The sequence below is a fragment of the Anabrus simplex genome, chromosome 9 (genome assembly GCF_040414725.1).
Source record: "Anabrus simplex isolate iqAnaSimp1 chromosome 9, ASM4041472v1, whole genome shotgun sequence".
NCBI classification, from domain to species: Eukaryota; Metazoa; Arthropoda; class Insecta; order Orthoptera; family Tettigoniidae; genus Anabrus; species Anabrus simplex.
In genome coordinates, this window is record NC_090273.1 from 26,795,310 (window position 1) to 26,867,398 (window position 72,089).

A 72,089-nucleotide genomic window follows, 5' to 3' on the forward strand; every position below is an offset into this window, starting at 1 on the left:
TTTGGCAGCACCTCTCCATCCTTCACGTTTCTCTGCTTTCCTTTTCAATTCTTATTAGGAGCCATATCTTATGTCATTGAATATTTGTGTCATTTACTCTAATGTTTGTCATCCTCTATAAGTTTTTCCTCTATGGAACCCTCTGTTAGTTTCTTCAATAACCCATCATGTCTAAGAATATGGCCTTTTAGATGATCCCGCCGTCTTTTTATTTGTGTCATCAAACATCTTCTCTCTTCCGCTCTTCTAAACACCTCTTCATTAGTGACCAATTCTCTACAAGCAATTTTCAGTAATCTCCTTTACGTATATTCACAATTCGCACGATCAGTGATTAAGAAATAAATTGATGATAGACAAGAAAGTTCAAGATTACGGAGATATGTACGCATGAGGAGGTTGAATAATGAAAGAACATCATTCTTTTCGCGTATGGGGTTTAGTGCCGGGAATATCCCAGAATATGTTCCTCTCACCATTTGTGTAGCTGCTTTTCTCGGTACACCGCTATTGGGCTAAGGTACATATACCTGTGGCTGAGAGTATTGTCTGTGGGTGTATGTATAATTAATGGTGTTGGAGTAGGAATGAAGGGGATGTGGCCTTCATAACGGTACCATACCGTCATGGGAAACCACGGAAAAACATTTCAGCGATGGCCCACGGAGTAGTCGAATCCACCTGTCTCTCGAATACAGAGCTAGCAGCGCACCGAGCTAACCTGTTCGGTTGAACATCAATAATGGTATTCGTTTAGTAAAGTGAAGGTGACAGACTTGAGGAAGATCGAGACATACAGTACTGAATGGACTAAAAGTGTATGTGACCGGGCGAGTTGGCCGTGTGGTTGGGGTCGCGCAGCTGTGAGCTTGCATCGGGGAGATAGTGGGTTCGAACCCCACTGTCAGCAGCCCTGAAGCTGGTTTTCCGTGGTTTCTCATTTTCACACCAGGAAATTGATGAGGATGTACCTTAATTAAGGCCACAGCCGCTTCCTTCCCACTCCTAGGCATTTCCTGTCCCATCGTCGCCATAAGATCTATCTGTGTCGGTGCGACGCAAAGCAAACAGAAAAAATAAATGTGTATGTAGAAGAGAAAAGATAAAAGTGGACAACAGGAGAAGGGGAGAAAAGACAGAAGATATTAGGTGAAGGCTGGAAACTATTCGTGACAATGAAAGTGATGTGATGACATATTTTCATACGACAAGAAGCATGTCCTTCATATTTTCTGTAGTCATGTTACGTGGAGTGATTCTATTTGTTTCTTTCTCCTCTGATTCAATTTTTTAACGGTGACCGTGGCTTGCCGGACACAATGAGCTACTTCATGTAGCAGATGTGATGCTTGCCTGCCATGTCAACCTAATCAAAACAAACGACCCCTCTCTCTCACTGGAGTGCATTTTACGCTTGCTACTCAGTTAGGTTGTTGTAAGCCCTCAAGCTGGGGGTGAAAATACTCCAGTTACTTCTTTCTCCCGGCTATACTAGGTCAACTTTCTACTCTCCTGGCACTCATAATATTATGTTTCAGAAGTCTAGGATGCCCTCCATTTTCTAAATTTTGCGATTCTTCATTTTCCTTTATCCAATACAAGGTGATCCAAAAGTTGCACAGAAACTAACGTAAGCCATAGACGGGACGGAATACAATAACTTTCAAACCTGGAAATATATACAAGGGCGAATTTCTGCATTACAACCTGCGTGGGAATGCGACGATCGAAGACAGTTCGAAGATACTTCTTAAAGAACATTAAGTGTTTATTGTCTAGCAACGCTGATTTTCAGCTTTTAATTGTTTAGGTATGTAGAGCATTTGGGCAAAATAAATAAAAAATCCACAGTTGTACCCCTTCAGGCAAGCAACTCAATGTTGAAAACATCCTAGGGATATGAGGTAAGAATTTTAGGTAAATAAAATGTAATATAAGAATATATTCTTTATTTTTTCCTTAAAATGACGATCAGTTTCTTAATCATGGTTATCCGGTCGATTAGATTAGCAGTTTGTCTTTTTATACCACTACGAGCGCTAATACCAGTCAATGTATTGTTTCACTTAAGCACCACTACGAGCGCTGATGTGAGTCAATGCATTGTTTCACTTAGGCACCACTACGAGCGCTGATGTGAGTCAATGCATTGTTTCACTTAGGCACCACTACGAGCGCTGATGTGAGTCAATGCTGAGTTTGACTTAAGCCGTTGCCTACGTGATTAGTAATAAGGCCTCCGCGTGGCAGCTTATGCAGCGTGCAATACGTTCTAGTTCCAGACTCGCCGCTAGACTGCGTGTTACTCCTCCACTGTTTAAAATAGACTTATACGGAAATAGTGAACAAAAAGTTAAGTTAGTGAGTTTTTAGGTGATATAGGCCTTAAAATTAATTATATAAAGCGTTGATTTGTGTATTCAGCTTGTGGTGAGTACATAGTTTCTATTTAAACATAAAATTAAGATATTTTTTTATGAATATTCATGAATATACAAGGTTCTGTATTTGGCGCCGAGAGAGTTATTTACTGTAAACATTCTATTCACAGGATGTTTATTGCACGTGATAAACAATGGTTTATTGCTGTGTTCCATTCTGCAGAAAGGTAGTGGGATTTCCTTCCACGAGTTCCCAGTAAATGCAGAATTACGAGAAAAATGGGTCAAAGTTATATCTCGTCGGGGTGACGAGAAAAATAGCATGTGGCAACCTTCCTCAAAATCTGTAGTATGTAGCGAACATTTTGAAAGTACGTGCTTCAGCATTTCTACTAAAATCAGACGCCTTCTTCCGAATTCAATTCCAACGCTTTTTTCAGGGTACCCATCGTATTTTCATGACAAGAGCAGGCTTAATAAAACGCGTAAGCTACCCAAGAAACGAAGCTATGAAGATGCATTCACGCAGCCAAGTACAAATGTTTCACATGACGTACAAGAAGAGCAAAGAGAAGACGAAAAAGCCATCTCACGTTCAGTCCAAGTTGACATGACCCCCCAGTATAAAGTACAGTCACCTTCCACAACTAAGGTAAATGCGAGACAACTGGCATCGCGTACTCTCAAAAGGAAAAACCTTATCATAAAACAATTGAGGTGCAAGAATAGGAAGTTGCTTGCTGAAGTGAAGAAACGAAAGAGAAAATCGTATGCAGATAAACTCTTTGCTACACTTCAGGTTTCTAGTGAAGCGAAGGACTTGAAAGCTACGTTTTTACTTGAACAACTGAAGGCATTTGGCAAGAAAAAGATACAGTATACAGAAGATATTATAAAAATTTGTGTTCTGTGGCAGAGGAAATCGCCAAAAGGCTACGAATTTGCTAGGCAGATGGAAATATTGCATTTGCCACACAAAAGTTCGCTAATGAAATATATTGGCAGATCATCTGGAGAAACAGGAGTTACACAGGAGATAAAAGATAGGTTGGAAGCAGAATTACAGACACTTTCTACGGAACAGGAAAAGGTTGGCTCTCTTATTATCGACGAAATGGCAATACAGCCTAAACTTATATATGATCGACAATTAGACCAGTTTCATGGGGGTAATGAACTTGCTACGGAAGGAGAATTAGCTAACAGATTGCTTTGCTTTATGTTCAGAGGTCTGGCAACAAGATTTCGAATTCCCGTGGCGTTTTTCTTTTGCTGTAATTTGGACGGAACTGAGCTCCAAAGAAGAACACTGCAAGAAATAGCAGCCGTAGAAGAAATAGGATTTACGGTGTTGAGAATCGTGACCGATAATGCCAAAGTGAACGTGTCTATGTATGAAAAGTTATGTGGTGGGCATGTTAAACCAGAAACGGCCCATCCTTTAGATGAAACTCGCAAACTATTTCTGAGCTATGATCAAAGTCACATAATCAAGAATGTTCGGTCACAGTTTCTAGAAAAGTCATTTCAAGATGACGGAAAAGAAATCTCAGGAAAGCACGTAAAAACCCTGTACAGACTACACAGGAACTTAATTTTTTCTCCAGTTCGCTACTTGACCAGAAAGATGGTATACCCCTCCAATTTTGAGAAAATGAACGTTAAGCGTGCGAAACTTTTATTTTCAGTCTCAATTACAGCTGCTCTGGAAACCTGTAGTTCTGTTGCAAGTGAACATTTTCCCGATAAGGAGAGTCTTAATGCTACGGTACACTTCATGAATGTAATGAGAAAGTGGTTCGATATCCACGATGTTTGCAATCGAGCTCGTGCTCTATTCTCACGAAATTCTGATAAGTTGCATTTCTTTTCCGTTAGTGATGAAAGACTTGAATGGCTAACTGATACCTTTTTGCCTTATATTGAGAAACTTCAGGGTGCAGGAAGTAACAAAAATGAGACGTTAAGTACGGAGACTTACCGTGCTCTTGTCATTACTACACAGTCGACGGTTGCGTGTATCAAGTACTTGTTAACTATGGGCTTCCACTATGTGTTAACGCGAAATTTCTCCAGTGACGATGTTGAACTGTTTTTTAGTCACCTCAGGCAATTGGGAGGATTTAATGATATGATGGATGCTCGTGCTTGTACGCATGGAATTGAGACCACGCTGAAAAGTGGAATCATACGTGCATCTATGCATGCAAATGTCGAGATGAATCCTGATAATTTTTCACAAAATTGGCTCGGAACTCAGCATAAAGAGACTCAGATGGAGATGGCAGAAATTCAGCTACCGAATGCTGTGATGGAAATATTAATGCGCCCTTTAAGTAGTAAGTACGAATAATCACATTATATTAATTCCAATGTTAACATGCTTTTTGAAACAAAAATTTTCTTTCCTATTTTTTTTTTCCAGCTTGTCCAACAACGTTGAAAGCAGCATCCGCGACGTTTGTATGTGGTTATCTCGTAAGAGTGGCTGAAGAGAACACAACTTGCGATCACTGCCTGGACATGCTCACAACAATCACCACAAACGCACCACTGAATATGCTGATTCAGAGACAAGATAGGGGCGGACTTAGATACCCTAAGCCATCGTTTATCTCTCTGGTGCTACTTCTTGTGGATTTTTGCTCTAATGCTATTCCACTTTTGCCGAGAAGAAATGTTAGAGCAAAACTGTTTAAGTACTGTAAAACCAGGTTTTTTAATGAACTGAAATGCAGTGAATGTGACAATGATAAACTTTGCTCTCTTTTGCTCATCAAGTTGTTGAATCCTCTATTGGACAATGTTGGCAGAAAAGTGACGGACAAACACGGTCGTGCGAAGCAGTACAGTTTTAAGCCACTCAACAGGAAAGTTATGAAGTTGTAGATGTAGCCTACACGACGTGACGCAATTACCACAAGAAACATATCGGTAAGTGAAGTTTTCATAACATTAAATCCTGCTATGTGAATACTGAAGTGGTTTTAAATATACAGTGGAGTATTTTCATTTCTACTTGGAAGTGATCTTTCCGGTCACTATTATACGACGTGACTGTATGAGCTCTTCTTGAATTACTGTGTGATACATTTATTTTTATTTATTAAATATCATAGAAATATCGCTTTTCTACTCAAAACTCAATGTTTTACCTCCTTAATGTGCTTTTATGTGCAAATTATTCTCGTAATGCCAGTTGGGATTGTGCTAAAGAATGGAGGGCTTGCCTGACATCTAGCGGCGGTATTTGAACTGCTACTGCTCTGCCAATTTAGTGCTTGAAAACACCGCGCGTGCAGAGGCCTGTACTTATCTCGTAGGCAACGCTTAAGCACTACTACGAGCGCTGATGTGAGTCAATGCTGAGTTTCACTTAGGCACCACTACGAGCGCTGATGTGAGTCAATGCTGAGTTTCACTTAGGCACCACTACGAGCGCTGATGTGAGTCAATGCTGAGTTTCACTTAAGCACCACTACGAGCGCTTATGTGAGTCAATGCAGTGTTTCGCTTAAGCACCACTACGAGCGCTGATGTGAGTCAATGCTGAGTTTCACTTAAGCACCACTATGAGCGCTGATGTGAGTCAATGCATTGTTTCACTTAGGCACCACTACGAGCGCTGATGTGAGTCAATGCAGTGTTTCACTTAAGCACCACTACGAGCGCTGATGTGAGTCAATGCATTGTTTCACTTAGGCACCACTACGAGCGCTGATGTGAGTCAATGCTGAGTTTCACTTAAGCACCACTACGAGCGCTGATGTGAGTCAATGCAGTGTTTCACTTAAGGTTTTGTAACTATATTCGGTGTGGACATTTTTCAAGAAATGAAAATAAGCCTTAGGGTTTAAACACAAGGAACTCATTAAGTAATAATTATGTAAATAGGTTGATTTGGTTAGGAATTTTAGTGGAAAAAAGAAACAAGTAAGGAAACAAGCGATTTTAGGTTGTTTTTCCGGAACTGCATTTAGACCAGATGCGAGTTTTGAAATTTGATTTTTAGTTCGACATAGGTATCCAACACTCATAACTTGAAACTTTTCCAGGCCGTTTAGCCCTTCAACTTTAGGCACAATTCAGGAAATCGCATAATTTTACGTTTTTCGTAGGATGGGTCCCCTATTTCGTCTGCAAATAAATGCTTTTAACGCCAATGAAACTTCCATGATGCAGGGTTCAACCGCAATTATGATACGTACTGACTTTATTAAATGCTATAGAAGGACATATGTATCAATTTGAGGTATGTAACACCAATCCGACCATGTAATGGTTCTCGTTAACATTTATGAATGTCGTATGCCAGACGTTTCTCCCATGTGTAGTACAACCTTCTTCAAGCTACTATCTATAAACCATGCGTACATAATTCCTTCATCCAACGCCCCCGTAGCGCAACGGTTTGCACTATTAGCTGCCGTCCTCGAATGTTTGGGTTCGATTCCCGGTAGTGCCAGTAATTTAAGAATGTCAGGTGGGCTGGTATGTGGTTGAAGTGGTGCATGCAGTTCACCTCCATTGGCAGAAAGGAGCTGCAGCACCTCTTAATAAGGACACGAGATAACTTACTTCAACCAACGGAGTACGCATTTTCCCAGAAGGACGAATTACAGTCGTACTCTGAATAATGCGACCCTTTCCAAAATCCCTTACATGGCTGTCAATTGACATGTTAATCTTAATGGTTTCCTAAAGAGCAATGATAAATAATGATTGACAGTTTGACCAATTATCCGCAACGTACTGACTATCTTATCAGCTACGGGAAGAAATGTGCCTTTAGGTCGTCTGAAACATAGAGAGCAACTATGCCTGCACCAACTACAATGTAATGCTAAACTCTACCTGAATACTGCATAGTAAACTTGGCCTCTGAAATTCACAATCTAATTACGGTTCCTTGAAGTGTTTCAAATATTTATAAACAATATTGCTTATGATATAACAACGAGGGAATTAATATGGTTGATCAATTCAGTGAGAAAATTTCCGTACTTACATCTTGAAAACATTGATATCAAAGTAAATCAGGGCCAAAATATACTGTATAACAATACATTTAATTTATCAAATCTTCCTTTATTAAAAGAATGACAAGGCATAAATAACTGAAACTCGGCTACAAACTTACGAAGAAAAATATGATGTTTTAAAATTACTTCACATGTTGAAAAACGTTTAAATCCACAAATTAACTCAGAACCAAATAAAACTCTCAAAGGAGTGGCAAACAAAGCGGTTCATGAGAACAACTACGAACTTCTGAAACACACAGTGATTCGTTAAATGGGTGTGCTATTAGAGTTCGCGTGAAATATGGTTTAAAAACGTATGCCTTTGGAAGTGCTAACATAAATATTTGAGCTATATTCCACATTCACGTAATTTTTTCTTATATTTCATTGTCGTCATCTTCTTCTCTTATTTAAACTTATTCCTAGAAGGGCTATAAAATGCCTTCACCTTCCGTAGATTTGTAATATAAATAATGTTCTTCATACTTTAACAGAAAAAATCACCATCATCATCACTATACATTTTGAACACATTGCTCATATAGTTAGGTGAAGTCAATTTCCCGGAGTGAGAAGGTGAATTTTTACAAGTAGTAAGTGAAGTCCATGAACCGTCTGCATGTTCAACAAGCACTCGAACGTTTAAAAACAGAATATTAATATTCTTGTTTGCTAGAAATTTACATTTATATTGACGAGGAAGTTCTGTGTGCATTAAAACGGATAGGAGTTGCAATGATATTCATATCCATACCATGTCGAGGTCGAGGGTAACTCCACTCTACGTTACTGTTAAAAGTGAACCTGTCAGTTTTAAATTCACTCAAGTTAATCATTTGGAGCGCCATGCCCTAATGTGTTGAGCTCCCCCACCCATATCATATTATCTAAGCAAAACACGTTTGTGTTGCTGGATACAAAATAACACTTCCGTCTTGATATCGGGTGTAAATAATATAGTAAAAACTGTACTATGGTTTCTTATTGCTCCTGAAATTGTATGCTGAAACATATTTTGGATATGCAGTAAATATAATACTATAGAAAATGTGCAAGTTCGATGAACTGAAAAAAACAGAGAGAGGCAGCTCAATTTGCTCTGGGTGATTTCCGCCCAAAGTTTAGCGTTATGAAAAAGTCGCAAATCTTAGGCTGGGAAGACTTGGCAGAAAGGAGACGAGCTGCTCGACTAAGTGATATGTTGCGAACTGGTAATAGAGAGATGGCATAAGATGACATTACTAGACGAATAAGTTTGAGTGCTCCTTGTAAAAGTAGGAAAGCTCACTATATGAAAACAGAGTTTGAATTCAAGGGGACAAATTGGGGAAAATATTTGTTTATAGGAAGAGGAGCTGTTCTTTACTTTAATTGATAGGGCAAGATTCAGAACTCTCTTTGGTCAATCTCTGATTACTCATTCTGAGAATATGTCCGTCAAATGTCAAACATCTTTTCCTAACTGTCTCTGGCGTTGCTATAGGTCATGAGATTTCCTTATCATCCAGATTCCTCCTGTACAGATTGGTCCAAAAATTATCCTTATGACTTCCTGATTTTCTACATATTTAATCAATGGTCCGCACTCAATCATCAGTGTTTCAGATGCATATGGTGCTTCAGGTTTGATTATTATTATTATTATTATTATTATTATTATTATTATTATTATTATTATTATTATTATTGAATAGATCTTGGCAAGGAGAATAAAATGAAGTAAAGAGAAAATGTCATGCAATTATTGTTATCAATTCTGAACAAATGATTCTCAAACTGAGTGTCATTGACAATGAATAATGAGTCCATCTACTCACACATGTACAGAACTTTTTATGTGTCGCCACTAGCTTTCTCATATTCTCCTTCCAGCATCAAAATGTACGTCCGGACGGATGGGCTTGCTGTGTCTAATGGCCCGAAACTCGTGTATGAAACTCGCTCCAATTTAATTGCAACATTTCCTGGTTTGACGGAGTTATATTTCCGTTTTGCTGTGGATTCAATAACTCTCTCTCCACTTTTTTCAAGCGAGATGTATGACAAATATATATGACGACTATTTTGTATTCATGGATACTTTTTGCCAATATTCAGAGTTTGATAACTCCTGTCACATGAATGTAATAGAGCTTATCCTTCATTACTCAATGCACTCCCTTTCTGACTGAATGGATTAGATTCGGTAAAATATTCAGTCATTAAGGCTATATCTAAGCGATGCAAACCTCAGGACCGTCTTACCATTGAACATGCCCGTATTTGCTTCAGATGGTCCCTGTCGATACTTTGTTCTTCTTAAGGTTACATGGATTGTGAAAATTCCTCAAAGATTTAAATTTGAGTTTCTTATTTGTTTCATTTGAGTAGAATCTCCTGAATGCATGTATACATTCCTACAACAGAAGTGCACTTAAAATTACAATTTAAAATTATGGCACCACTATCATTCCCCCTCAGCCGCCAGCCTCCATTCAGTGACATTTTCGACGTGAGAGATCTATCAAATTGCTGTCACTGTTATCCGGAGAAGAATAGATGTAATACTTTTCATGAATTATAAAAAGTGATTATAACTCAAAATGAATTAAAGTTTCTGGGACGGTTCACATATTCTTTTCAAAGTTAACTAGTCGCGCACGGTATTTCCGCCATGTGTTTTATATGCGGAAAATATGTTAATGAACCGAACATTGCACGTAATTTTGGGAAATTCCGTTAGCTGTCAGAAGAAATTTGGTAATGGTTTACCTCAAGGCACTGTCTTAGCCCCATTTCTGTTCAACACCTACATCTCCGACATGCCTACAACCCTCTCAAGGAGGTTTGGGTATGTGGATGACTGGGCAATTGCTACTCAACACAGAAAGATGCAAAATAAAGGTCAGACCTTAATTAATGGCCAAGACACTCTTGATGAGTAATTCTGCAGTTGGAGGCTGAAGCGAAACCCAAACAGAACCAGAGTGAAATATTTCCACCTATGAAATGAGCTAGCTAATTATGAATTAGAAGTTTACTTGGGCAACAACCGTTTGAACTACAACAAGGAATCTAACTATTTGGGGATCATTTTAGACAGAACTCTGTCTTTCTAGTAACAACTGAAGAAAAGTACAGAAAAACTGAAATCTGGAAATAACGTACTTGAGAATCTGTGTGGCACTACATGGGGCTCCTCGGCTGACACTCGACAAACAACCGTCCTTAGCATGGTCTTCTTAGCAGTTGAGTATTGCTCTCCACTGTGGTTCAACAGCAGTTCTACCGGGCGAGTTGGCCATACGGTTAGGGGGCGCGCAGCTGTGACCTTGCATCCGGAAGTTAGTGGGTTCGAACCCCATTGTCGGCAGCTCTGAAGAATGTTTTCCGTGGTTTCCCATTTTTACACCAGGCAAATGCTGGGGCTGTACCTTAATGAACGCCACGGCCGCTTCCTTCCCATTCCTACGCTTTTCCTATCCCATCGTCGCCGTAAGACCTATCTATGTCGGCGCGACGTAAAACAAATAGCAAAAAATAAAGAGAAAATTTACGAAATTTGTTGATACTCATTTGAATCAGGCGATGAGAATTGTGACTGGCACAGTCAAATCAATACCTACACCGGCACTGAATCACATTACACCAGCAGAACTCAGACGTAAACATGCCTTAGTTCGAGAGTACAAGGAGATAAATGCCAGCGATCAGCTGCCAGTACCCCAGGTCATCATTGTTGATGGAGCCAGAAGATTACAATCACGGGACCCACCCACCAGGACAGCGAAACATCTGGTGTGTAATAATCTTAACTTCCTGCAAACCTGGAAGTAAGACTTGGTGGAAAATGTTCCAGGATATTACCAAGGCATTATTAACCCCACAAAAAAATCAAGAGTTTTCCATCTGGCCCGGAGAACTTGGTCAACCCTAAACAGGATTAGGACAAAGCACGGCAGATGTGCTGATCTTCTCCACAAATGGGGACAAGTTCGCTCACCAGAATGAAGTAGCGGTGCTCCTAGGCAGACTATCCGGCATATCATGCATGAGTGTTCGTCACATTATTATAAAGGAAATGTCAGTGACTCTTTCTGCAAGGATCCAGGCAGAAAGGTTCAAGAGTGGGGAGAGTAGGGGAAAATTATTTGTACATTTCACTAGGAAATAAAATGACCTGGGGTGGATTCCACCCCATACGCGTGTGTTTGAGGGTTAACTATCACGCCACTCAACATTGTTCAATAAATTGTTGATAAGTACTGCGACTTTAACAAATGGAAATTACTAAATAATTACAATACACGAGATGTATTTCACTTACATTTCCTTAGCTTGTAGCAAATCAATGAAACTCTCTTTCATGTAAACAGGCAAACAATCACAAACATAATGCTCGGTGTGTACACAGTGAATACTTTAAAATGTATGTTTCAATAAATAACTAACGGGGTCTAGTAAAAAACGGTAACAGTATTATTTCCACCGCACTGTTATTTACAAATTTCCTTCTTTTTCTCCCTCATTTTCCAAGCAAGGTACGACGTTTTAAACACATTAACTTCTTACGGTTTACAACAGTGAATTGTTGTTGCTTTCTCTAAGTAAAATGGGTCTCTGTACAACTGCTCGTACTATGGGGGTGTGAAGTTTATCTGTTAACTAGTGTGTCTGTACCGACACAGATATTTATTTATTTATTTATTTATTTATTTATTTATTTATTTATTTATTTATTTATTTATTTATTTATTTATTTATTTATTTATTTATTTATTTATTTATTGAATCCGTTTATCCTCCAGGGTTGGTTTTCCCCCCGAAATCAGCGAGGCACCCCAACTCTACCGCCTCAAGGGCAGTGTCCTGGATTGTGAGACATTTGGTCAGGGTTACAACAGGGAAGGCGGACCCAGGCGACATCACCTCCTATGCTGAACAGGGGCCTTGTGAGGGATGGGAAGATTGGAATGGATACTCAAGAAAGGGGGAAGGAAGCGGGCCGTGGCCGTAAGTTAGGTACCATCCCGGCATTTGACTGGAGGATAGGTGGGAAACAACAGAAAACCGCTTTGATGACGGCTGAGGTGGGAATCGAATACCCCTCTACTCAGCTGATCTCCTGAGGCTGAGTTGATCCCGTTCCAACCCCAGTACCACAATCGAAATTTCGCTGGAGAGCCGGGAATCGAACCCGGTCCTTCCGGGGTTGGGAGCTATTCACACTAAAAACTACTCGGAATAAAATTTCAAAATTAAGGAGCAGAGTTTGTGCGTGAGATTTCTGCAACGGCACTCACGCAAAGAAAAATTACAAAAAAAAAAGAAAAAGCGGAAGTTTACTTATATCTGTTGTTTAAGGTTGTCATTTAAGGCGATGAAGAGAGAAGGATGGTACAAGTAGGCCATTAATTGGACAGTTAAACAGCTGCTCAGAAGTTTTTGTCTCCTTGAAATTACGGCAGTTAGTAATTGATGAGAAATTGTATATCGTCATTATCGTCATAATGCACAGTCAGTAAACTATACGCCTACTAACGGAAAACGAGATATTTTTTAAATTCTTCTTATTATGATGATCTCTTCTAGTTTAAGCTGTAATAGTGGACCTGAGTGTACCCCGTTCAAAACACTGGTACCTTTGTTAAGTATACAACTATTCAGCCTCATGACTAAATGATTAGTACGAGGGCCTTTGGTCGCCCACAGGCCGTCTACTAGAAAAATACCTGCACCAGGTCTCTCTGGAGGCCATGCGCCATTATTATTAGTATACGTGTATTGAAGGAGGTTTTCAGGAAAAAAAGACTAAAGAAGAAATGTACTCATTGATCAGACGAGGCCCAGAGAATATACGAATTAGTGGGCAAAGATCAAACGTCGTCCCAAATGGCACATTTCCAATTTTCATACCTTAGGGAGTATTACCACAGTCACATCCTTCCCAATCTTAGACCTTCCCCATCCCACCGTCAGTGTAATATATCTGTGTGACGAAAAAATAGCAAACATACATATTGCTTGAGGGACAGTTGTCTGTAAACTGAAAATCACACATATTTCCTTCACATTCTTATACGTTCACTATAGAGTGACTTGACTGGCCAAATGACGCGCCTTCCCATCCACGAAACATTTCAAGATCAATGATTATTGAAATAATCGAGATCCACCACTTGTCACCTCTACATTACATAGCCGCAGTGTAATCAATGAAAGTAGTCTGACCGATTCGTCCAATAAGACTCTTAGACACATCAAGTATTTCACTAAAATAAAAATTAAAAAACAAGCAAACATTTTGTTGTATGTGACTATTGATAACACAAATTTAATCTCAGTATCCGCCTAATTGTACAATAAATCAAAGTATCTATTTGTTTACAGTTCGAATGTGTTCCTTATCCATCAACAGCTGCATTAATTGTGATTTTAAAGGGAAAACAAGGGAATGATCAGAATCTCATGACAGAAATCACAGGAGAAAGAATACACAATCCGAATATTTTTAAAACTCAAGGAGAACTACCAGGAACATTTACTAAATTAAAGAAGTCCACAGAGTTCTAAAATGGTTACCATTGGACTCGAAGGTGAGGAACATTTAACCAAGGAGTATCAAATAGGAAAAATATAAGAGAAGAGTCTAACAGGAGCAAGTAGAAGCAGGTAGAAGATATTTCCCACGCAGATGAATCCCATTGTAAGCCCATAGAGAATTTTACTTAAATAATTAACGTCTAGCTTCAATTAATATCTGACTATGTTTAATACATAGGCTGTTGATGAAACATTAATGATTCTGACTGGATTTTACACAAGAATGCTCGACTATTTCATGCGACAGTTATTAACAAATGTAGCAGTGAAAACCAGAGTTCAGGCTGAACGCACGTTAAATGACGGTGGGTGGAAACGTTGCGCGTTGAATGCGAATGCAAATTTGTTACAAAATTCTCACTCTCAAAACAACCATGAAGAGGCATTAAATTATTAATCATGACCAATTAGGCCGGTGGTATATTGGTGTAAGCTGGACCTCAAAACAGGGTCAATGGGAACACACGAGAGATAAATTTATCTTATAAATTTCCTGGCTATAGTGGACCGAAACAAATCAATGAAAACAAAATAGTAAGTGAATATAAGTGCCGAGCGTATTTTCTAGTAAATCAGTTCAGAATCCAGACATCGTTGTAATAGACAACCTTACGTACGTCGGCTTTTGTGGTTAAGGTTTCAATTATAGTGCACTGTGGTATTTAGAGAGATGATACGTGATGCTGTAATATCTCTCTAGTCCCTCAGAAGTTCCATTTTACGAGCCAGTAAATATACCGACACGAGGCTGACGTATTTGATCATCTCTAAATACCGTCGGCTTGAGTCTGGGTCGAACCTGACAAACTGGGGTCAGAAGGCCAGAGCCTCAACCATCTGAGACACTCAACCTAGCTAAACCAGACAGTTCTTGGACATATTTTTCGGTAGAAATAATAACAGAACATCAAATGCCGGGGAAGGCTTGCTGGTATGGTAACCGCAACAAGGTTGCCCACGTTCGTGACGCGATATTTCTAGCGGTATATATTTCACTGATACTATTAAATAAAAATGCCAGGACAATTAGTCTAAGTGTAGTTGAAACCAAAGTTGAAGTCGTAACAATGTCGAAAACCTGTACGACCTTCCCATGTGGCAGCCGAGATCAAACCCACAGATTTGGTACTCAGAAGACCAGCACTCCTCCGTGTGAGCCACTTACCAATGCTGCACGACTGAGCTTGCATTTTTATTAATTCACAATACTTCATAATACTACTACAGTCAGTAAGTTCGTGGACTGGCGCCTGCAGGTCCGTAGGCAACACGGCGTACACTCATGTACTACAGTCAATAACTTCTTGGACTGGCGCCTACAGTGCAGGCAACAAAATTTACACATATGCACGTACTACAGTCAATATGTTTGTGAACTGGCGCTAACAGTTCAAGGATCGCAGTTTTTTAAACTGCCTTTTCGCGTCTTTCCCTGTCGTGGTGATCTGGGCGATTTCGGCTTGATAATCTCAATTGTTAAGCCAGCGGATTTACATAATTTTTGGTAGAACTTGAAATTTGCCCTTCCTCAAACTACGACATTCTCAAGTTCGGCGGCTGACATTCAACTACCCTTCACAGCACAGACCGTCGTTCTGCTTATACTGTATGCTCGGAACTACCTCTTGCTGGGACTGTAACATTCTATGGAGCAAACTCTCTACTATAGAACAACACAGCGACACTAGACGACCAGTCCACGAATTTAATGACTCTGCGACTTATTACACTTCTTATCAGTGAGGACGAATTGAAGAAAGTGGAGCAATTCAAGTAACTCTGCCCATCATATGCAGTACCGGTGACAGCCTTCCAGACACCTGTACCCAAGTCAACGCCACTGAGATGAAATGTCAACAGGTGACTGGACTCCTGTGTGATCATCGAATACAGAATGATAGTGCGCCCAGTTGCCCTCGATGGATCGGAGTGCTGGCCAGTGACAGGGAAGCATGTGCAGATTCTGAATACTCCGATTCTCTCTTGGATTCACGCGATTTGACCACGCTCAGAACGATAATGTCGGACGACGACTGGGAGTCGCACCAATTGTAGATAAAACAAACTATGTGAAGGTAGACTTAGATGGTACGGACAGGTCATCCACAGTAATGAAAGGTCTGCAACGACGAGAGATATGTGTTTGGAGCCTGAAAGCTAGTGACCGCGTGGTCGGCCTAAAAAACTGTGAATGGATTGTATCAAGGACGACATTGTATATGTGAACACATCCAAGAATATTCCTTGGAGACAGATGCGCAGACAAGCGGACCCTGCTACTGAGCGGGAAAAACGCTAGGATGAAGATGATGGTGATGATAATTGAGTTCATCTACGGTTGAGGGCAATGGCGAGAAATCAGCATAAACCCCAAAAATCCGTGGGTTTCAGCCGAAAACCCGTAGCTCATATGCTATACAGAGATCATGTCAACTGGAAGGTCCGTGTTTAAATCCATTCTTGGGAAAGGTTTTTTTGTACTTTTCCCTCATGCCAGTCATAAGCCACATGCAGAATCAGTAACACCGCCTCGCAAAGCCCATTACAATTCGCCCATGAAGCGATCTAATCGACTGACAAAATGACAACAGTGCGAGTTATCGAATTATTTCCTTCAAAATATTTATCAACATGACCAGTCCTTAAACGCTCATATTCCCAGTTCACGTGTTTTTCCGACCAGCTTGTATATATATTTATATATATGAACTATTACAAACGCCGGGATGAGTGTCTCAGAGGGTTGAGGCGTTGGCCTTATGACTCCAACTTGGCAGGTTCGATCCTGGCTCAGTCCGGTGGTATTTGAAGCTGCTGAAATACGTCAGCCTCGTGTCGGTAGATTTACTGTCACGTAAAAGAACTCCTACGTGACTAAATTCCGTCACCTGGGCATCTCCAAAGACCGTAAAAGTAGTTAGTGGGACGTAAAGCGAATAGTACTATTATTATAACTATTACAAACCACTGCTAGTCATCACTGATGAGGTGGAGTCATGCAATGAATGTTCCATCTCCGAGAACTTCCAGATGACGTGGAAGGTGGCTAATATAACTACTTTCTCTGGTTTTATGTAGGCTAAAAGGGTGCATCTTGACAATTTAAGACTGCTATGCAATGTATTTGAAATAAGTCCATCGCACGCTACAGTTATTGCTACTGTGGACATTTTCTTGCCTCCATATTGCTTTCATTTCCACAGAAAAATCACCGCATTTGGATACTTTTAACATGCATACGTTTTTGGGCTGGAGATCTATCTGGTATATTATCAACAATTTACCGACACCATTGTAACCATGGCAACCAGGATTTTAGGTCAGTAGCGACATCTCCTCACTGTGCGCTTTCTTCCTGTAACTAAGAGCTTGAGAAAATCTCGCATCAAGTGAAGTCCGTTCTACTCCTTAGTCTAAGATTAAAATCCTTTAAGTATCCAGAAAACGAACCCACCGAGCGAGTTGGCCGTGCGATTATGGGCGCGCAGCAGTGAGGTTACATCGGGGAGATATAGGGTTCGAAGCTCACTGTCGGCAGCCCTGAAAAAGGATTTCCGTGCTTCCCATTTTCACGCCAGGCAAATACTGAGGTTGTACCGTAATTAAGGATACGGCCGTTCCCTTTCCACTCCTAGCCTTTCATTATCCCATCGTCGCCATAAGACCTATCAGTGTCGGTGCGACGTAAAACAAATTGAAAAAAATAGAACCCAGGGCCTTGGAATAAGGGACGGTCAGGTGAGTATCACAGATTAGTATTACATTTATGAAGTCGAAAATATCTTTCGTTTTCTCACAGTCCACTCATTTTCTTTCGATATATCCGAATTCTTATCTCTCCCCGAGGGACCAGTCAAAGTTTGTTCCCCTGCATATCGTAAGTAGCTACAAAGTGGACAACAATCGAAGAATCTGTACTCACTCTCTCCTTATCTAAGACCAAAGACATAACGATGATTCTATATTTTCCAGTGTGACGGAGAAATATATTTTAATTTTAATATTTTCCTGTCTTTGTCCTGTAGGACTTCTGAACTAGGACATTTAATATCTATAATGTTCCAGTCTTATCAGTTAGCATGATTCTGTTATTGATGACTGAGATTCTGTTGTATAAAGTGTGGTAATGTTAACTCCGTGTAACTAATATAAGGTACACTTGTTAGCTGGACAGACTGTACACTCTGCGTCAACAGCAGCTGACGTGGTCCAGACACGGTGGTAATTCTGGCGACTGGTAGCAGTGAATGTTACTTGGTGGTCCCCAGCCTCTTTCAATGCTTACTGACCCAGCCAGCGACTGCAGCATTGATTATATGCCTCTACAGATCTGGAGTCTTTGCACTGTGTCCTTCGTTTCTAAACTTACCTGTGGCACGGTAAGTTTTGTTCTTATAATTGGTCAAACATGTTAAAAACTTTGTTGCTGATATAACTACACAGCAGGACACATATGATTTAGGCCATGTACAGTACATATATTTGCAAATTGTTGCCAATAAGTGATAGGATTAAAGATTCATTCAGATTCGAAACACTTGATGACACTAATTCCAGATCGACCGTCAGTTCACAAGTATATCCATGTTCATAATTTGTCTTCTGTGCACTGATAAAACTGGTTTCAGTAACATATAGTCTCTTTTCCACCGATAATATTAATAATAAATTTACTTATTTATTTATTTATTCGTATCAGAAGCATACATTTTACATTGCATAATGGTACTTAATGACATACATATCAAATAGTGTCTGCCCAAAATTTTGCCAAATCACGGGCATTAGGTGTTGCAGCCATCAAGTCCTCTATTGTGAAACTTAAAGGACACTTACTACAGTTCATGAAATGGGCTGTGGTTTGGTCTTCACCACATTCGCATTGCCTGGATGTGCCAGGAAAGCCCCACTTTACCATATTGGTTCTTGATCTACCAACCCCAGTGCGAAGCCTGTTCAGCGATTTCCACGTAGACCAATGTTCCTCGTGTCCTGGGGGGAGATGTTCAATTGGTAGCATCCAATCAGCAAGTTGAAGATTTCTAGTTCTCCATAATCTCAACCGTGTGGATTGGGCAGATTCGTTGAAATCTTCGGTTGTATTCAGGAAACTCCTCCTAGACCTCAATCTTCGGTGGGCAGGTTCATATCCATTTAATGGGTGTGCACATGAGGCAAGTGCTTTAGTTCTCTCATTCATGGATGCAACTTCTCTTCTTATATCTGGTGGGGCGATTCCAGCCAAACAGTAGATTCTATCTCGTGGAGTTGGTCTCAAGCAGCCAGTAATGAGTCGACATGTTTCATTAATAATAAATGTAAATATTACATACAAATGTCCATGAACACATATACTGTACTAGCTGTTACCCACGGCTTTGCTTGCGTGGATTTCATAATTTGATAAAATAGTAGTTCTTCGCTGCTGCACTAAGGAATTTTCTGATAATTCCTAAGGCATAAAAACTCACCGAAAAATTAAGTTCCATTTACCCCAGTACCTCTTTGCAAACCACGTATGGTATTGCCTTTGGGGGCTAAAATGACCGGGCTACAGGTAGAGCTAACTCCTGAACATGGGCCATAGCGCTTTCCAGGTGAGAAACAACCCTCCTTCAAGTCGAAGAAAAACGCATTTCCTTATTTTTAAAGGGGATTCCAAATACCAATTTCCACGTCTGTAATATCTTGACGTTTTGAGATATAACTAAAACCATACCAAACCAAACCCCATGGCACTACAGCCCTTGAAGGGCCTTGGCCTACCAAGCGACCGCTGCTCAGCCCGTAGGACTGCAGATTAGGAGGTGTCGTGTGGTCAGCACGACGAATCCTCTCGTTCGTTATTCTTGGCTTTCTAGACCGGGAGATATAACTATCCTGTTAAAAATAATTCAACCACTTTTTAAGTAGTGTTTCCCCCCCCCCCATATATGTGATTATTTATTTTTAAAAGATATTAAAAATTCCAATTTAACACTGTAACATTTTTTTAAATTCTCCCCCTTTTTCACTTCCCCTTAAGTGGATTTTTCGAAAACAAATTATCTGCGTTTCTTTACTTTTACAGGAAATTCCAAATACCATTTCTCATGTCTGTAACATGTCTAGTTTTCGAGATATACTCAATTTACCCATTTGTCAATGCTGTTTACACCCCTTAAGTGGACTTTCCAAAAACAAAAATACATGTTTCTTTATTTTTAAAGGATATTACAAATACCAATTATAACGTCTGTAACATATTCAGCTTTTTAGATACAACTATCCTCATAAAAAGGAATTCAACCTATTTCTCACCCTTTTTCAACCGCTTAAGAAGATTTTCCGAAAACAAAAAAAAACCATGTTTCTGTATATCTAAAGAAGATTCCAAATATAAAATTTTACATCTGTAAACTGTTAAGTTTTTGAGATATAGATATACTCAATTTAAAAATTCCCCCTATTCCCTCTTAGCAACGGAATATGCAAACATCCTCCCTTAGTGAGCACCGACACTCTAACAGAAATGTATCCTCCAAATTTCATTTCTTTATGTCCAGTAGCTTTTGATGGGCGCTGATAAATCTGTCAGTCAGTCAGTCAGTACTCTATGTAGATACGTTCATTCGAACTATCAATCAATCAGTTAAATCAGTCATCAATAATTTGCATTCAGTACTGTCGTCCAGGTAGCAGATCCCCTTATCAATTGTTTATCTAGAATTTTCTTAGTCATTTTCAAAGAATTCGGAAATGTATCGAACATTTCCCTCGATAATTTATTCCAATCCTCGTCCTATGCATAATATTTGCCCTAATCTGTCCTCCGAAAGTGGGTATGGTGGAGGTTGTTGCGATTGTTTTCCATAAGCAGAAAAACTGTATAGTCATTGTTCTATGCTGATGAGAAATGTAATGAAGAAGTCGGTCGAAATTAGAAAAGCAACGAGAGAAGAATGAGTGGTGAAAAGGGGTTGTAAAGTAGAGGGGTTGGAAAACTCAGCATCAAATGCTGTAATATCACTGAGTGGGAAATACAAAATGTGGTGGCTTTGAATTCCGTGAGTACCTGTAATTTATCAACAATAACTTCACACCGACTGACTATTGTTTTACTTCAGGAGTCCTTTGCCTCTTAAGCTATTACGTATTTCCGCTTAATGGCAATACCGCTGCATTTATAAAAGATTTTTGAAGGACGCGTACGACAGCTAGCAGACAATGAAACTTATGCATTGTCATTGTTGAAAATGGTCTTTGACTATATCTCATTTTAATCAGTCTGTCTCTAATGAAGACTAACGAACATTTTCTGTTCTCAGGAGTTGACATACAGTACAATCCTTGAATGCCTGACGTCAAGTGTCCAACATGTATCAACTTCTGCAATCATTCAAGTTTTTCGGCGGATGCAGAGTGGGCCTCGGCTCACAAGTGGCCTCGGATGGGCCGTGGTCCGACAGCTCTGCACTCCGACCGATCAACCGAGCAGAGGAGGGGTTGCCACGGCTCTACACCTTTGTGTTCGGGAGACGGAGAGGGGCTGGTCCCCATCGCTTGCTGTCCTGGGAGTGGTCTTCCGTGGTTTTCCATTCTCCTGCACAAAGGCAAATGCCGGGACATTTCCAGCTATAGGCCATGGACGCCGACTCTTTCACCTTATCGGCACATCTATTTCTTGGATACAAATCTCTTGGCCCCGAGAGACGGCGTTACTCTCTAGAAAGCCCGCCTCTCCCCTCAGGGGAGGAATGAAAACATTTAATACCAGCAGCAGTCATTCAAGTTTACTAAAGACGAATTTTGTTTGGAAAATTAAAGTAGTTCCCAAATTCTAATCATTATCCTTCATGGAGCCACGAAATGACCCGTTCTAACCCCTAACCAAACTCGTATGATTGTAAGCATTATTTACTTTTTTGTAAAAACTCAGGATTGTTTACCTTCACCCAAACACTAGAGTTCAATATGACCTCATGTCCTTCGGTTTGTCAACAAGCTAATAACACAGAGATAATCGGATTTGCTGGAGCGGTGGACATTTGAACATGCCAGGGCAGCGGCCAAATCAATACTCTACGTTTGTTGTATTATATAATATGACGGTGAAGTAGAGAGAGTGTGATTTCTGAAATCTGATTACAGATTTAACATGGAAGTAAACTCAATTCTGTTTAACAAGTGAAAGTCAGCTCTTTTAAAGAGATGTTACAACAATTTAATTAAGTCCGCATAATTTAGTGGAAATGCTATGATTGGATAATTTCTCGCAATGAAATGACACATTATTACTTGCAGTACTACAAAAATAAGATGTGCCGGAAAATACATATTATCCTGTAACAGGTTTACCTGCGCCCTAGGAACCCGAGGGACATTCTTTTTCTTTACTGTGCCGGAAGGTGTGTCGTAGCTCTGACGCTGTACTCTCATAGCACTCAGTCAGATATAAGTCTACCGTGTTGTTGCAGCTGTACCTGTGTTAGATTTTGTTTGGTTTAGTTTTGCTTGTACGATATAAAGGCGAGCGGATCCCAAGGATCCAAAGAAGTGGAATCGGAGGTAAGGCTTTTTGCGGATGATGTTATTCTCTATAGAGTGATAAATAAGTTACAAGATTGTGAGCAACTGCAACGTGACCTCAAAAATGTTGTGAGATGGACAGCAGGCAATGGTATGTTGATAAACGGGGTTAAACGTCAGGTTGTGAGTTTCACAAATAGGAAAAGTCCTCTCAGTTTTAATTACTGCGTTGATGGGGTGAAAGTTCCTTTTGGGGATCATTGTAAGTATCTAGGTGTTAATATAAGGAAAGATATTCATTGGGGTAATCACATAAATGGGATTGTAAATAAAGGGTACCGATCTCTGCACATGGTTATGAGGGTGTTTAGGGGTTGTAGTAAGGATGTAAAGGAGAGGGCATATAAGTCTCTGGTAAGACCCCAACTAGAGTATGGTTCCAGTGTATGGGACCCTCACCAGAATTACCTGATTCAATAACTGGAAAAAATCCAAAGAAAAGCAGCTCGATTTGTTCTGTGTGATTTCCGACAAAAGAGTAGCGTTACAAAAATGTTGCAATGTTTGGGTTGGGAAGAATTGAGAGAAAGAAGAAGAGCTGCTCGACTAAGTGGTATGTTCCGAGCTGTCAGCGGAGAGATGGCGTGGAATGACCTTAGTAGACGAATAAATTTGAATGGCGTTTATAAAAGTAGGAATGATCACAATATGAAGATAAAGTTGGAATTCAAGAGGACAAACTGGGGCAAATATTCATTTATAGGAAGGAGAGTGAGGGACTGGAATAACTTACCAAGGGAGATGTTCAATAAATTTCCAATTTCTTTGAAATCATTTAAGAAAAGGCTAGGGAAACAACAGATAGGGAATCTGCCACCTGGGCGGCTGCCCTAAATGCAGATCAGTAGTGATTGATTGAGGATCCAAGGATTAATGAAAGTGTCTAACATCACTATCAATATTTTACATTTGTTCCACTAGCCTGCAGACACATTAACGAGGAAGAGATTATAGACGCTCCAGGCCAGGGGTTCTGAAAATATGGTACGCTTACCCCTAGGGACTGACACTTTGACTGTGGTACGGGGACACCCTTTAGGAAAAAAATGAATAAACATTTAAATATGGATATAAATAAGAAGAAAGTTGGATATGTACATGTGAGACTACGCTTCGTTTGAAAGTTTCTCATGGTCTACAAAGCATCAGGAAACTGTGTTTCACCATGTAGGCGCACCCATCCCATTGGAGTTTTGATGGTTCCAATGTCTGAATTCCAGAATTAAGATCTAGAACTTTCTTCCTTATTTAGTAATTTGATACTGAGGCTAAAATCTAGAATTTTGTGAAACTTCCATATAAACAGAGTATCCTGTGTTACTTTATTGCCATTGTACTATACATGATACAGAGACAAACTCTTGAATTTATTGTAATGTGTTCAAAAATGTATTTAATTTCACAATATCGTCTTATTTATGATGCGCATTTAAAAGAATGGTTTATTATCAATTAAAATACCTCAATAATATCTCATAATTAGAGCCCGGATGTTTATGCATTAATACGTTAGAATGCAAACTTACTGAAGCGAGTTGAGGGTATAGTCTACCTTCACAACCGTTGTGCTATGGGGATTGCATAGACATTAGGGGTAAGATCCATCAAAACCCCTGTAAGTTATATTACTCTTACTACGCTATGGAAGAGCGGGTGGCCGACACTTCCTATTAACCAAACTAGTTTGCAATCTAACCTCTTACTGCATAAAAATCCGGGCTTTACTCATAATCATTAGTCATTTTGCTCATTGCTGAGCGTCGAGACCTCATAACTCACTCATTTCTGGTTTGCAACCTTGACGAGATGAGTCCATCCAGAGCAGTTTTCAGCTTTCTTTCAGCTTTGCCTTCAATGGTATTTTCGAAGTCATTTCCTTCTCTAATGAAATTGTGGCCAAGGAACGGGAGGTAACACTCACTCACACGGGAAGATAGATGATTCTTGATGCTCAGTTCGTTCAGAATGGAAACATTCGCATTTCTCCCCGCCGAGAAACACGCAGAATTCTCCGCCAACACCACATCTCAAGGCAACAGTCAGGCGATTACACCGGTTATTAATCGATCAGCATGGCATATTTTTGATGGGTTTTCTCACGCGAATATTAAGCTGTAGTCTTGTACCTTTAATAAATTCATTATGTTACCTCGACAAATATAATGCCAAAATTTCCGTATTCTACGTTCCTTATTCCATGGTGTTTGGATATTTTCTCCACCAGTGTAGTCTAGCAGGTTCCACGTGTCAGCTTGTGGGATGTAGTTCCATGCCTGTTGCGCTTGGTCGGTCAATACAGGGATGGTTAATGCTGGTTCTGGATAACGCTGGAGTTGTCATCTAATGTTGTCCCACACGTACTCGACTGGGGACAGATCGGGGATCGAACAGGCCAAGGCAACATGTCGACACTCTATACAGTACGATGGGTTAAAACAGCGGCATGTGGGCATGCATTATCCCGTTCAAAAACGCCCCGGGAATACTGTTCTTGAATGGTAGCACAACACGTCGAATCACCAGACGGACGTACACATCTGCAGTCAGGGTGCTGTCATAGGAAACAGCTCCCCAGACCAGAACTGCCTGTGTAAGTCCAATGTGTCGACGCCGCAGACAGGTGGAATGCAAACACTCACCTGGTTGCTTCTAACCAACACACGGCCATCACTGGCACCAAGGCAGAACCGGCTTTCATCGAAAAAACACAACAGCCTCCAATCCATCCTCCAATGATCTCTCGCTTGACACCAATGAAGTCACCGACGGCGCTGGTTTGCGGTAAGTGTAGTAAGTGAAATACATGTCACAGGGCGTCTGGCTCGAAGCTGTCTTTCAAATTACCCATTTCGAACAGTTCGCTGCGTCACTGTGATGCCAACTCCCGCTCGAATTGCAGCTGCAGACGCAGTCCACTGCATCACAGTGTTACGCCAAATATGGCCGTCGTCCCTTCCGCTGGTACCACGGGGACGTGCGGAGCTCGGTCCTCTCGTGACCACTGGTGCCAACACACATGCACAGTGTAGACATTCCTGCCAAGTCGTTCTGAAATAGCGTGGAAGGAAACTCCACCTTTACCTTGCACGGCCTCCTTCAACCGTAGTGAACTGTTGATACTGACCTCTTTGTCGTCGTAAAGACATTCTTGACCCCCCTCACAGTCACTCCGTCCAATCTCAGAGGTAACTAATGCTCTCGCACACTACAGCCCGTATTTAAAGCAAACCTGATATGCAACGTCATGGGGCCGTTAATAGCGCCACGCTAATGCGATTTGCGAGAAGTTTGAATAAACGTCATCTTTCAAATATATAAACACGCTTACCAGCGTTCGTTAATCTAGCACAACCTCTTCCTGGTGTTTGGATATTTTTTCACCAGTTTATATCCATAAATACTGCATTCGTTAGGCTGAATATATTACGACTGAATCTCTCGTAAATTATGCGCGCAGAAATGTTTATACTGAATTTTAAATTTTCTTTTGGTTTACAGCTCTAAAGGACAATCTATTTTATGTTGAAATGTAAAGTTGCAGTTCTGAAGCTGAATATTTACAGCTAATGAATAAGGTTTTTTACGTATTTGTTTTTAACACACTATGCGTTGCGTACTTCGCTATTTATTTACGCAACTCTTATAAAAGGTAAGCAGCAGTAATTTACTGACTGTAATTTTAACATAGCAATAATAACTCCTTACTGTCTGATGTTTAAATTATGTCCAGTAATTTTCTCTCCTGACAAAATATGTCTTGTAATTGTAATTTTCTTAAGTTATTGGACATAAAAATTTATAACATAAAGTAAAATAAGGCAATTTTTAACGTGAATTATATTTTACCAGTTTTTTATAAATTAATTTTAACTCGAATGAGTTACTAATATTCCACGATTACGAACTGTTCATTGACATAATTTTTGTTAACATTTTTCTGAAATATCTACGGATTTTTGAGTGGTTCCAGCTGTCCAGAAAAACATTTTGGCTGTGAGTTTGCACTCCTGAGGTAGTGGGTTCAAACCAACAATCGGTATCCCTAAAAATGCTGGTTTTCAATTCTCACACACCCAAGAAATGCAAGGGATATACTTTAATTAAGACCACGGCCACTTACTTCCCATAAAATCTATTTCTGATCCTATAGTCACCGTAAATATCTCTGAGGTATTGCGATGTTGAGCCACAAGGAAAATGAGAGAATACTATAGGTTTCATCGTAAGTACATTCTATTTATTTGGGGTCTTCTCTCTCTATAGTCATCAGCCGTGAGGCTCTTTGGCAGCAGCTCTCCATCCTTCACGTTTCTCTGCTTTCCTTTTCAATTCTTATTACGAGCCATATCTTATGTCATTGAATATTTGTGTCATGTACTCTAATGTTGGTCATCATCTAAATATATATATATTTGCTATTTGCTTTACGTCGCACCGACACATATACGTCTTATAGTGACGATGTGACAGGAAAGGGCCAGGAATGGGTAGAAGGCAACCATGGCCTTCATTAAGGTACAAACCCTGAATTTGCCTGGTATGAAAACAGGAAAACACGGAAAATCATTTCTAGGACTGCCGACAGTGGGGTTCGAACCCATTATCTCCCGAATACTGAAACCTGGCCGCACTTAAGCGACTGCAGCTATCGATCTCGGTACAAAATATATTCACCAGGACTCAGGTTTACCTTATGTGTTAACATTTGTAGGTCTACTGATTACAGATTATTCGAAGATGTTCGTCATTTCATAATATGGCTGCTAAGAGATGTATGTGACTCGTCCTTGGTCTGGGTAATATCTGAACACGTGGTGATGGCGTTTATTTTAATTTTAAGCGGAAGTACAACTAAGCAGCCAACCTCTCTTAATACACAGCTCAAAAAAATTAGGGGAACATGTTTTTGAACGGGTGCCATGCTCCACAAAACAATACCTCACACCCAGTATATTACCAACGAAACCTTTATTCTTTACTGTTTAAGTATACAAAGGAACATCGACGGATTTGCGTTCATTTTCAGAGCACACTAGTAGTTTCCAGCCGGCTCTGCCTGCAATGTACAAAGTATGCTGTTGTTCGTCACTATCCTCACGGATGTATTTGCAAAGTTTCAAGTTAATGAAATAAAGCACATGATCTGCTGTGGTAATAGAATGTAATATTATGTCAACAAAACACTTGAAAATACATCACACAAAGAAATTGAATTAAACGTTCCTTGGAACAACACTACGCGCCGAACTGTTAAAAAGTTCTTCAAAGATGCTCGTCGTGGAGACAAATGTACTCATAACTTTTTCAGAATCTACCAATTTAAGTAGTTATTACCTCAAAAGAAAGCGCTTGATCCACTGAGTGTTTTAGACCAAAACGAACTACGTAACTCAATGAGAACGAAAGATATGCTTGCTTCAATGAGAAGAAATGTTGAAGAAATGATACGTGAACTTGAATGTGCACTCATAACTTTCCTCGGAATCAAACAGTTTGAATAGTTAAGAGCTGAAATGAAAGAGATTGATCCACTGAGTGTTCCTAGGCCAAAACGGACTCCGTACCTCAATTAGAGCCAAGGATATGATGCTTCAATGAGACAAATAATTGAAAATGTCAAATAATTTGAAGAAGGCGGAAGTTAAGTGATTTATAGTACCTGATGACAAACCTGTGCATGAATACGTTTCAGTTAAAAAGAATGAAGGAAGTCGACCGGATAGAATGTCCGGACTGACTGACTTCACTTTTCATAATTTTTAAAAATATATAGATACGTAAATTTCGAAATAGGGGCGAAAACAAAGTGATAACAGTTTTCCAAGGTGGATTTTTTTCACAGTTGAAGAGCAACAGTATGGTGTATGTCCTTCACGAGCATTTATCACAGCTTGGCACGTACGTGGCATGTTCAGTATAAGTAGATAGAAGTCACGTTGCGATACCAGGTCCCATTCTTCGATGAGAGCCTGTTCGAGGTCTTGGAGAGTCTGTGGAGGAACAGGACGCCCACGAACACTTCTGTCAAGCCTATCCCACACATGCTTGATGGGATTAAGGTCGAGACTCACTGCTGGCCATTCCATCTCTTGAATGTCCAGTTCTCGCAGGACAGCTCTGGTGATGTGCGCTACATGGGCCCTAGCATTGTCGCGCATGAGTACGAATTCAGGGCCAGCACCGTATGCAGCATTCAACACATGATGTAGCAGTATCTGCTCGATGTACCCCGAAGCGGTAAGATTACCACGGACAACGACACGATCCGTACGGCATCAATACCGATCCCACGGCACAGCATCACAGAACCTTGTACAAATCGGTCGCCTTCCTGGATAACATTTGGCATGTACTGCTCACCACGGCGTCTCCATACACGTTGGCGTCCATCACGCTGTTTCAGGGGTAATCTGGACTCGTCTGTGAACAGCACAAGTCTCCACTGGCGAAATTGCCAGTTGACGTGGGTACGGGCAAACAGAAGGCGAGCTGTGCGATGTTGCTGCGTTAAATGGGGCACTCGAACAGGACGTCTGGGTCGTGAGGACACTTCTCTTAACCTGTTCCTTACTGTCTGGTCAGACACCGTGACTCCAGTGACCCTCCTGAGGTCTTGTTGCAGTTCTCTGGAAGTTGCTGAACGACGCCGCAACGCACAGATGGTCAGATATCGGTCATTCTGTGCGGTTGTCATGCGCGTACGACCTTGTCAACCCTTCTTGTGAACTGGCCTGTCTCATGGTATTGCTGCCACAAGCGTTGAATAACTGACAGAGATACAATGATATCCACAGAAACACGACGAAAACTCCATTCTTCCAGGGTCAAACTGACGGCCCTTGCGACTTGAACCTCGTTAAGATGTCTCGTGGGATGTAGTCGGTGTACCTCACAAGGAGACACGGACGCACCGTTATTCACTTTGATTTGAGGGGCACCTGACATTTTGAAGCATGGTTACGCCTACAGATGGAGTATAACTTCGATTTGACATACCCTGAGTAGCTAATGTCTCAAGATATGCTGTACGACTATTGGAACCCTATCTACTAAATTAACGTTCACATACCAGACGTTAAAAGAACATGTTCCCCTAAATTTTTGAACTGTGTGAACTCTTCTAATGCTTTGAATAATGAGGCTAACGGTAAAAGCGTGAAAACTAAGGAGTTACCGGCATTTGAAATTACAGATCTGGTCATGTTCGTAGCAGAACAAGGGTGGGCCATGCGAGGTCAGAGAGGAAATGTAAAAATTAGAAGCCAGTCAGAAACAAGTGCAAGCAGTGCCAGATTCAGAACTTGTTCCTGTGGTCAGTAATAGTGGTTATTATAATTTTCTTTTTCCTTCAACAATCTCCGTTTCGTCGTACAGTTAGGTCTTATGGCGATGATGAGAATGGAAATGACTAGGAGTGGGAAGGCAACGCCCATGATCTTAATTAATGTACAGCCCAAATATTTTCTAGTTGTGAAAATGGGAAATCACAGGAAACCATATTCAGGGCTATCAACACTATTTCCCGAACGCAAGCTGATACCAACGTGACCCAAAATACACAGGCACTTGCCCAGTGCATTGGGCCCTATTGTTTTAAGAGGAGGTAAACTGGGCAACCATCTTCTATTAGCATTAAGAAGGGAGGTCCGGCCCTAGGAAGAATGATGGTAACGGAAAAATAAAGAATAGAGACTCAGAAACGAGAGAAGACACGACGTGCCTAATACCTTCGGGAACAGAAGAAAAAAATAATTGACAAGAGGGGCTGGATCTGAAAAATATTTTCCATAATTTTATTAACTGGTCGCTTTAAAATTACATGGCTCCGAAGATGACCCTACGCAAGTATCGAAACCGATCCCATGCATATGAAATGGTGTAATATTTAGTTATTCCATTGAATTTTGTATTGAAAGGTGGATAATTCCTCTCCTATTCTCCTAAATACTGTGTCACTCTGGATCATATATGAAGTTTTCTAATTACGAAAAGATCTACTGTATTTTACAATACGATGTATGGGAACGTATGGAATGAGTGTAGATGTTCTGTATTGGTTACTTCTGTCATGGATGTTATTCATTAATAGGTAATAGATATAACGTGGGATCTTAGTACACAGTATATTGTGCAATGGAGAGCTTCCTACGTACTGAAGTTCTACGTGGTAAGGTGTATCGCGTTCATCACGTCTGTAATTTATATTCAATGTATCAAGCACCAAGCTCGATAGCTGCAGTCGCTTAAGTGCGGCCAGTATCCAGTAATCGGGAGATGGTGGGTTCGAACCCCACTGTCGGTAGCCCTGAAGATGGTTTCCCGTGGTTTCCCATTTTCACACCAGGCAAATGCCGGGGCTGTACCTTAATTAAGGCCACGGCTGCTTCCTTCCACTTCCTAGGAATTTCCTATCCCATCGTCGCCATAAAACATATCTGTGTCGGTGCGACGTAAAGCAAATAACAATGTATCAAGTAAATAATTGCACACAATTGAACCATTGTCGTTGACTGGAGGAATAAAGGGTCTCTCATATAAACTCAGACCGAACGCACAGTGTTTGCAATCTGCGCTACGGCAGCTACCTCAGCCGAACTTATGTCGCGTGCGGCCGCCCTGATGTAAGCGCGTGTGCACTCTTATATGAAATCGTACTTTATAAATGATGCTGAAAGTGTCATGTTTCTTAGGTTGTAAAGCCATTGTCTCCGGCAAACACATTCTGACGGGCGCGAGTGAGTTCTGCCTTTGTAATCTTTCAGATGTCATTCGTAATGTTTTCTTTCAGTTCCTCAAATGTGTGAGGATTTGTTCGATACACTTTTTCTATCAGTTTTCCTCACAATTAAAAATCGAACACTGTTAGATACGGAGAGGAAAAGAGACCAGAACTGACTATTATGTCGGCAAACACTTCCGACATTGCTGTATGAGCAGGGGCTGAATCTTGTTGATAACACCCACGCGAGTTTTCTTCTTCCGTTAGCTGAAGAAAGAACGCAGTCAAATGTAATCTTTGTTCTTCTCTCTATTTACTACTGTCTTGAAACAAAATATTCCCAGTTCTTCTTCTTCCATTATTAGCACACCAAACACCAATCTTCGTGTTAAATTAAGGGACTTTATGAACACCATTAGGACTTCCTGCAGATCAATAGCGGGAGTTACGATTATTCACATGACCGCTAAGATGAAACTTGAATTTTTACATACGAAATACGGTGTTGCAATGATAACTATCTCACCACGTTAACAGCTGAGATTCCGACTGGCGACTGATGCTTGCCAGGTCGAACACGTGCAGGCTGTTTTCATGGTCAAGAACTATGCACGCACCTCCCATACTGGAGAGTAGAAAGTCTTCTCAGTTTATGTGAGAGACCCTGTATAGTGAATATTACGCTTCGTGGCATGCTTCGATGAAATTGTCTTTTTTACCACATCTGCCGTGTGCTCTGACCAAGACAAAGTTGTGTCGAAGATCATTCCTAATTTGTATTACTGTAGCGGATATAAATGTCTATCAATTTTACTGGCGGGAGAAAATTTAAATCCACAGAGTATAGTAATTTGTTATAGCCAAGTTATATGAAGTAAGTCTTTGAAATATTTAATTGGAGATTTGGGAATGGTCCCTCCATTATCCTATAAATTATGTCGTTCATAAAATAAAGAGAAATAAACTTGAGGAATGAAAATGAACATAATTCAATGTCACAATTTCGTTAAATTCTACACTGTATGTGTATGTTGGGTAGTCAGCCCGAAGGGTGGTTTGATCCTCTGCAGCACCGCCAACAGCTGTCATAAATAGCCTATACGTCACTGAAGAGGCGTACTAGGGAAATGAGGAGTGAGGTAGTTTCCCGTTGCTTTCCTCACCGAGCCAGCCGTTGCTATTACATATCAGTCTGCCAAGCCCACTGAAGTGCATGCACCAACCGACCATATGAGCGATATTTTCACACCATTCATAACAGGGACTGGCTGCATAAACAATGGTATTACTAACATCACTCATACCTGCCGGGCTGAGTGGCTCAGACGGTTGAAGCACTGGCCTTCTGACGCCAACTTGGCAGGTTCGATCCTGGCTCAGTCCGGTGGTATTTGAAGGTGCTCAAATACGTCAGCCTCGTGTCGGTAGATTTACTGGCACGTAAAAGAACTCCTGCGGGACTAAATTCCGTCACCTCGGCGTCTCCGAAAACCGTAAAAGAGTAGTTAGTGGAACGTAAAACAAATAACATTACTATTATTATCACTCATACCTCCGTCACTTACATATTGCCAAAGCCAAGAATGAGACTGAGACAGGTCAATGAAAGTAACAAATTTGATATAGCCCATACCAGCAGACACACTGCACTGTAAACACTACATCTTGCCAGTAAAGGCATTTTACACTAGTTAATATAATTGGCGGTATTTCGGTGCTTTGAACAGTATTACAAACTAAACAATTTAAGTGATTTTCGAAGTGAGACCCTGCCATTCTTGGTCAGCGAGCTGCATAATATGCGGCTCTGGCTGTGAAGTGGCCCTTTCCTGGTTATATGATGCATAAAACGAGATAATGAGGATGTATTACAGCCGTTACGTAATGAAAGTGGATGCCTGGTTGCCTACACATACGTTAGTACTGATGTACATTTTCCCATAATTTATTATATCGACCTTTACGCAATTCTTTCATATCAAATTTTTATGAAGCTTAAGTTATATTTTACCACCTACTGTCACTACTTGATGGATAAATTACTTTTCAGCCTGTCTCTTTTCGTAGACCAGAACAGAACAGAACGTAGTTTCAACTGAAGTACCAGTCTTATCGACGACTGCGGTAATATGGAAGATGCTGGGGGTTGAGTGGTGCTGAGTAACGGAACCCGACCAATCACGGGTGCCGGTATTCCCATGGTTTTCCTCACATAGTGGGACTAATCATGGGTGACGGTATTCCCATGGTTTTCCTCACATAGTGGGACTAATCACGGGTGACGGTATTCCCATGGTTTTCCTCACATAGTGGGACCAATCACGGGTGCCGGTATTCCCATGGTGCTCCTCACACAGTGGGACTAATCACGGGTGACGGTATTCCCATGGTTTTCCTCACATAGTGGGACCAATCACGGGTGCCGGTATTCCCATGGTGTTCCTCACACAGTGGGACTAATCACGGGTGCCGGTATTCCCATGGTGTTCCTCACATAGTGGGACTAATGACGGGTGCCGGTATTCCCATGGTGTTCCTCACACAGTGGGACTAATCACGGGTGCCGGTATTCCCATGGTGTTCCTCACACAGTGGGACTAATCACGGGTGACGGTATTCCCATGGTTTTCCTCACATAGTGGGACCAATCACGGGTGCCGGTATTCCCATGGTGTTCCTCACACAGTGGGACTAATCACGGGTGCCGGTATTCCCATGGTGTTCCTCACAGAGTGGGACTAATCACAGGTAATATAGAGTCATGGTGTTTCTCGCATGGTGGTACTACTCACAAACAACGCCGACCCGTGGTGTTCCTCACATAGAGGTACTGATCATAGGCAATGTAGACCAACGGTGTATCACACAAAATGGCAACACCCACAAGCAACGTAAGCCCATGGTGTTTCTCATAAAGTGGTACCACTCATAGGTAATGCAGATACATTATGGATACAGTGAAACCGACCGGTGGAATGTACACGATGACACATATCTCAAACAACGCCCAGACCCGTAGTGTTCCTCTCATAATGGTACTGCTCCTATATAACGTAGACCCATGGTTTCCCTCGCAAGGTGGTACTAGTCACAAGTAACGTCGACTCACGTTGTTCCGCACGTAATGGTACTAATGAAAAGTAGTCTCGTGGTTCTAATGTCATCATACATTGGACGCTCTTTTAGTCGCCTCTTACGACAGACAGGGAATACCGTGGGTGTATTCTTCGTCTCCGTCTCCCACCCACAGGGGGTGTCGAAGTGTTATGAAAATTACAACTCATAGGGCCAGCCGCACTGCAGTAAAAAGAATGGTCCAATGAGGAAAGCAATGGCAAACTAAATCACTACTCTTCTTGCCAAATAAGTTTCATTTTGGAGCTGTCATTGCTTTCTCCGGATTTACTAAAGCAGCATAGCTTTTGGGAATGCTTTTTGAAGATCCAACCAGCCTCTGTGTTTGTGATCTGAAATTAGATTTTAACATTCATTCAGCGTGAACTTTCTCGGGTGCCTTCTCAGACCTAGGCATAAGAATAATGGTGAATTCTTGAAAAACATTAGCTAGACTAATAGCTACAAAACTGGCAAATCTACATTTGATGTTAGAACAAGTCATAGCTTCAAGTGAAAAGCATGTACGTTCTCATTAATCGAACTATCGTTCAGGGTAGATAACTGAAAAAAAGAACCACAAAAAATAAAATTGGCAGGTTCGATACTGGGTCAGTTTGGTGGTATTTTAAGGTGTTCAGATACGTCGACAGATTTACTAGCATGTAAAATAATTCCTGGGAGACTAAATTCCGGCGGTACCTCGGCGTCTCCAAAATCGTAAAATTAAGACTTAAACAATAACATCATTTTCTATAATAACACAAAAATTTCAGTTGTCAATAAATTTAGTTCCCAGTACATAACTTAAAGGAACAGTGGAACAAAGAGACCAAGATTAGGAGGAGAGTGTAAAATACAGGACCTACCTTTACAAAAATCAGGCAGTCATCCTGGCTAGAGATCTAAGGCTTAACGTAAAAAATACAGCACGAGTTCCCTGTGGTTTAGTACAGACTTGAGTTCTGGATATCGACAAAAGCACATGCCAAGGAGATGTACATCTTTGAAATGTTACAATTATCGATGTTTATTTAGAATATAAAGAAACGACAATTTCGACTAATTAAAATGTATTGAACCTAATGGAAAAGGAAAACGGGCTACCTAACACCATCAGAGAAAGCATGCTGTTTTTATTTTTAGGGCATTTTGAGGGGAATGAAGGGAAGTGTTCAATATACTACACCTCATCATTTAGGGTAAGTTTTCAGGTGGAGGCGTAAAAGAACTTGGATAGAACTTGAGAGACTCGAGCCAAGTGCGTTGAACACAACTTTTACAAAACGCTACCATCACGTCTTAAACCACTCTGATATTTTGGAACGAATAATTCCCTTCAATACGTAGTAGTTATTTCTGGATCGTAGTGTTCCGGAATGAAATGTTGTATTTAAAATGTTTATATTTCCGATATGAAGGCATGGGTGAAGAATCATTTAGCTATTTTACCCAAAAGTTATAATTCAACTATATTTCACCACTGCTAGCAGATTCATTTCACCCTGATACACAAGAGTGTTAATAACCCCTAATTTCAGCAAGTACAGAGTTCAAGGTACGATTATCAGACTGCAAATAAACTGGTGGCCCTGGTGCTGACTGTGAATGAGTATGCTGAAGATCACAGTGCCAGCTGGTGAAGGAATTTTATGGTTTATTGTGCTGTAAACAATACGATGTCGTCTAACCGAGGAGTTCACTCAGAAGGAGGTGAATAGGATTCCTGTGTCAGGATATCGGAAGGTTTTGAAAAGAGATTTCCTCTTCTAAGGCGATACCCATGCATGTATTTCACTCTGTATTCACCAAATATGAGAACCAGGTCAATTCGTGGAAGCAAAAGCTATCGGGCACCGAGTTAAGAAGTCTATTCCACATACCATCGAGGTTATGGACAATGGAAGAAATCATCCTCCACGTATCTATTACGTGCATTTAGCTAATACCTTGTCTGACGCCGGACTGAGTGGCTTGGACGGTTGAGGCGCTGACCCCAACTTCAAGGTGCTCAAATTCGTTAGCCGCACCACGATAAATTACTGGCATGTATAAGAACTCCTGCGGGACTACATTCTGGCACCTCGGCGTCTCCGTAAAGCTTGTTAGTGGGACGTAAAATCGAATAGCATTATTATCTTGTGTGGCTCCATCGCTTAATTGTTAGCCTGGTAGTCTTTCGTCCCAAGGTCCCGAGTTCGATTCCCGGCCGGTTCGGTGATTTTAACCTTAATTGGTAGATAATATTAAGTCTTACTAGACTACACAAACGCCTTAGATACCATCAACAGAGAGATTTTGATTAACAAATTAGAGATAATCATGGGTGAACGAAAATGCATTACAAGTTTAATGAGGAATATTGTGAGCAAGAACTTCATCTCAACTTCAAAGCCAATTGAGCAGACAAACGGAGTACTGTACGGTGATCTACTTAGCCGCATCTTATTCAATATAGTTACAGCCGATATTAGGAGTATTATAACAGAGAATGTGAAGATGTACATGTACACTGACGATGTGGTTATAGTCTCAGGAAGTAAAGATGAAGTACAGAACACATTTAATAAGGTATAAACCGGGCGAGTTGGCCGTGCTCGTAGAAGCGCGCGGCTGTGAGCTTGCATCCGGGAGATAGTAGGTTCGAATCCCACTATCGGCAGCCCTGAAGATGGTTTTCCGTGGTTTCCCATTTTCACACCAGGCAAATGCTGGGGCTGTACCTTAATTAAGGCCACGGCCGCTTCCTTCCAACTCCTAGGCCTTGCCTCTCCCATCGTCGCCATATGACCTATCTGTGTCGGTGCGACGTAAAGCCCCTAGCAAAAAAAAAAAAGGTATAATCGCATTGGCATAAAACAAACTAACTTAGGGGCGCGCAATTATGGGCTTGCACTCGGGAGATACTGGGTTCGAACCACAATGTCAGCTGCTCTGAAGATGGTTTTCCGTGGTTTCCCGGTTTCACACCAGGTAAGTCCTCGTCCTGTACCTTCATTAAGGCGACGGTCGTTTTCTTCTCATTCCTATTCCTTTCCTATCCCATCGTCACCATAAGACCTATCTGTGTCGTTGCGACGTACAGTACATCATATCGTAAAATAATATTAAGCTATGTGGTGCAAACGTAGACAGAAATATCTAACACAGTTTTACATTGAAATGTAATTGCTGTATTATTTATTTATTTATTTATTTATTTATTTATTTATTTATTTATTTATTTATTTAATTTAATCCGTTTACCCTTCAGGTTTGATTTTTCTATCGGACTCAGCGAGGGATCCCACCTCTATCGTCTCAAGAGCAATGACCTGGAGCGCGAGACATTTGGTTGGGTATACAAATGGGCAGGATGACCAGTGCCTCGCCCAGGCTATGCTGTACAGGGACCTTGTGGAGGATGGGAAGGAAACGGCAGTGGCCTTAATTTAGGTACCATCTCGGCATTTTCCGGGAGAATTGGAAAAATACGGACAACCACTTCGAGAATGGCTGACTTAGTTGACCCCCCGAGGCTGAGTTGACCCCGTTACATTCGTCCTCTTCAAATTTCGTTGCAGAGGCGGGGACCGAACCCAGGCCACCGGGGGGTGGCAGATAATCACAATAACCACTACACCAAAGAGGCGTAAGAAGTTTAATTACTGTATTTATTTATTTATTTATTTATTTATTTATTTATTTATTTATTTATTTATTTAATTATTAGATACAGCCTATGGAGGGCCATTTTACACTAATAATAATAATAATAATAATAATAATAATAATAATAATAATAATAATAATAATAATAATAATGTTTAAATAAGTATAAATGATAACAAAGGTATAAACAGCAATATTAAGTAACAACAATAATTAACAATTTTAGCAGTAACAATGTAACAACAATGACAACGGTAACTGGCAAGTGTCGGTTTCAGAAATTAGGAAGAAGGAAGGTCAAGGGTTGGTGGGACGGAAGAAAGTGAAAATCTGGAGAGTACTTCAAAGGAATCTTTTAATTTTTTGTTTGAAGGATGAGAAAGGTGTGAATATGTCGATATCGGGTAGTGAATTACCAAGTGTAGGGAGACGGTGGAAGATAGAGCGTTGCTGTAAGGTTAGGCGCGGATGGGACACATGGTGGATGCGCCGGTTGCGTGTAGGGCGGGGAGGAACGTGTATAGGGAAGTACGCTGGAAGAGTATTACATGTGGTGTAGCCATTGATTATTTTGTGAAGGTAACATAGATCAGAGAACTGTAAACGGCTTCTCAGGTCAAGTATACCCAGGTAGTTCATAATGTCAGATTTAGTTTTGTTCTTAAAAACAGGATTGCGAGTCTTAAGAATGAAAGTGAAAAAGTTAAAAATACTATTTAGTTGAGATATGTTTGTGATAGCAGATGAGGACCAAATAGGGGAATAAAAGTCAATAATGGGGAGAACATACGAGACAAAGTATAATTTTAAGGCGTTAATATCATTAATTTCAGTAAACCTGTAAAGAATGCCTAGAGTACGCATAGCACGGGATTTTATGGAGTGAATGTGAGCAGAGAAGGTTAGTTTACAGTCTATTATAACACCTAGGTCTCTTACCTGAGAAGCCAATTGCAATGTATTTCCGTGGATGGTATATGCAGTGTTCATATGCAGTGTTCCCAAATTATATAATAATTGGCTAATTCATATGGGTCGGGGGCTGGGTGTATGTGCCATCTTCAAGACAATAGGGGCCCCATTCTCCCAGAAGCGCAAGTTACCGTAAGTCTTCAACTCGAGATATTTTGCACCAGCTCCTGCCGGTGGCCGTACGCCATTAAAGAGCTAAAATATTCATCCTTCGAAGATTTGACTTACTCTTTTTTCTCTCATGATCAGTGATAATAGGAACTGACAATCCTTTTGTTTCCGCTATTTTATGGAACAAACACCACCACAGCTACAGAATTTCTTCTGTGTAATCTTTAGTTTACCAAACTTACTTTTCGGTTCACCGGTTCCGGGTGCATTCCTAGTTTTATGCGGAGGCCAGATATTCATGCTTTATGTCGCATGATATTCCACTACACAATATCCGGAATGTAATCAATTAGACGGAAAACTAGCAACTGTGAGACTGCTTCAATGAAACCTCCATCACAATGAGATAATTTTTGGAAGAAATGTACAGAATTATCAGACAATGTTAACCAACTTAAGTCACCGAAACTTATCGTTTGTCGCTTTACATTTACCCGCCCCCCCCCGCTATTCAGAGTGAGTTTATTTTTTCTTTGGTTAGAATTTAACTGTGTCGTACATCTCCATTAACGTTACAGTGCAATTAAAACAAATACACAATTACGCAATATAAAAAGCTACGGCCGATCCCTTCCACCTCCTTACCCACTGCCATTCATCTTCATTAGCTCCTCCACTTAGTCTGGTGTCAGGATGGGCATCCGGCCGTTAAAACATTACATGTAAATTAATCTCACTCCATCCCCGACGGCGTATCAAGGGACTAAGATGTAGTCGTGGTCATGCACAGTGGTAAGCCACATGTTTATCGATAGTGGAGTAACAGAAAATAGCACAAACAAACCCGTACCAACTCGACGAGGTTGACGAACAGAGGGAATGTCGAGAACACAGCGCGTTGTGGTCTCTCACGCTGTTTACAAAGGGAACTATAATTTCCTGTTATATCAGTAATTACTGTGCACGTTTAGGGTCATTCCACTCATTGTGAGCACGGCATTCACATAGGGAAATTGTTCGGCAACGGACAGAGTTCACCGACCAGGATTGCGTGTCCTAAGAAATAAGTACGAAATAGCACATATTTATGTCATCTTTCCTTTTTCGTCCTTTCCTTTTATGTCTTCTTCTATTTGATATTTCCCTTCTGTTTCTCGTCCCTGCATTCGGTGGACTCCACCACTCCACTTTGTTCTGTCCGCACCTTCTCCTTACCGAGCCAGTGGCTGCGTGGTTTGGGGTATGTAGGAGTAGGCTTGCATTTCGGAGACAGTGGGTTCCACTGTCCGCAACCCTGAAGATTGTTTTCCGTGGTTCCCCATTTTTTCACCAGGCAAATCTTGGGACTGTACCTTAATTAAAACCGCGGTTGGTCTTTCCCGCACTGGCTTTTTCCGGTCTCATCGTCTCGTCGATGCGACGTAAAGCAGGTTTAAATAAAAGGAATGTTCTCATTTTGTCTAAGGAAATCATCTCTCTCTTTCTGCTTTTCAGACTTCCTCCTTTTTTCCCCATATAAATCACTCTTCAGTATCCAGGTTTCCATACTATTCGTTGCTGTTCCAATGACATTGTGGAATCATATAAGTATTATCTCTTGGAACTTTCGTACTATCGTTGATGCTAATAATGAGTTTATTTAGCTGCCTCTGTGGATCCATGGTAGAGTGTCGGCCTCCGGTTCCCAAGATAGCGGGTTCAAACCCGGCAGAGGTAGTCGGATTTTTGAAGGGCGGAAAAAAGTCCATTCGACACTCCATGTCGTACGATGTCGGCATGTACAAGATCTCTTGTGATACATTTGGTATTTACCCGACAAAATTCATTGAATCTCAACCATAGACGCCCAAGAGAGATCCGGTTTACTCTGTCTGCCATCTAGTGGGCCTAGAGTAAAACGGAACGTCGAAATTGACGAGCAGACAGCCAGATGGCGTCGGTATTTACAGATGCACACGGTAGCTGAGGCCATACGATTATTATTATTATTATTATTATTATTATTATTATTATTAATATTATTATTATTATTATTTATGAGTTTATTTGTTTTCCGTCCCACTAACTACTTGTACATGCCCCTCGGTAGTTCTTTTACATAATAACTTTGACATACCGGTACGCCAAACTGGAAAATGGTGTCAGATCTACAATTCGAACCTCACTATACAAGGTGTAACAATAATGTACGGCCAGACATTCAGAATACTCGTAGAAGAAGAAAACATGTTACATGGACGTGAGTCATAAAATATTTATTTCCATGTTAGAACTCATTTTATACAACTGTACATAGTACCGGATGCCCACAATTAAAGTTATGGTATTCAACGCGGTACAGTACGGGCTGTAATGATCGTAGGTTTTACGGCGACGAAGGGATAGAAAATGCCTAGGAGTAGGAAGGAATCGTCCATGGTCTTAATTAAGGTACAGCCTCAGCATTTTCCTGGTATGAAAATGGGAAACCACGGAAAACCACCTTCAGGACTCCCGACAGTGGGGTTTGAACCCACTATCTCCCGGCTGCAAGCTTACAGCTGCGTGCCTCTAATCGCAAGGCCAACTCGTCCGGTGAAAATTACATCTAACATGGAAATACAGCATTTCTGGATCCGTATCCATATAACATCCTCAAAGTTTGGCCGAATCTTATTGTTAAACCCAGTATAAGGAATGGCATTTATTTTCTATTAATTTATATCGTTACATCAACTCACATCAGATTTTATGGTGACTTTGGATAGAAAGATACTATGACTGGGAAGGAAACGAACGAGGCCTTCTTCATTATTATTATTAGTGTTAATTAATTAATTATTCCGTCTCTGTGGTTAGTGTGATTAGCTGCCACTCCCGGAGGACTGGGTTCGATTCCCGGCTCTGCCACGAAATTTGAAAAGTTGTACGAGGGTTAGAAGGAAGTTCACTCAGCCTCGGGAAATCAACTGATTAGAGGTGGGTTCGGTTCCCACCTCAGTCATCCTGGAAGCGGTTTTCCGTGGTTTCCCACTTCTCCTACGGGCAAATGACGGGATGGTACCTAACTCAAAGCCACGGCCGCTTCCTTCTCTCTTCCTTGACTATCTCTTCCAATCTTCCCATCCCCCCTAGCCCCTGTTCGGCATAGCACGTGAGGCCGCCTGGGCGAGGTACCGGTTATCCTCCCCAGTTGTATCCCACGACCCAATGTCTCACTATCCAGGTCACTGCCCTAGGGCGGTAGAGGTGGGATCCCTCGCAGGAAACTAGGGAAAAAGAAAGAAAGAATTAATTAACTGTGAAAACATTCAAATTCGAAGATGAGTTTTTGCAGAGGTTTGAAAATCATCCACGAACCAGCACAAGAACCACCACCCATTCGGTGGGTACTAGTCGCGTGTCTGTATTTAGAGAAGTGAATATGAATAGCAACCATTTCATACCCAGAAAGTGCGAAGATATTTCCCAGATGATTATTCTAACATATACAAATATATCGTTAAATGTGACGTATGTTATGGAGAGACAAGGCATGTTTCTTCCATTCTGAACAGTTCACAGACTTTGTCTATTTCATTTTCTTAATATCTGGTATTAGATTAAAAAAGAGTCGCTATGTAACTAACCCCAGTAAACAAAGTAACTTTCAAAGACGGGATTCTTTCATTTTCCTTTCATAACACTATCTCTTGTCATATCCTCTATTAAATTAGAAAATCAGAAATCATTATTATGATACAACCTGTATAATCCGACAACTGGTGAAATCTATCTTTCTGCTTTTAACTTACATTTTCCTGTCAACAACGGGGACAACAGTTAGTTTCTCTGCGAATTTATTAAAAAAACATTGACAAGTTTTACAGCTAAAAATAAATTACCAATAGTGAGTTTAGAGCGAGAGGTTCGATTTTTACTGGAGTTTGGAGTAAAATATTGCTTTGATCTCTAATAACAGAAGTGAACTCGACTTTATGAAAGAAATGACCACGTCGTCAAATCTGCGAATGGAGTTAGTGCTATTGAATCATACTGACGTGTGGATGGACAAGAGTGCACTGGATTGCGGCTGCATTTGACTGTTCATGTACTGTGGCAGTCAATTATAGAACTTGTTGTTATAAGCTGAGCTGTCGCCTGCACTCCTCCACGATTAATTCCCTTCAGGAAACAGCTCAGGATTAGTGGGAATGAACTTGTTTAATCCTGACGAGCGGTCGTTCAGTATAAACATCAATATGAGGCGTGTGGCTCCGCTCATGGGGGAATGTTTCATGACTGAATCCGTGGCCTTATTGATTTGGTACATCGTTTTAGAGGTGACTGGACACACCTTTTTGTCGACAAGCAGTGGTATAGCTTCTCGGTGTAATCAGTTAGGTTTTAGGAGTTCTTAATTTTAAAAACCCGCGTTCGTGGACCTACTGACACGTCAATAAAAACATTTACGAGACAAAATTTAAGTAGACTATTCATAAATCCTTGTAGTTCAAGAGACGCTTAACACTTGGAACTATTATTACATATTTTAGGATCACCAGTTTGGATTCTGCCTGAGTGGTCAGTATACCGGTCGCTTGTTCATAGCGCCCGGATTCGATTCACGGATGACCCTGTGATTTTAAATCCTTATGGTTTATTCCTTTCTCTCTCAGGAAATGAACATTTCTTTTCACCATAATAAACTTCTCTTCATGTGCATACAAGATACTACCAACACAATAGTGAATACATCCCTCCAAATAGCGTTGGCGTAATGAAGAGGAACTTGCCTTAAAACATAACCAGATCATATACACGGAAAGGGCCACGGAGATTTATTATTATTATTATTATTATTATTATTATTATTATTATTATTAATATTAATTTATTCAACTTCGCTAATCGGCCAACTAGTGACCACGATAAGCCTCACTTTACATTCTGGCATTTGTTCATTTTTCGCTTGATCCACATCGTCTTCATTAGCTCCTGAATACATTATTTTTTTTTGCTATTTTGCTTTACGTCGCACCGACACAGATATGTCTTATGGCGACGATGGGATAGGAAATGCATAGGAAGTGGAAGGAAGCGGCCGTGCTCTTAATTAAGGTACAGCCCCGGCATTTGCCTGGTGTGAAAATGGGAAACCACGGAAAACCATCTTCATGGCTGCCGACAGTGGGGCTCGAATCCACTATCTCCCGATTACTGGATACTTACAACATTATAGGCCTACATAATACACAAAGACGGCTCTTTCTGACTTACTTTGTCATTACATCCATGACGATGATCAAAATGAAAGGACATAGCGCTAATCCCTATTGGGGTCCCACTTTCACTTTAAAATCCGTATTTAACCCAAGCTTTTTCATGAGTTAAAGAAAAATGAATCACAGATAAGGCCCTTTGCAGATGATAATATATTGTGTAAAGTAGTAGATAAGAATTGCAAGCGACTACAAAAAGCCCTCAACATAGTAATATAGACAGCAGGCAGTTGTATGCTTGAAGTAAGTTTGTAAGTGTCATCAAGAGGAAAAGTCCGCTAAGTTTTAACTACTGTGTTGATAGGGCGAATGTACATCACGGACATTACGATATGGACTATAAGGAAATATCTTCATTGGTGTAATCACAAAAACGTGATTGTAAATAAAAGTGACAAATATCTTCGTTTATTTATGAGCGCATTCAGGGGTTTTAGTAATGATGGTAAGAACAAAATTAGAGTTTGTTTCCATTGTACAGGAACCTCACCAGGATTATTTTATATGAGAAAGGAAATGGTCCTGAGAAAAGCAGAATTATTTGTTCTGGATGATTCCCGATAAAAGAGCAGTTTCAGAGAAATCTTGCAAACTTTGCGCTGGGAAGCCTCGCGGATAAGGAGATGAGCTGCTCGATTAAGTGGTTTAATCCGAACTGTCAGTAGAGCATAGTAATGGAATAAACTTGAGTACAGCTCTTAAAGATGAGACAGATCCTTAAGTTAAATTTGGAATTCAAGAGGGCAAATTGGGGCAAACATTCATTTTTAGGAAGAGGAATTAGGGATTTGAATAATTTATCAGGGTAAATGTTGGAGGAATTTCCAAGCTCTTTTCAAACGTTTAAGGAACGACTAGGAAAACAACTGATAAGGGATCTGCCTCCTGGGCGACAGTCCTAAATGCAGATGAATGATGATTTATTGATTGACTGAAATGCTTCTGGTGTACAAGCTACAAGATAATCCGTACGAAGCATAATGCAGTTAAATAATTAAATATATATGCAACGACTTTTCTTAATAAGAAATTAAATTAGAGGAGTAACGGCACAAATTTATTCCTCACCTCCCCATTACTTCCACATTGTGAGCCATCCTATGTCTCCGTTCATTAAAATTGTTTGAGAGTTTCAAGCCAATGTCAACTATTTTAAATTATTACGATAATTCATACGATTTAAGAACGAAAGGGAAATAAATACATTATTTTACCTGAACTTCTTGGGAAATTCACTCCCAGAGTTATCTTTTATAATGATTTGAGTGGACGGCGCGCAGTGGAATATCCTGGCCGGCCCATCACTGCACCGGGCAATATAGAGATAAAAGTTACTACCCACACACAGATATCTTCATAACCCAGCTCTGCCGTTATGAGTGACTGACTCAATGCCGATAACGCGCTTTTAAAAATGGATAGATTACTCATAAAACTCACTCAAGCGTGACGTTATTGAAACTCACCTATACGTGCACATAAATGGGAACGCGGGACAGAGAAACAAAGGAAAGTATACATTTCAGTACTGACTGGGTGGCTAAAACGTTTGTAATCCGTAGCGATTGACATAGTACTGTTTCATATGAAGTATCCCCGTGAAACTTAGTGATCTAACTAAAGAAAGCAAAGAAAAATACAGTTTGGCCTCACCTGCAAAGCTGAATTGATACTAAATATAGATCCCGAATGTTAAAGTAGTAATACGATATAATGCATACTAATTTGACTAGCAGGAAGTATCATCCTGCCCGCCCATCCCTAGTGTAGCAGGAGTAACATAACTTCTAGGGGATCTAACAAATCAAACCCCTCATGTTCATGCAAACCTCAAGGCAGAACTGGTTATCGGGATAGAGGATTCTAGGACATTTTGTACCACTTGACCGACTGATTACCTGAGAAGTGTCAGCCAATGACTAAAATATTTAGGAGAGAACATTCAGTACCACTTGAACGAGCGACATTGCGAAGTAAAAACGATATCCTAATAAATGTATTAATTTGTATATTGTCCACTGCTGGCGCAGAAGCCTCCGCACGGTGTGACCACTACTGATGTTAACGTTCCGTCGGGCGTAACTGATCTGATTGTCACAAGATTTAATACTTATCTCGTATTCGTTAATCGCTACTTCCACCTTTTAGTTATTTCCTGTTCCCACGTGATCGGCAAATTCAAATTCATCAGAATCTTTTATTTAACTTATTTGATAATGAAATAATGCACTAGTTTATAAACATTCACAATAGTAGTAATATTATCCATCCTTATGCTCGCCAAGTAAATTGTTTTGTTTCAAAATTCATACTTAAAAAAACGATTTTCTTATGATAATATTTACATAAACATAAGTGATTAGCATAGTTTAAATGGAAATTATTGAAGTAATATAGGAGTTTTCTTCAGCAAATGTTGTAAATATGATTCTTGATTCTTATTTCTAAAATGTGCCTGTCAGGCTCATTACGTCCGCTGCCGCTGAATTTCCAACTTGACATCAAGGGGTAGGAATTGCCCTGGCTTAAATATTTGCGGATTACGGTAAACCCGTTCGCAGGTAGATAAGACATAGGTGGTACGAAATATCCTCAAAAATCAAGTGGTACGGAAAGTCCGTGGTAGGAAATGTCCGGACACCGAGCTAGAGTATATTCGCTTCAGAAAATAACGTAGTGAGATTAACTCAAACTTTAGGGGTTATAACAGGCAGGACCTCTAATGCTTATCCAAATATCAAACCAGAACTGGTATTGTGGCCAGAGTATACTTATTATTCGCCTCAGCAACCCAAAACATCCATACTGTGCACATAAGTCAGATTCAGTCACGTTCAGATTGTGCTACTTCCTAGCAGTGATAGTTGAACTGTGCTGGTTGGCTCCGACGGATTTTTGCTCGATCCCTGAGGGTGCCACGTGACATGTCTAACATGCCAACAATAACGCCATAGGATAGCACGATTTCTGACCATCTTTCATAAATCGAATTCGAAAACTTGGTATTATGAATCGAAAACTACCACCGATCTATTGAGGCTACCATAGAGGAAGAAAAATTCTTTCCTCATATGCCAGTCAGGTCCCAGTAGAGGAAAATATTCTGCTTTTTTTGTAACTTCGGCAAGTGGGATCGAGTTTATAGCACTATAATGAACGACTTCACCTCCCGGGAATTATCCAATTACTCAGTTTTGTTAGAGGCTGAGTGAATGTCTGACTCATTAGCTGAATGGTCATCATTGAGGCCAACGGTTCAGAGGGTCCCGAGTTCGATTCTCGACCGAGTAGGAGATTTTATCACCTATGATTAATTTTTCTGGTCCGGGGACTGGGTTTTGTGTTTGTCCAACACCATCCTCTTCACATTCGCACAGCACAGCACACTACCAACCACCACAGAAACACGCTATAACAATTATATCCCTCCATACAGGGTTTGCGTCAGGAAGGGCATCTGGCCGTAAAACAGGGACAAATCCACATGTGCGACGCAGTTCGTACCCGCTACCCCACAGGTGTGGGAAAAGCGGTAGAAAAAGAACAAGAGTGTTTGGGCGAGTGAATCCTAGGGTTATGTTGCCCTTCAGAAATGGTAGTCCCTTTTCCGAATTCTCAACTTCCTGATGGGAAATTATACGCACATAATAATAATAATAATAATAATAATAATAATAATAATAATAATAATAATATAATAATATAATTATAATATATAATATATATATTATATATATATATATATATAATATTATAATTATATTATTATATTATTATTATTATTATTATATTATTATTATTATTATTATTATTATTATTATTATTATTATTATTATTATTATGATTATTATTTGTACGCACATTGTAAAAAAACAACCTCTTTACAATCTCAACTAGGCAAATATATATTTAAGAAATAAATGGGGTAAGTTTTACGTGGCCACTGATATCATATTCATTGCCACGGATTTTATTCGCAATATGGTTCCAGTAGTTCATTTGTAGCATTCATATGAAGGAATATCGATAGATACGTTGAGCTTGTGAGATGGTTTTGCTGATATCTTCCAAGTTTCGCGTACATATAAGGAACAACAACCCCGAAGGGCCATGACCCACCAAGTGACAGCTGTTCACCCCGAAGGCCTGCAGATTATTAGGTGTCGTGCGGTGAGCTCGACGAATTCTCTCGGCCATTATTATTGTCTTCCTAGATCGGCATCTCACCGTCAGATAACTCCTCAATTGTAATCAAGTGGGCCGAGTGGACCTCGAGCCAGCCCTCAGATCCGGATAAAATTCCCTGACTGGGCCGGGAATCAAACCCGAGACCTCCGGGTAAGCGGCAGGCATGCTATACCCATACCGCGGGGATGGCACATACGTAAAAAGGTATCGGCACATTGAGCTGTAATTTTATGGTTGTGGAAAGTGAAATTGATGGCCATATCCAGCTCATTCGTAAGAAGATAGAGGCGGCATTTTCAGGTCTGTTGATGATAACATTGATATTGACTGTTACTAGAGATAACACTGACGAAGAAGGTGAGTGAGTCAATCTTCTATCCCTCGCTGTCATACTGTAATGGGATTAGATAACATCAAGCAATGCATCCATCGTTTTTTCTTCTCAGTACTTATCCGTAGTACCCCAAAAACTAACCAACCACATGCAGTGCTTTATCAGCGATGAGCTTACCGGCCTCGTTTCCTTCAGTGAGGCAGTTAATATGCAGGGTTACTTGAATAATATGTTGCACACAGACGTTTTTTGTCTCAGCTTCTCGCTACCCAATTCAAACGCAGTAGTTTATGCAAAGTAGTACTTCGCCTCGCTCAGTTCATATGGTGTAGGACTTACTGAGAGCATAATTTGATGGTCATATCTGGCAAAACTGAGACTTAATGATGGATTTTCTTCGCCCCGTTTGAGGAAAGATTCAATCTGTTGTTACTCCCCTCCCTGGTGTTTCTCGAAAGAGAAGGTATTTTATTTAAGGATGAAAAAAGTAATACAAAGTTTTGTGTAAAGATTGTTGAGATGATAAATAAAATTGCAGAAGATTTGGGCGGGAATGTTGTCGCGAGTATGTGCACATTTCTACAAGAGGTTCTCCTCCGTAATGGAGATCAAACCGAGTATGTGTTAAATAGACAATGTTTTTTTTCCAAAGAGTAGGCTGTCTGTATGTGGGGTTTCATTACTATACACAGTAAATTAGCGTTTCAATTTAAAATATTAACATGTCAGCAGTTCATGTGCCATACTATACCTTACAGGTCATCTGCTGTAAATTTTCTGTGTTTTTCATAGAAAGAAAATATGGCCTGCTAAACCTAAATATTTATTATTTGTCTACTCCTAGTATTCAAATGGCCAAGCAGTAGTCTACCAGTGCTTTCCCATGAAGCCTAGGTCGAATAGGAATGGCGAAAATATGCATCCATGTCTGATACCTATCTATAAATAACTATATTTTTACAAGATTCTTCACGTCTTACGGCGACGATGGGGGGCGAAAGGGCTGGGAGGAGGAAGGAAGCAGCCGTGGCTTTAGTTAAGGCACAGCCACAGCATTCTCCTGGTGTAAAAATAGTAAAAATATGGGAAACAACCTTCAGGACTGCCTGCAATGGGGTTCGAACTCACTCTTTCGAATGCAAGCTTACAGTTGCGCATCCCTAAACGCACGCCCCAACTAACTCGGTATATAAGTAGAAATTTAGAGCTGGATCATTAGTGTCAGGAAAGCAGCTTATTTATACGGGTTTCTACACCTCATATTACAAGGAAAGATGGAAGCCAAGCGATGTCATGGCTCCAAACATAAAAAACTGGACTTGCATCAACAACACCGAAAAACTCTTAAGTTAGCTAAAGAGAGGCGTGTTTTCTCCAAGGTGATCGCCAACGCTCTTGAAGATGAAGAAGAAGAAGAAGAAGAAGAAGAAATATGTCCGGGAGATCTTAGACTATGGAACAAACCATTTTTGGCAGAACTTGAATCACACATTTGCCTGGATTCGAACCACTGCCACTCTGCTTACAATTACAGTGTGATATCACACTTTCTCTTACGTCACATGAACGTCCAGCCCACGAGATTCTTACAGACCAAACAAATAATACAATGTGGTGCTCAAGTCAATACTTCGGAACGTGCAATTACTGGATCAGTAGGGAAGGTCTTCTCTCACTTATCCTGCTGTGTATCACTTTTCATATTTTGAATGCGGCCATTTATATACCACCGCAGAAGTAGTTCTCTTGCAAAACAAGTGACAGTAAACAAGTTACAAGCCTCTTGATTACTGGCGCCAATGAACGACACAGACACATTCGTCATCACAACTGATGATCCAACACGCTGTACTACTTCCGCAATTGGTCTCAGTTTTTCTGTAGCGATTGCTATTAGATTCGTGTTCCACAGACCGTGAATGTAAGCACCGGACTATAATATCTAACACTCCCATTGTGTACTCAGTAACGACCATAACAGCAACACACTGCTATATTGAAACAGAATTAATGGACGTCGCAGTGCAACGCAGCACTCTCTTGTTTTGTATAGTAATGAACTCCAGAAGAGGACGGGAACAAAAATGTACACGACGCCATCATTTTATTGTTCACATTGTCCCTCGTATTCACCTGCTGGTAATACGACCACTTTTGGAGAATTCTGACTCAGTGTCACTGCTTTAATGAATGGAAATCGAGTACAATCACTGGAAACAAATTATTTTGTAGATATCCTGTACGTACGGTACTTTGATTTTCATAGTTTTGTATATCACTACGTCACGAAGGAAAACGTCCACTGCACCTTACTGCACCGAAACCTAAACCCACTTAGATCTCGTAGAAAAAAATCGTATCGTCATTTTGAATTCCTGGAAGGTATACATAGCTGCATAGCAGCGTGGACGAACAATTTGCTAGCTTACTCTTCACCATTCCATTGCTAGGACCCCTGTGTTATCACTACTGTAGAGCAGGTTGTAGCATCCCCAGGCAGAATATTCCTGCTCTATGTATTAAACTGCGCATGGACTTATGTTCCCACGAGATATATGTTTCACAACATTTCAGAACACAAAAGAAGGAGTGCCAGAGTGCTGAACTAACGCCATTCCTCTCTTCTAAACACAAATGCAAATTATTAAAAGTCCTTCACTTTCGTGGCCAGCCGTGATTGGAACCTCCGTCGGCAGGGATATTTAAACCACGAAAGTATTAAACGAGCGTGCTCAAAAAATCACCATGGAATGAGCTCGTAGAGCAATAGCAGGTCATCATCATCATCATCATCATCATCATCATCATCATCATCATCATAACCTCTTTATTATTACTGTTACCGTTACTGCTTGATTCACTCAGTATGACGTAAGGTCCACTCCCCATGAGGAAGTAGAAACATTTAAGAAACGATATTTCCGTTGTAGGGGTGCACATGGCACTAAGGGTCACTCATCCTGCACCAAAAACGAGTATCAGGTTGTACGTTGAGCTAAACACAATTTCAAACTTACAGCCGAGGTTACGGATAGTGGAAGACTTTTCCTTCCACCATTTCGAGGGCCCTGGTGGATTGTGCAGGGATAACTTCGTTTTCCTTTTCATTGGCTTTACATCGCACCGACGTAGATATGTTTTATGGCGATGATGGAGAGGAAAAGGCCAGGAGTGGGAAGGAAGTGACCTTCGCCTTAATTACGGTTCAGCCCCAACACTTGCCTGGTATGAAAACGGAAAACCATCTTCAGGGAACTATCTTCCGAATGCAAGCTCACTGCTACGCGACCCTAAACTCACTCGGTATTTCTGGGCAACAGAGAGCAGAAGAAAGCTGAGGCGCATATTTTGCTACCCAAAAGAAGACACAGCCAAAACAATTCACGTACGATAAAATCCTTGTTTTAACATTTACCACAGCTTATCTCTAACGTCCAAATTTACACCACGGGACCTTTTAAACGAGCGTGCACAAAAATCTCCTCGAAATTAGCTCATAGAGCTTTAAAAGTTCTTCTTCTTATACAACTAAAAATACTATAATACTATTTCCCCATTTCATTATAAATACAGTTATCACTCGGTTCACACGAAAGGACGTGGGATCGACTCATTCAAGCGTTTATTTTTTCCTAACGGTTAAACCATCTACATTTCCCTCAAAACTATACAGAACTTGTCTTCGATGTTTCAAGCTGTCTCTAAAAAATCAGTCTTTTTTTTCTAATCAAATTCCGCTCATTCATTCTCCTCTCGCCATCTCTATTCAGGATCTCCTCATCTATGATCCGATTCAACCTATGGACCTCCAGCATTCCCCTGTAAAACCAAATATTAAATGTTCTTTCCACCTCCTTTCTGCAATAATTATTGTCCACGCTTCATACTCACACAATGCTACGGATCTCAAAAATATCTTCCAATTATTCTAATAGCTGTACTTGATTAGAAAAGTTATCTTATCAACAATTATGTTCTTCACTCATGATTGAAATTTTTATCCACCATACTTCTGCCATATTTATTTATTCTACCACCCAAATATCAATATTCATATACCTCTTATAAAACATAATTTCAAATACTTCCTGTATTATCTGACTTCATTCGGCAGCACTCCATTTGGATTGATCTGTTTTCATCTTTTCAGCAATTTCCGCAGACTGAGAAAATGTAACAATACCATCGAAAAATCTCAAAATTTGGAGTACCTTTCCTTGAAATATGGTTATTTTCAATTTTTTCTTTAATTGCTTTTCTATAAACATTGTAAAGGGCTGGAACAAACCACAAACTTGCATCAGACCTTTTTAGAAAACTGCTTCTTTATCATAGCCTTGAACTCTTATCGATGAAGATTGATTTTTGCTTCATTTGCAGATAACACTTCTCTCTCATCATTTTGTCCCGAGATTATTTACAGAGTGTAACGATAAAAAAAATACGTCATATGGACGTTGGACCGGAAACGCTTGATTTCCATGATAGAACTCATTGTCTGCAACTCTAAATATTACATTAACCATGGGAATCACAGAGGAACAGATCATACCAATTCGTGGCAGTGAATCCCAGACGCCGTGGTGTATGCGTATGGTCTCTTGGCCACGGCCGAATTAGTTGGATAGGTAGAGGTAGACGAATTCCCTGGCCTACGCGTTCTCCAGACCTGAACCCACTAGAATGTTACTTGTGAGAGCATTTGAAAGCACATGAGCATCGACGTCCGGTACAAGGTACAGAAAGCCTTCGTATCAATTTTGAGGAACGCTGCAGAACGATACGCAAGAAAAAGGGATGCGTCTGTGCATCCGGGATTCGATGCGAGGGCATGATGGGTGTATGGAGGACATTTTGAATATTTCACGTAAGAAATAATTTCACGTGGTATGCTGGTACGGTCAGTTCCTGTGTGTTTTCTTGATTGACTATGGAGAGTTGTAAAAATGATTTCTACCATGGAAATAAGGCGTATCCAGACCCAAGTCCTTATAAACAATCTTCTTCTGCGTGTGAAGAAAGTGTCCTAAAAATGTGATCGTTTATTATTGTTACATTCTGTATAAATGCAAAATTAATATTTTCAACTAAAATTGTTGGAGTTCGAATACTGTTCCTTCTGTCACGTGTAAGCCACAGAATGGGGTGTGGTACAATAGACAAGAAAATAACCCACTACTACGAATGTGACCAATTAGTGGGGCGGAAACGGTGTTACCTCTCTCCCTATGAGATGACATTGTTTATTAGCTTAATTGATTAGACCACCGTTTCATTAATCAAAGACCTAATGTAGGCAGAGCAGCCTATTGACGATTGGTGGAGACAGGTCAAGCGGCTACAGTCAACAAGCATGGCGATCATTGGCGTAATGACGTCATCAACTTTAATAAATTCCCTTCCCCACGCTGTGTAATTGACGAACATATTCGCACATGCCTGTCTTGCTCGGTACACAAGAAGAGACTATGGATGACCGGGTAATGTAATTAACAACAGAATTGCATCCATCAATTCTCACCCACCACTCAGTTGTTGCTGCTTACTGAATTGATTATTGTTGCTCTTGTTCAAGTAATGCTTGGAATGGGTAGTTTTGATACCAGTTCCTTGCACTCACTGGGTCGAGAAACTTATTTCACCCTGAAAGATCCCTGTTATTAGGCTTGACTGTAATTGTTTATATGTAGGATTGTGGCACAGCAATATACAGTTTACACACAAAATTTTAAAACATTGAACGTAACTGTACTATTGACACTCATAGAAGAGAGAGTCATAGTGTACCATCTAACAGCGCCTGAATTCGGACCAAAGTTGTCTCCGAATTAACTTACTTCATTCTTTTTTGTGAAACTGATTATATTGAAATGGCGTTCCTACAGGATTCACAACTAATTTGTTCACATCTAAATCAAATTACAGTTAAAATTATTACCAAACTGGCTGCTTGACTCTCATTCCTTTTCCCTTTCAAACTAAAGAAAATTATTGTTGAAGCACACACATTACCTCATTTTCATTATTGCGATATAGTTCACAACAACCTAGGAGTAGAATGGGGAGGATATTACAGTGTTCTCAGAATGCTTGCTTAAGATTTGTCTGCTCTTTGCTTTTTGCATAATAGTCTGTAAACTCCTCACCAGCTTATCACCGTGGTCGCATCAAACTGCTCTCCGGAGACCATAACAAATATACCCGATCCTGCAGCACCAAATGTGTGTATAAATAACTGTTCACAGAATAATAATTTACGCGAAATCATTAAATTAATGTCCCGTTTTAACAGAATATGGAACGCCCTTTTCTTCCATATTTAAACCACTCACTTCTGAAAATTACCTGAAACTTATCTAAATAAAGCCATGATTTTTTTTCAGAACTTCATCAAGATAGATCCAGATTTCTAGTTTATAAGTAGTTAAAAATAATTAAACATAAATATTTGAGTGTGAATTGATGGAATCCGATGATGTTCTTTCAGGTACGAAACATGTTATTCTATTTTAATTAAGTTGTTTCTTTTTCAAGTACAATTCTGTTACCACATTTTTTATTTTTCAGATTTTTAATACATTTGTTAATCAAAATTAGTTTCGGCAGACTAAAGAAACTAACATTTATAAATTCATTGAGTCGGAACAAAAAATCCACAGTTCTAGCCCTTCAGGCAAACAACTCAATGTTGAAGACATCCTAGGGATATGAGCTCCGAATTTCAGGTAAAGAAAATATAATAAAGTATGAGAATATATTCTTTATGTATTCCTAAAAATTGAAAATCGATTAGGTTAGAAGCATGCCTTTTTCTACCACTAAGAGCACTAATGTCAGTCAATGCAGAGTTTCACTCGAGCCCTTATAAGTACATTCGGTGCCGATATTTTTCGACATAAAAACGGCTGAGAATATTGAAACAAGGAACATGTTGCATAAAGAATTATATATTGAAACACAATTAAAAGAGATGCCTCAGATAATACAAATGATTGCTAAGGATAAAAGTGAAGAAAATACGGTTTTGAAACATTGTATATAGAAAATGAAACAAACGAATACTGCATTACATTTTGTGCGTACAATGTATTATACCTAGTGTTTACTTGAAAAAATTTGATTATGGCCTGTCCCTTATAGACAATTCAAGAACTTGACAACCCCACACCTGCGACCCTCAAAAACAGGTACCGGCAAAGGAGAGGGATGGGTTACTAAGGGTGTGGCTCCCTAGGCTTGGGAAACCTAATACCGTCGGGGTCGGAAACGAACAAGAGTTGATCAAGGGAGTTCGGACAAGACATATGAAAGTGAGAAGCCTAAAACAAGTAAGATAAATAAATGTCAGACTGAGCTAGGGGAACCGTGGTCCCCCATTTAGTAGCCTCTTACAAGAATCAAGGGACACAGTGAACGTACTCTACCTCTCCCAAGCACAGGAGTATCCATTCCAAGCCTAGTTTGTATTTTTGTTAGTTACACCTTACAAGGATAGTTGTGCAGTAATGGCATTTTCTGGCACAGTGAGGAAACAAATGACAAACAACCCCCAGTCCCCATTATGCCTTGTACGTCTCACTGTGGCACTGCCAATGATTTTTTCGTTTTCACTATAACCGCATAAACTTTGGTGATGCTACTAGAGGATCGAACCCATACCCGTGGTGAACACTTAAGAGGCAGTGAAGAATTAGGTAATATGAATTAACGCCTTTCTAGGACATCTAATGCAAATTTGTAATTTTTCATATAAATTAAATCCTCAGAAAAATAACTTACATTCAAACAAAATTATTTGTTGGTCAAAATATTTAATAAAAAATATTCCTCAGGTAAAAGTTATAAATAATTTAAATCTATCATCACTTGTACTTTTTTACTATTTTGTTCCTCGGGTTATCGTTGGTTTCATAAACATCTGCAAATGAGTTTCACGGTACTGAAAATTCATACAGTTATAGCTTAGTTTCCGAGGAAGAGTATGGACGGCCTAGTTCTAATAGCTTCAATGCTTTTCCTACCCATTATATCCCTCAAGAATGGTGATGCCTCCAAGCCAGATATGAATATGCAGTCCATGACTACAATTTTCGTACCGATCTTGATAGCTTCAGACGTTTAAGTGCGGCCAATATCCATTATGGGTTCGAACCCCACTGTTGGCAGCCCTGATAATAATTCTTCGTGGTTTCCCATTTTCACACCAGGCAAAAGCTGGGGATGTACCTTAATTAAGGCCACGGCCGCTTCCCCCCTACTCCAAGCCCTATCCCGTCCCATCGTCGCCAAAAGACCTATCTGTGTCGGTGAGACATAAAACAACTTATAAATAAACAAATAAATATGTAAATAATAAATAAATACATAAATTTCGTTGTGTTCATTTTCCTATGCTGGGTGGTAAAATAAAATTACCCTTACTGTACCGTACTCTAAGAATGTTGTTTGTATGACGTATTTACTCCCTCCTACAATAATATATTTATAGGTTCATTTTTCTTTACACGTAAAGCTAGAAAAATGAACAGAACGAAAATATTATTCAAAGGACTTCATATCCATATGTGGCTGTGGGGCTTGAGCAGTATTAAGGACAATAATGGATGGGAACAGCTTTGCCAGATACTTGGTATTAGAACTAGGCATTCGACAAAAAGACTCGAGGGATTTCACTGAAGTTCATTGATATGTAAATGTGAGAAGTCGTTTTATTATTATTGACATCACCTAGTCACTTGTTTCATATGTTGAGGTTACTCTAATCCCTGAAATTCTGATTTTCCGTAAAGGACGCCTAAGTGCACCGTGGGTGTCTCACTCATGTGATGCCATTTCAATTCAAATTGCGTCAGATATGTCTCTGAACTCTGACATCAAATTTCTATGGTCTGTGATTTACTTCAATCAACAATATCAAGCTACCAATTATGCAGTATTACTAGTTCGCATATGTTGTGGTTGATGAACATTACATGAGGTTCACATTTCCGTAAACAGACACTTAGGTTAAGAATACCTGCTACAAATAAGGTGTGCCTATCAGTTATATAGAGTTCCTTGCCTTTATAATAATAATAATAATAATAATAATAATAATAATAATAATAATAATAATAATAATAATAATATAATATAATATAATATAATATAATATAATATAATAATAATTATTTATTTTATTTATTATTTATTATTATTATCGATGCACTGGAAGAATTCAAAGTAGACGGGAAAATAAGTCAATTAATGTTGCAAACACTTTGATGGACAACCTATTAAACCCCATTCTGGCAAAATATCTCAAGAGTTTAAATTCAAAAACCTGGGAGAAATCATCCAAACTTTAGGACTGAATCATTAAGCATACGAATGAAGGATCTCTAAACTACAAAGAGCGTACAGAATCACTTGGAACGGATCTAATAAAATATCCAGATCACGAAATGCAAAATTAAGGAACTGTAATCAGGCCAGAGTCATTTTATGTGATTTGAAACACTAATAAATGGGGCAGATCATTGACTAAAGTAGTACAAAGGAAAAACTAGAAAGAAAACTTTAAGGATAATTTTTGGACCAGTCATACAGGGTATATCCGAATGTTAAGGAAATCTCATGACTTATACCTATACCATCATTTAGAGAAAATCTCAGACACATTTCGGAAAATTAATATAAAATTTTACAGACTTATTCTCTAAATGAGTAATCAGAGATTGACCAAAATAATTCTCAACCTTGCTCTGTTAATGAAAGAAAGAAACAGTTGGCTGCTCGATGTTGGAAAGGATCTTCAGGAAATAGGCATCACAGATGACATTGTATTAGACAGATATAAATCCAGGAAATTAGCCCGCAATCACTGCTTTGCAGATCATCTCAGTGCTACCACCAACAAAACCTGGTCAGAAGATCGCAAGAAAAGCCACAGCGAGGAGATGAAGAGATTTTGGGAGATGTAAAAGGCAACGACATAAGCTAAATAAGTTCAATCGCACTGCTTAGTCGGGCATGAAGAGGGAGAATTTTTATATCGTATGGCCTTAGCTACAGTGTGCAGGTGATTAAATTTGACGGCATACAGGTTGCCTGTACGTCAATTTACATTCTGTTTTACTCTCCCACAGGCAGAGAAAACTGTATCTCCCTATGGATGAGATTTGATTAAATGTTTCGGGTAAACACCACTGGTGTTACCAGACATTATTTTATCCCGACATGGTGTGCTGAAAGAGCTTTTATTTCGCCCTTTTAAAAGTCCGAATACATCGGCCGCGTTTAAACCCACGATATTAGAATTAGGAGACCAATACTTGACCAGTGACCAAAGAGGGATTCAAAACAGTAATAATACTAAGTATTTATTCCTAGTTCGGTACGGAAAGTTTTTGTTTTCCAGTTATCGTATCTTACCTGAAAAAGCTTCAACTCAAAACTTATAACCGTCAGACCTATTTCCTGGTTATTTACAATGATATCAGTTTCTTTCACATGTCTTTGTAATCAAAAGTTTTAATAACTATGCTCAACTTTATCGACCTTTTGCTCACATTCATAGAAATTTTATAACGTAAGTTTCAGATCAGTAGAAAATGGTTGAATGAAATGAAATCGCAAGGAGGAAAAATCATTAACCTGGAAAATAAATTCACTTCCAGAAGTTGATAGAAACTCATATCACTCCAAGTTCTGCTCTGTAAGTTGGTCTTAGAAAGCTACGTATTGAAAATCGATTTCATTTCACCTCGTTCTCTTTGTTTCCTGTATATTGAAAATATTCTTGGAAAGGTTAGTCATGTACTTCTTTAAAGTACTTCAGATTCTGATCCAAAGAACGCAGCATACTGTCTTTTTGCTCTACAAACTCCATTATCGTGCTCCATCTTTCTCTCCAAACACGATTCGTTCCTTTACATTTTCTCTACTATATTCTTCTTCGTTTCCAACGCATTTCTTTATATCCGGTGTAATTTAAGATCTTAGGTTACTCTGAAATAATTTCGGATTTCATCATCTATTCACATAACACAGCAAAATGTATTTCAGCTTGTATTGTTACATAATAATTTCCCAATGAGGCAAAATTGATTTTCTTATTTTAATGTATACTAAATTCATTTTAAAAGATGATTAATGCTGGGATTACAATAAACGGATTTCGACAAGATAAATTTCTACCACTCATATTTCCGATAACGGCTACATATTTCTAATGAATTACATGATATATTAGTAATGTACATGATTAATCAATTATTTATTGGATATCGACTGTGCGTAGTTCCAGAATGATCTTTACAATAATCCATATTATTATTATTATTATTATTATTATTATTATCATCATTATTATTATTATTATTATTATTATTATTAGAATCATTACTATTATTATAATTATTGTATTCTTATCTTATTTGTACATCCTAAGACAGGACCTCTGTGTATATGAGTGGCAAAAAAATCCTTTTTCACTTTTTTCAAATTTTGGTCATGTTTACATATTTAACTTCCGGAGAATAAAACTCATAAATATTTTTAAAAATGAGTTTAACACGCGAAGCTGATATAGCTTTGTCCATTGAAACAGTCAGAGTTTCTGAAATTCTTAATATCGTCCCTGTTATGCCAAAACGGCGAATGTGACACTGCCCTTCCTATCCATTATTTCCCGTAAGACTCGTCACGCCATCCAGCCATATATTTATATGCGGTCCATCAGAACAGTTTTCGTTGAGTTCATTTTCCTATGCGCGTGTGTAAAAGAAAATGAACTTTACTGTACCGTACTGAAGGAATATATGTTTACATGACATTTACCCACTCCTAGAGTGTGTTGTATTTGAGGTTCATTTTCCTTTACACAGGCGCATAGAAAATTGAACACAACGAAAATTTTTCTGATGGAATGCATAACAATATGTGGTTGGGAGGCGTGACCAGTCTTAAGGAACATAATGGAGAGGAAGAGCATTGTAACATTCGCCGTTTTGGCAAAAGAGGCACGATATATTATCGGAGTATTATAACCCATTTTCAAATCGATTCTCTCAAAATTCAATATATTCTAATTTATTCTGTCTTGTAACTTCAAAGATTCATAATTTTATCAGTTTTAAGCCAGAAACTTTTGGTTTTCACGAAAATGATCCCAAATTTATCTACTAGCGAAATATAAAATAAACCAAAAATGCGATTTTCCGATTTAAGGTATGGTTTCCCGGAGAGCGTATATAGATAGGTAAATTTCCATAAAGTTTGGTTGTGTATACTTTGTTTGAGTGCAATATGTATATATATATAAAAAATAAGTTGCCCGAATGAAACCATAACTAAATCTCATCGATCTGCAAATAATAAAGTATTCGAACTCTTTAAGCTTTCCCTATCGTGAAATAACCAGTGTTTCGCCTGCAGAGTGGCAGTAAGCTCATCATTTGGATTACCAAGATGTTGGTGGCGAATGCGCCGTTCAGACACACTTCATGCCTACTATGTAGAACAATGCAGCTCCTTGGCCATTATTGGAACATTCACCTGTTGAAACATAGAGCAAAGCCTACACAAACGTCTGGTACCTAAATTGTCACGTGGGTTGCTTAAGTACTATTCTTCTTATTATTATTATTCCACCGCCTTTCTCACACCTCTGGGGTCACGGGTGCGAACTGTACCACACACACACACACACACACACACACAGACATACATATATGTATGTATGTTTTTTTGCTATTGGCTTTACGTCACACCGATGTATGTATGTATTTATGTATGTATGTATGTATGTATGTATGTATGTATGTATGTATGTATGTATGTATGTATGTATGTATGTATGTATGTGGATTTGGCCCTATTTTACGGCCGGATGCCTTTCCGGACGCCATCCGTATATGGGGGGACGTAATTACTATTGCGTGCTTATGTGGTGGTTGGTAGTGTAGTGTGTTTTCTGAATATGAAGAGGAAAGTGTTGGGACAAACACAAACACCCAGTCCCCGGGCCAGAAGAATTAATCAGACGCAATAAAATCCCGGACCCTGCCCGGAATCGAACCCGGGACCCTCTGAACCAAAGGCCTCATCGCTGACCATTCAGTAAATGAGTCGGACTGGTCAAGTACTGCTATACATATATTTTCATTATAGAGTGGAATGTATTTCAACATTCAGTCTGTAACACTCTGTGAAAATACTAAACGCCTCTACAATACTCTATATGTTACTAGTTCTGTACCCTACTTTAGTTCTATATCCTCATGTTTGAAACATCAGAAACTACATCTAACCCTCGCCATCTTGGTCTGCTTACCCTCCATAACCGATTCTATTCTTCTCGCCTCTCATAACGCCACCACCAAAACCGGTTTATGCGTACCCCTTCATCCATCGAGTTCATTCCTTACTTAACCTTTATCTCCTCATTCCTATTATCCTCCTGTGTGTACCAGCGATCATTCTGTTACTCCTAGCTTATGAATAGCACATCCCGAGTCACCCAGCCTTCACAGAAAAGTTGGTCTGAAAACAGACCGGTATAAAAATAGTCTCGTCCGGGATCTGACTTCTTTCGTACAGACTACTGTTGATCGCAACTGCGAGCTCACTGCTTTAACTTCGTTTAACCTCGATTCAGTCTCACTTACAAATCTACAATTTTGGAAGAGAACACATCCTATGTATTGAAATTATCCACTTGTTCCACTTTTGTGTTCCCGACCCAAAATTCAGTCATTGTAGGTTTCTTTCCTTTTGACATCAATTTAGACTTGGAGGTATAAAAGTTCATGTCACAATCACTGTACCTACTTCGAACTTCCAAGACATTAGATGGTAGACTTTCAGCACAGTCTGCTATTAACACAAAGTTGTCGGTATTGGCCAGATTGTTTACTACATTTCCATCTAAATATATCCCTCCCTACCATTTTATACCATACTAGCATACCTACTCGTTCTTCGCACGGGGATTGGTAATATATTTCTATTCCATAGTTTAGATTAGGTTATGTTTAGGTTATAGGGCTTAGTTATGTAAGTAATGAACACAGATTATACAAGAATCACAAACTTTTTGATGTCCACCAACTTGGATCCACTTTTACACGCGTATGTATTACAATAGCATTTATAATTGCAGCCAACTTATAGAAAACGTAATTACTACATATCATACATCATAAAAACATAATTGCCACATATTGTACATCTTCCCATCGAGATATTCATATCACACGCCTTCACATTCAATATTTGTCCATAGATTTGTACCTTCGGCCATATCGTGAATAAGTAGGTTTGCTTGTCACTTTCATTTCTTCTCTACCTGCACTTTGGTTTCAAAAATTTTGAACCTGGCGAGTTGGCCAAACCAATCCGGGATTTAGATCATATTGGCCTAAGACACTTTCAGGCACAGATATAAAATTTGGTAGAATATTACAGATTCGTTTCAAAGTTATAGGAACTCTACAAACGGACGGACACCAAAGATAAAAAATGTGCAGTTGCTGATTGTAAAACCTGAAACGGATAACTGTAACCAAATTTCGTCAAAATATTCAATGTACAGACGCACGGTCATTACAATTTTATGTACATAGACAAGGAATCTGCTCCACGTACAACACTTTTTGGGCTATGTCCACTGGACTTAGCCTGTAAAACAGTCCTTTATATCTTCCTTATTAATCATCATATCGAAGAAGTGCACATGAGAAAAAAGTTTTTAGAATAGATTTCCATCAATGATGGTTGATTACCACGCAACTTGATCTGGTATATTTTGTGGGAGAGAAAATTCACTGTTTCTGTTAGCTATAAAAAACCCAGTCCACTCCGAGAATTGAAAATTCTATGGATCTTAAAACCTACCTTTGGACAGGGGGATGCTAATTATGAAGTTTGGTTAAAATATTTCCGGTAGGTTTGCAGTTATAAGAAATATGCTTTACACGCACCCGCTTTTCGGCTAAGTCCGCTCCCATGCTCGAAGAATTTCGGTACCGTACATTCTAAACAATGAATGTGAAATAACTACATCTTTGACTTATATCGTGACCGAAAGCAAATTCCCTCTGTAAGTTTCCTCCAAAGATTTTGGCAGTTAGAGTATACTTTATGCTTTCACCTTTACTAGCAAGATTTCTGGTTGAATGTGGTTTTAAATTTAGTGTCCAAAAACCATGGGAACTAGTCCGTGCCCTGCATGTTAAGGCGTCGCTAATGATATAGAGAAGAAGTCATGAGAGAACGCATTCGTATTTTTTCTCAACTCCCAGACGCAAACTATTTGTGAGGAATGCCCGAATCCTTGGCTTCATGAGAACAATAACTCACAGTTCCTTTCCGCATCATTTGTGCTGCAATGTGCACTCGAATGATAAAGGAATCTTATTTTTAAGCTTCCAGTAATCGATCTCTCAATAACGAGCTCAAAAGTAAAGAGTTTTTCTCTTCTCTTTAAAGTAGACGATGAATGTCAGTGGTCTTCTGGCCTCAAGGGATGAAAACAAACATTTAGGGAAGTTAAATGTGAGAGTGTTTTAAAACATACATTGTGATCGAAAAGTGTGCCGATGGAGTTGGTCGATAAGAGAAATTTCCTCTCCCAGTGTCTTTTAGTTGAAATGTCAGTGATTTTCCAAACGCACTCCCTCCGAGGTAAAAGGTCGATCATTTCTCCTTCTCTTCAGTGGAGCGCTAATAGTTTGGTGGAAAACTTCTGGCTAGAATATATCACTCTTTTACGTAATGGAAGAACGTGACATGCCTCTTTCACTGCTGCTAAGTTGATCAAGGTGTGAAGGTAACAGAAAAAACAATACATCGCTTCACTTCCGAATCGTAAATCTATAAAATGATAAGACATAAGTTTCGTCCTTGAGTAAGTAGGTATCTTTACCTAACAAAAGTTCCACGTCGATTATTAATACAACTTAATAAAACTGTTCTAAGCTCGATGAAATCACCATCACGTTACTATTTTAATACCTAAATTTGTGCATTTCATCTGCGACATGCTCACGAATCTCGTAATCATCAATTATCATCGCAGGAATATATATATTTTTTAGAATATAACATCTCTTTATTGCCCACCCTAGTATACACCATCGGCTTACAGGCAATAAAGACAACGAAACATACAGAAACAAAAAAATAAACAAACAATATCTACTATATATCTCTTAAAACTACTTAACTACATACTCTAACTAATTTGGTGGCGCCCGCAGAGGCGGAATACCAGACCATGAGCCGCAGGAATATTTACTGAATCACAGTTGTACTTCAACATATTTACGAATTACTTTAGAGGGGACACACATTTACGGAAAGCACACTATATGCAAGAAGCGATATTCCTCATAAGCTGTTTGGAACACAGAGGAAGTGGCCTCGCGATTTGAGTCACGTAGGTGTTAGCTTGCATTCGGGAGATAGCGGGTTCGAACTCAACTGTCAGCAGTCCGGAAGATGGTTTTCCGTGGTTTCCCAATTTTCACACCTAAAATGGCGGGGCTGTAACTTAATTACGGCCACGACCGCGTCCTTCCCCATCTTAGCCCTTTTTTAACCCATCGTCGCCATAAGACCTACCTGTGTCACTGCGACGTAAAGCAAATTGTAAAAAAAAAGGAATCTGTTAGGAACCAGTTTTGGTAACGTGACCACAAACACTCGGAATATCAGCTTTGTCTCGGTGGTATTCCGCAGGTGAATATGCCAGCCCAGTTTGGTATAAGTCAACCCCTACTAAGCAGGTTGACGATGCACTCAACGATATCTGCAGAATTAGGTTTAATTAGTCGGTAATAATTACTATTCAACAGAGGAGCGTATCCAATGCCTATTGACTTCGGAAAAGCATTGACTGAGGTTTTGTAATTTATTTTCTCCTACACTAATGAAGGGGATATTGTACCTTGTACACTCTTAATGATAAGAAAGTAAAATTTTAGTGGCTGGTAGAGCATGATTGTCCCTTCCAAACTCCATTTTTGTAGCTAGATAGTTTGAATAACTTGGTTTTTAAAAATCATTTCGTAAGTCATTAAAAATACATACTTCTAAATTTAATTTAGTGATAATAACAAATTTTTCAGCAACTAACTATCTTACAACAATGAAAATTTTACATTTAGAAAAGGATAAGCATAAGATTATTTATTAATTTTTCAAGAACTTGAGTAAAATAGTTTGGTAATTGTCAATGGATTAGGTTGATAATTATAGACTTTTGAAATAACTTACAAAATTATTTCTAAAAAACACGGTATGCAAACTATCTAGCTACAAAAATGGTGTTTAGAAGAGACAATCATGCTCCACCAGCCACTGAAATGTTATTTCCTTATTATGCATAGTTCTTGAGAGAAATGTACCTACATGAGTCAAATTTAACATTGTCACTATACAAGGTACAATCTCCCCTTTAAGATAGGAGTAAATATTTTGAAGATCTTTGCTATACAGAATGCAATTTGAATAATGCATGACCGAGCTCGATAGCTGCAGTCGCTTAAGTATCCAGTATTGGGGAGATAGTAGGTTCGAACCCCACTATCGGCAGCCCTGAAAATGGTTTTCCGTGGTTTCCCACTTTCACATCAGTCAAATGCTGGGGCTGTACCTTAATTAAGGCCACGACCGCTTCCTTCCCACTCCTACCCCTTTCCTGTCCCATCGTCGCCGTAAGACCTATCTGTGTCGGTGCGACGTAAAACAACTAGCAAAAAATAATGAATAATGTACCGGTATGTCATTTCAACACCTACACCCTTGAGTCCTGTACATACCACACAGTAATTACATATATATTTGGAAGTAATACCTATAGTTTTATGTGTACCTAACAATAGCCACTTTGAAGTACATTGTTATATATCTATTTACCGTAAGCGTACTTTATCAAAATTTACATGACCGTCTGAAAACAAAGTAGAAAATTAAGTACCTGAACAATGTAAACAGTCATTATATATAATAGGAAGTAATACCTATACTTTTAAGTGTACCCGACAATAGCCACTACTCATTGTTTTGAGTATTAAATAATTTAAATTGGTTTATGTGCAGTGTTATGATTTAGAATGCATTTCGATTGGTTCTTAAAACCCACCGTTTCCTCACAGAAATCATGTTTATGGGTTTGGGCTGTGCGAAGGAGTGAAAGAGAAAGCGAGGCGGAATTCTTCCTATTTCATACGAAATGAATCGGCTGCCAATCAGCAGAGGTCGTAATTTCATTTGCTTTGGAAGTTATCGTGTGAAGGGGAAGGAGAGTGAAAGTGCCTCATGTTCGAATACCGTTTAAAATAATCAAATAATTTGATAGTGCACATTCGATAGTGCCCATCACTCGATGAATATTGATTATATAAATAATTTATTATTGTAATTGTTCTTTTACAACGGAATTGATCAAGAAACAGGGTTTATTTATCTCCTAGTGCCACTGTTTTAAACGTGGGAAATCCGCAATTGCATCTCCACCTTCACTCGACTGCTTCTTAATAACTGTAGCTCATGGGGCGGGAGACAATGCCTCCAAGCACATTACTTCGCATTTACTGTCCAAGTTAGCGCCATCTCTGTTACGTGTTTAATATAACTTGAGTAATTTCACGCACTTGACGGCGTCGCAACAAATAGTGAGTGTCAGAACTTTAGACTGCACACATCACTGCCAACGTACTTTATTAAAAGTTAGTCCTGCAAAAGTTACATCTCTAGACAGATTGGAGAGGCTGACAGAGGAACCGAAGTACATTCAGATTTGAAATTAAATATTATTGATGGTGGTTATAATGTTGATGATGATGATGATGATAAAATCTTTACTGACCCTGCTGTTAATTTTAAAGACATGAACACGTCTCAGGTGGAATATTTTTATGTCGAGATTTCTTTTATCCTTTCATCCATCATACATTCATATGTGTTCCGTATGTAGATAGGTAAGGTAAGGTAAGGTAAGGTAAGGTAAGGTAAGGGAAGGGAAGGGTCTATTCTGCCCGAAGGGAGGTCTAAACCTCCGCAGAGGTGTGTCTGAGCCGGAGCTTGCGTGCTGAAGGGTGGCCAGTTCCATTTCGCTCCTCCATTCCCTTCTCCCCCACCAACAGCGCGTGACAACCCATCCAAATCCTGACCACGCCCAATGTTTTTAACTTCGGAGATCTCACGGTATCCGGTGTTTCAAACTATTTAGATAGGGTGTATATTAATTAATATCGCAAACTGAAATAGTTGTAAATCCCCGATACTTGAAGTAAAATAGTCTTAGTATACTTGGTTCCGAAAAGGAGCCTTGGAGAGATAATTTATAATTTGTAGTTATCAACCATCACTGACTTCATTGTGTGTAAATGTCACCCTAGTTAGGAAATTTCACCAATACAACGTTAAGGAAAGTTACTAGGGAAACCGTACTGCTCCTCCGAATTCATTATAAATAGGTCAGAGAACACGTCTTGATATGCCTGGCATAGTAATATTGTTTTGCCTGCCCATTTCAATGCTTTTACGAACATTTAATAGCAAGTGCGTTATGGTATGCCATAGTTCGAAGTCAGAATTCATCAATCCTAACGTCATCATGCCGTCCGTTTCTAAAACTCTGTTCATATCTTCGTTTGTTATACTGAAATTCTTGATTTAAAGCTTGGCATTGAATCGTAGAAGGCAATGACAGTTCCTCTATACAGGACGGTTGTCTTGTGAGCTCATAGATTAGTCTCTAAGGAGCGTTCTTTGCCAGGCAGAGATTTTTTAAAGATACATGGCCTTCACTCTTTCTAGTGTCGCTAGGTTATCTTTCGATAGGTGTTCCCAGATAATGTCTAAGGCGTATGTCTTGATGGGTCTGTTTGTACGTAGACTTTTTTCTCTTAGCAGAATGTAAATTAATAGGAACGCTCTGCTTTCTGTTGAATATGTCTGGAAGCTGGGAAAGGTTAGAGAATCAAAGAGTATCTAGCAGGGAATAGTATTCTTCTGTGATCAGAGGAAGTGTGTACTCCCTGGCTTGATAGGTAGTAATCAAACATGGCTGCATGTAATGACATTACTGTCGACGAAAGCCATACAATCAGAATATTAAAGGAAGTGTTAGTCGTTTAGCTACCTGCTAAGTACAGAATGTATTGCGGGTTAGCGTAAGCCTTCGCCTGCAAGTATTGGAGTGATCTTTTAATGACTTTATTTTGTGATTACTCGAAGTTGGCTGAACTTGATATTTACCGGCAGGTAATTCTGGAGAGATTACAATAAAAATGAAGTAAATCGGTCCAGTAGAACAAACTGACGGATTTGCCAAATCTGTTTTTAGTAAACTCTTTGGCATAAGTACAGTTGTTTTTAATGAGCAAGAAATCAGTCTTACCTAGTGAAATGTCGTATGGCTTTCAGTGCCGGGATATCCCAGGACGGGTTCGGCTCGCCAGGTGCAGGCCTTTCTATTTGACTCCCGTAGGCGACCTGTGCGTCGTGATGAGGATGAAATGATGATGAAGACAACACATACACCCAGCCCCCGTTCCATTGGAACTAACCAATTAAGGTTAAAATCCCCGAGACCGCCGGGAATCGAACCCGGGCCCCTCTGAACGGAAGGTCAGTACGCTGACCGTTCAGCCAACGAGTCGGACAGTCTTACCTAGTATGCTACAGTTACATATTACAATGAGTGTGCATTGTATTCATTCGTAGTTACTGGAAGTATTCAAAGTGTCGTATCCGGATACAGGCCTGTACTCGTCACCCCAGTGAGATTCGAACTCTTGCAAACACGTCTGGATCCTTTCGAAATTCTTGACAAACATGCATGAGTCACTGCATCAGCGAAGTTTCTCATTGCATGTGTGTTAGGGCTACTATGTGATAGTTTGCTAAAATGTACGGCCCAGTAAGACTAACTCAATGGACAGAATTACCTTCGGTTTCCGCGGCATTATTTTCCAGGATTACCTGCACCCGGGGACAAATACGACACTTTGAACACTTCCTGTAGCTACGAGTGAGTAGATTGTAGAGTCGTTAAAACCTTTAACTATAATATACTAAGTCCGAGTGTTTTCTTGTTCGACAGCACTTCTACCAAAGTATCAAATAACTTTTCTTGATGCTGTATACTTACCTTTTCCTAATTAGGATGATGTTTACACACAATGGATTCAATGGCGACTGGTAACAACAAATTATAAGTTAGCTCGCAATCATTTCGTTTGCAGACCAATCCTTACTAAGATTTCCTGCTTCTAGTATCGTGTACTTGCAGCTGTTTCAGTTGGCACTATTAATTATGACACGTCCTGTATACGGTATGCTTTTTCTGTGGATATCTTTTGAGAGAGGCACCAACTCGACATCGTCCATGATTCTTTTTCCTGAGTGTCTGGTTTCAGTTATTCATAGCTTCTAACTTTGCTTGACATCTGTTAACATTCGCCCCCCTGTGGGTGGGGGCGGTAGAATAGCATCCACATTATCTCCTGCTTGTCGTAAGAGGTGGCTAGAAGGGGCCCCACGGGCTCTGAACTTTGGATCGTGGGTTGACCAGCACAGGGCCCTTAGCTGAGTCGTGGCATTGCTTCCACTTACTTGTGCCAGGCTCCTCACTGTCATCTATCCTATCCGATCTCCCTTGGTCAATTCTAGTTCTTTTCGCACTTGGCCGTATTAGGGCACTCGAGGCCTAGGGATACTTTTCTTTTCACGCCTTTCGTGGCCCTTGTTCTTTTTTGGCCGATACCTTCATTTTTCGAAATGTCGGAAGTGTTATATAGAGATGGTTGCCCAGTTGGGCTTCCTCTTAAAGCTATAATCACAACCACCAGTGTTAATATTCCAAACATTATTCTTCCACTTCCTCTTCTTCCATCTATTTTACCCTCCCTCTGTTGAAGACAATTTCTGCATAGTATGTGACCCAGTCAGGATACTATCTTCTTTCTTATCGTTTTCATCAGGTGTCTCTTTACTCCTACTCTTCTTCGCACTTCATCATTTTGTACATTATCTGCCCACTTTACCTTTTCCATTCTTCTCCACAACCATATTTCAAAACGTTCCATATACTTTTGCACCTTTCTTTCTCAATGTCCAGTGTTTCAGGTCCGTATGACACCACACAACACTTTGCCAAACTCTTTCTTAAATTAGCAGGGATTACCTTAGATGTCAAACGCCCTCTCACGTTTCCAAAAGCATGTATATTACGTGCATTTATTTCCTATTTCTTAATTTTAACTTACATTATTTCAAGAAATATTTATTAAATACAGTGTAATGATACGAGTATGAAACACACGGTTTAGCGATTAATAAATGTTTACCGAGCTCGATAGCTGCAGTCGCTTAAGTGCGGCCAGTATCCAGTATTCGGGAGATAGTAGGTTCGAACCCCACTGTCGGCAGCCCTGAAAATGGTTTTCCGTGGTTTCCCATTTTCACACCAGGCAAATGCTGGGGCTGTACCTTAATTAAGGCTCAGGCCGCTTCCTTCCCACTCCTAGGCCGTTCCTGTCCCATCGTCGCCATAAGACCTATCTGTGTCGGTGCGACGTAAAGCAAGTAGCAAAAAAAAAAAAAGTTTCTTGCAACTCTTACATCTTTGGTCATGTAGAGCTGCTTTGGACTCACTTTGTTTGGAATTTAGTCGTCTTATCAATGGTGGAGTAATCGGACGATTTAGCTTGCTCTGTTTTGGTTTAAGTAGTAGTACTTTCAAAAGACATCGGTTCACAAACCGAGAATGACCACAAAGATCCTGAATGTCTACAATTTAGAGGATGATAACTGAAAATATGCGAATTAAAAATGTTGCACAGAAAGAAAACACTAAGCGATTGATCATTTAGGAGCAGTAGAAGTTATGAATTGAAATGGTCACTGAATCTTTTAAAATGTACACTATAATATTTTCCAAAGTCGTGCTCTGGATCCCAAGCTTTTTCAAGATTTCACATGTATCCTTAGGTACACTGCCACTGATTACATATAACAGACCAATCGCGCACCAATTTTCTGGGTGAATATTATGTCTCTCACTCAGATAAGGGATGCACGATTCATAAATGTTCTTCTTTTCCAGGTCAATTTCCTTGGAATGGGATACGTGTCTTTCGAACCGGATGATTCCATCAAGAATAACTGCAGTTCGAGTATTCTGGTGGATAGCAATAATAATATGCTCTTCTG